We start from the raw sequence: 72,089 nt of genomic DNA, 5'->3' as shown, positions 1-72,089 counted from the left end.
GCAAACCGATCTCAACCCTTCATTTCTGGCGCTTCACATGCCAGATCTTGACACCTGTCAAGCATTCAAAAATACCCATAATGAGGTGACCCTTACGTTCCCCCATGCAGAAATCAAACGTCCCTTCACCTGCCCCTGAGATATTTTGGACAATCACAAGTCGTCATGTGTTCGGATCTTCGAGAACATAGATTTGTAGGGTTCGGCTCGGATCGAACAAAGTGCTATCTTTGGGAAAATCCTTACATCTCAACTTCCAATCCATCACTGTCTGCTCGGATCGGAAGTTGGGGGACTCCTGTTTGTGGGAAAATCCACATCGATCCGAATAGCCAATCACGGCTCGACACGTGGCTGGTCAACACCCATCTCGGAGTTGACTTTCTATAGTCAAACTTTGACCTCCACATCATCACTGGTCAGCATTTCCTCTGCCAGCTCGGACCGAATTCCCACGCCGGGCCCACCATGTTCGGTCCGAGCCGAACCGATGATCTTTCAATAGATCGAGTGTCCATCTCACCACGGTCATTCCGGTTCGGCTCGGCTCGGCACAGGGCACGGTCTCTTTTCGAGTTCTGGCGTCGACCAGTAAGGGCTCGGAAGGACCCCAGTCTACTGGATCGGCTCGGTCTTGAATCCCGTGCCCGATCCGATCATACATGGACTTTATGTCTACGCATAAAGACACGTGCTTGTATCGGCTCGGCTCGGCTCTCCGCCGCCATTCCCGGGAAGATCACGCTGGGACGAACCGCCGCACTTAAATGCACCTGACACAAATCTTCTGACAGAAGGGATATCAGGCTTGCATTCATGACTACTGGAGCAGTCTGCCTGAACCTTCCAGCCTTGCATTTAATGGAGCATTCAATGCAGCATTGAATGCTGAAGAAGCAGGCAGCTGAGCATGCAACTAGGTCTGACCAGGTGCGTGGGTCTCTAGCAACCATTCATTCACATGCAGGTATCTTACTCATTAAGGTTCCCTTTGCTTATATATATCAAGTCATATGTGCAAAAACTAGGACTACGCATCTACACACAAAACACTTACACAAAATTTCCACTCTCCCAAGAATATACCCAACTTGTTGAGAATAACCCAGAACATTTGCCTTGTTCTTCCCATTCTCCCAAGTTCTTCCTTTGTTCTTCCTCATCCACCATCAAATACCATCACTGACTTCATCATCGGAGCGTGTTTGGCTGGTACCACACCGGTCCATCTCCCTTGACCTTGTTTCTCTTGCAGGAAGATCTCAACCAGCATCCATTTCATCATCCAGCAAAGCACCTGATCAGCCAGATCAGCTTATCTAAGTTGTTGCATCTACCTTACGAGAATTTGCATCAACAAGTATGACTAGAGTGCGGGCTGTTAAGTCATCACAGATGCATGCTAATGACGTTCTTGCTACTAGGGATCAATTGGTATTGTCTAGTAGTGGGCCCAATTTAGTTTGGTGTCAGCTAGGGTTAGTCCACTATTTTGATAACAAGTGATTTATATTGCTTATGCAGGATGGCAAAGGTACGCATGCATTGGATTGAATCTGTATGCATCTTTGGGTATTGCCATGTATAAGCATTATCCATTTTCAATTCTATTTCATGCCAATGTGTCAGGCCCCAAACTGGGCCCATGCAGAGGCACCCGCCCTAAGAACCTTAGCATGCGATACCAAGCCATAGCATCAATATTCCAAGTTTCTTAAGACGAGTTAAGCTTTTTATTTTATAGAAAACAGATTGGATCAGAGAATAAAGTATACAGCGGCGGAAATCATAACAACATACTCAAAATATAATTAAAATAAGCCAACCCAATAGGGTATTTAGAGTTTTAGAAAAATAACACTTAGCACAACATGTCAGCAGTAAAGATCATATTTGTGAAACAAAAACCCAAAACGGGATACCAACCTAATACTAGAAAGAAATTCTGAGTAATTATAAACTGGATAAAACGATATGTAATAAAACGGGTAAAAGACCCAACAAAACAACATGTTAAACATGAAGAAGACATGAGGATGCCTAGCAAGATATACGAGTGCCTCGCTTAACCGATTAAACAAGATCGTCAACTGGAACGTTATCTGCGATCACAAGCACGCAAAGAACAAAACAAACAACGTAGGGGATAAGCATCACATATGATCATAGCTTCCTCTCAGTGGACCTTGGTTGAGTTTGAAAATAGTAGGTAAAATACTTAATAAATATAGCCAGTGATAAAACAGTTCATAAAGATTCACCAACAATCCAATATCAAAGTTTAATCGTTGAAATCCATGAAACCTTTGATGATGAGCATGCAAATTCTTTAAAACATTCATGGGATCCCAAAGTATCATTACCTGATAATCAATCACTAATGGCCAACTACACTTACCGCATCCATACTTCGGCAATGTAGCGAGAATATCTTTTACCATGGTAGTACCCCTTAAGCTAGCCTCTCCAGAAGAATAAATCGACTAACTCGTCTGTACGTACCCCTTCTGGAAGTTTAGGGGATCGAAACTCAAGGTTATCGTTTTTCGTGACCCTTTACTCTCAGATCATCATTAACAACAACATTACGCAACATTGCATACAAAACCAATGCAGAGTTCACAAGCAATATATTTATTATCATACATACACGCACTAAAACAGTCTCAATAGTCAGGATGTGAGAATATCCCTACCTGGTGTCCTAGCTTAACTTCTTTGTACTTCCATAGTGCAAACATCCTTAAATCCTTTTCTGGGAAATTAGAAATCCAAAATCCGACATAATACTGACTTTAGTCAACGGTAAAATCGACGGAGTTTCAGCACAACCTTTCCTTTCGGTCATGTCTTTCTAGAAAATCTCAGAAACTAATCTACTAAGACTAAGTTTCTGTATTTTCGGGACTTAAGTTTTTTACTTAAAGTCCGATTTTATTTATAAGTCTAGAAGTTAACCAATTAAAGTTCAACAACATGACCAGATTAGTACTGGGGAGACTGGGGGATTAATCCCAATATCCTGAAGCCGGCAGAGCAACAGCAGCTGATACTGATCTCGACATCACGTGTTCGGTTACTTTAATAGGGTAGCCTCAATCCATTATTAGATTGATTAATTAACGAGTAACTAGTCATGCAAGCAAAATAATTTAATTCAACTTTAAACTTTATTTGCATGCTTCTTAGTAAAACTAATTATTTTTAGTAATAGCAATTCTACAATCTAATTTGATTTACATAATTAATTGATTATAATTAATCCTACGTACTTTTATCAACTAATTATGTAATTAAATCTAATTTAAACATGATTAATTAATTTAATAAATCCAACTTAGCTAATTAATCATGAATAATTAAATTCATCTTTTAGACATGATTAATTAATTTAATAAAACCAACTTTAACTATTTAATCATACATAAAACCTTAAAGAGAAAGTAGAGATTAAAATACACGGTTGTAGACCTCCTTTGCTTAATCTCCACAAATAGAATTGCTAAAACAAAAATTAAAGCCTAAAAAGTAAATAACCTCAAAATAAAATAACTTAATCGAGCTTAAGAGTCTTACCCAAAGACCTTAATAAGGCGAACATAAAATATGGCAGAGTTTTCTCACAAATTATCAAAATTATTTGCTTGAAATATTTGTAGGTGCAAAATTCTTAAGGGCACCAAAAAAAAGATCTCAAACAAATATTTAAAACTAAATAGACTCCCAACAAGTCGTTTGTCTCAAGAAAACTTTGGAAAAGTCACAAAGTTTTGGTGTGAGGAATATGGAAAGGGTGGTCCTCTATTTATAAGCTTGTGGGAGTGAGAGGTTTCCTTGTTTTTTCAATGTGGGACAGGTTCCCACTCACAAAACAGCGAAAACAAGTGAAAAATGTCTGAAAATTCTAATCGAGTTGTGGGAATCGAAATGGGTCAGCACGCGTGTCGAAGGCTGTGAGAGGAAACGGGCGGGCTGATCCGGCGGGTCGCGCCTGCCCTTCTTTTTTTTTTAGAAGGGGGACGACTCAGATTAGATTTGGCATGAGGGATCGAGTGTGATGCAGTCCACGCTGCTCCCGTGTAGCCGCTCGTTGGGCTCCTCGTCAACACGTCTAGCCAACCAGCGCGCGCCATGTGTATTTTGTTCTTTTTTCAAATTTTTTCCATTTTCTCCAACTTCAAAAATCCACCAAAAATACATCCGAGCTCCAAAAAATCTCCCAAGACATCTTACGAACTCATGAGGCTGAGTACTAATTATCTATGGTCTCAAAACATTATTTTAATTTCTATAATTTTTGTGAAAAATCCAACTTCTCCAAATTAAATTCCAAAAAATCAAATAATAAACTAAAACAAAATTTCAATTTTGAAAATTCGTAACTCCTTCGTCCGAACTCTTATTTTGACGAACCAAACGGCGTTATTCTCAAAAAAATGACTTCTTCGTCACCAAGGTCTAACCAAAGTTACTTTGATTTTAGAAAAATAAGTCAAATCTAAGAATAAGACAAATTTCTAATTTAAACAAACTAAAAATTAAAATATGGTAAAATCTAGGGTCTTACCCAATGAGTTTACTGGATTTCGCATTTTTTCATCCTGACTTCTATGAGTGTAATGCCATGTTAATTGTTTTGCTATTTCCAGTGACATAAACATTCTCCTAAATCTCAGTATGATTAGAAAGTACCGCAAGACCTTTGCAGGGACTCCAATGCATAATTCTGTGGTTCGGTCATTCATTTTCCACTGCGAAGAACCACATTTTGGACATGTCTCCATGTACTCTAGCTCTTTTCTAAATGAACAACAGTCATTTACACAAGCATATATTTTTTCATAGCCTAGATCAATGCCTTGAGTAATTTTTTTGTTGAATACAAGGAATCTGGAAGCCTGTTATCACGTGGTAGCGTATCACCAAAGATCTCCAAAATATCATCAAAAGCTTTGTCAATTAGACTATATCTAGTTTTATACTTCTATAAGACAACAGTTGCATACATCATTGTGTAAGTAGAATCTGTATATAAAGGAAGTTCTCCCTAAAACACCCATGTCGTGTATGTAGAATCCATCTCATTTGTGACCAAGTGCTTATACAGTATTAAAATTGTGGTATTAGAGATTTATACAACAACTGCAAGGACATTGGATCTTTTCTGAATTCCCCTTACTCGCTTGAACCATATCAACAATCTTTATGCTCTATCATGATATATATGCTTTAGAATTTCTAAAGAAACAAATCTTATTTTTAATAGGCTTATTCGCGTCAATTCCCCCTGAAAGTAACTTCGATTTTCAATTTGCCCCCTGGAACTTCATTCCTCCCACTTTGCCCCCTGAACTTTACAAAATACCATATTCCATCAAGTCTGTTACTTGCTCCGTCAAAAAGACCTACGTGGTTGCCTAAGTGGCATGAATGAGCCCTTTTAATATTATTTAAAATGCCTACATGGCTCTCTCTATCTCTATCTCTTCCCCTCTCTCCTTCTCTTTCTCTCCCTTCCCCTCATTCTTTCTCATTCTCTGTGTCTCTACCCAGATCCACAATACCCACCATACAAACCAAACAAACCTTCATCAACCACCATCCTCACCCTTCCCACCGGCCAGCCCCACCATCCTCGCCAATAGACAAGCCTTTTCTCCTCTCTCTCTTTCTCCCAATCAAGCCACCACACGGTCCACACACCAATATATCAAATTGATTGTAGCCTTCAATGAGCAAAACCAATCGACCCTCATAAGTCCGCGACCCACTCACTCACAACAAACCCAGCCACCGCCCTCCCCTCCTCCATAGACCACTCCATCCATCTCTTTCTATCTCTCTCTTCTTTGAGTATTTCTAAATCGATCTGAAAATATAAGCTTTTTTTTTTTATTTGTTGTGGTATGGGAGGGTGGGGTGAAGAACGATGGAGGTGCTTTGCCATGGTGGAGATGTGGGTTGTTGGGTTTGGGAAAAGGTGGAAGAGTTTGGGTGTTTTTTCTTTGTTTTTTTCATTTCTTTCAATTTTTTTTAAGTTTTTAATTGAATTTTAATTTTGTTTTCAGTTTTAAAAAGTTTTGAATTTTGAAATCATTATTTATTAATATTTTGTACACATGGAATTTACAGACCAAATGCTCATCCACATAAGCACCACATCAGCTTTTTTGAAGGAGCAGGTAAGGGACTTGACGGAATATGGTATTTTGTAAAGTTCGGGGGACAAAGTGAGAGGAATAAAGTTCTATGGGGCAAAGTGAAAATCGAAGTTACTTTCAGAGAGCATTGACGCGAATAAGCCTTTTTAATAAGTACATGCTACATGCATATAAACTATCTAAACATTTATAGTTTAGGGCCTTAAAAATAACCTTTCACAGTTTACCCATTCTTTATCCATGGTCTGTCTCTTCTTGATATTGCTCTCTAATTAATGTCTAGACACCTTTGCAATTTAAAATTATACAAATGTATTTGTCAATAAAAGAATTAAATGATTTTTACAAAAAAAAAAAAAAAAAACACAAGAAAGCAGTAATAAAGTAGCGCTTCAAAAGTTTCATACATGTATAAATGCACATACACAGCTATGTATGTATTACTCCATAAACCAATGCATACTTTCTCAATATGTAAAATCATACCATGATCCTCAAGGATAAGGATTGAACTGTCATAGTTAACATCTATACGGCTCTGTACTCTGTTCAAGCATTCCCCCTGATAGAATCCAAGCAAGAATTAAAAAGGGCATAACAATCATACCATGGACTTGTAATTGATTCCAAAAAAGCATTTGTTTGAGTACTAAAAGTATAGGTAAGCATTTATATACATAAATTGGCAACTAAAGCAACAAAGTGGAACCCCACTTGGAAATTAATTATACATCGTGAGGTTCTGTATTACTTGTCCAGCTTTACAGCTCTATTGGCAAAAAGATCCATAATACTGGCCTATATATGAGGAGTGTTAAAGAAAGCTAATCTAGGACAAAGACCACAAATAGGGTACTCAACCAACAGGGATCGATCAAAGAGGACCGTCTTTAAACAAAAACAATTAACAAAAAAGTAGGCAGTCTTCATGCCAATAAGAGAAAGTAGCAGGCTACTTCATGCCAGCTTATATTTTAATTATAAGCTTACTATATGCCACATGTGGGCTCTGCAAAATACAAGTCCTAAATACAAGTATCCCTCCACATCCTCACACAGACAAATTTGATAATGAGTTCACTTCATGACTCTGCATCTTCTGTTTATTATGGTATTACCTCCTTTGTTTATTGTTATGAGAAGCAAAAACCTAGGAAGCATTCAAACTAGAACATACACAAATACCAGACACATACTTCTAAGATTTACCTTCTTTATCCTACCATCACTACTACAAAATTGTCAATAGATATCAGTCGTGGACTGATATCTATTAGGGTAATCGTCTGATATAGCGCGTCGTGACATCTAATGTGCACATTAAAGATATCAGTTTTTAACTGATATGTAAATAATTTTATATATCTTTTTTTTTTCCAACCTGATGTCCTAAATACCAAATAGATATCATATTTTATATTATTTCTGATATCTACAAAATCTGAATATCAATAATTCTGGTCAATAGATATCCTATTTGACACTAATACTGACATATAACCTGATATCAATATCAGGTTTGAGGTAAAATATGATATAAAATCATGATATCAATATCAGGTCTATGGTAGAATCTGATATATAATCTCGATATCAATATCAGGTCTATGATAGGTAATCTGATATTTACCTAGGTATCAATATCAGTTTTTTTTTTCACCTAAAAGGGATATCAATAAATTGAACAAACAATTGTGCCTGAAATTTGAATCTATTCCATTTCCATAAATTCCAACATCCAAATTAACAGTATTCTGATAGTTTACAAAAAGGATTTGACAACCCACAAAAATGGGGACAGCCCTCGTCCATATCTCCATCCTAATATCTAAAGCTAGCCCTCTAAATTCTTTTCAAGTTCCCTTTACAAAAACAAATACGCACATATATATATCACTAATACTAAATCTTTGCATGTGATGATCACCAACATCTCTACATGTAATTACCGACAAAATTGACCAATGAAATCTGCACCTCATCAACTTTAATTTCCTCCCATGTGTTGTGCTGCCTCAGATATAACAGCCCTACATAAGAACAAAAGATGGTTCAATAAATTAAGTTAACTAAATAGTTACATGAACTAAAAAATTAACATTTACATGAACTAAACAACAAAAACCAAATCTAGGACAACTTGTATTATAAAAAGCCCCAACAATACTATAAGTCTGATGAAAAGAATGATCCACTTAGCTGCCAGACTTGCAATCCTCATTCAAAACATGGTCTGAACCCAAATTTCATTGAAGTTAAAGTGCATCTCCAGTACTTTGGCTTCTTCCCTCTCCTTTCTATCAGCTTGGCTTCCAGCAAACTTCTTCCTTAAGGGGGAAAAAGTTAAATGTCATGAAGTTGTTGTGAAGACAAACACTCACAAGGTAAAAATGGCCAAAAATGAGAAGGGGGAAAGAAAAAGATAAGAGGAGGAGACATAAGTGAGGGTACATTGGTAGATGATATAAGAAATGGAAAGCACATACCAGTTAACTTTAAGTACTAAAAAGTTCAACATGACAAATCATTAATCTGAGCATTGGCAACAATTCCTGCAGTAACTGTTTTCATATTGACCAGGACCTTCCTCTGAACCAAACAACATGACTAACCAGTCAACATTAAAGAATGTCACAAGTTTTATAAAAAGAAATATATTTGTATGGTGATGTCAAATTAAATGAGAAGTCAGGACATCAGTGAGTATTTATTTTTAAGTCATTTTTCTCTAAGTCAGCATGTATGATTTATCCACAAAGCCTAGCAGTATTTATTTTTAATACTGCTTGACACTATAAAACATGTAAGCAAAAATAAAATAAAAAACATGTAGCTTTATTATGCTAGAACAAAAAATCCTTCAGCAACCCAAAAACAAGTAACTCATGTAAACAACTAAACATAGCAAGTCATATGTGCCACTTTTATGAAAAAAGCAATATATCAGAACCACATTGTTTTTGATACCCAAATCTAGAAGGGCATTGGGGATTGATGAGAATAAGCATAGCCTCAATGAGAAACAATAGAAACATATAACTTGCTCAAATGAAAATTACAATTATAACAACAAGAAATAGTAATACTTACAATTGGCTCAAAGTCTGGACTAGACAAGTTCATGCTGAGGTTTCTCATCAACAGCAAAACCTGTAGAAATAACCAATTACAATTACAGTCACATCACCTCTCATAATTATAATAATTATAGGCACACCTGCCCTCGCTATTTATTTATTGGCCAAAAACCACCATTATACAGGGTCCTTTCCTCTATCTGATGACAATAAACTTTTCTCTGTAAAAATGCTAGACAGGCAAATCTTACACAATTTCAAGCATTATAGATTTTAAACTTGCAAGAATAAATCACTGAAAGTGATATAGTTTAATCCAACTCACAGTTTCGAAATTGATGGGATTCATTTCCTTGAGTTTCTGAGCATGGCCCTTTGTGTCTAGATCAAAAACACTCCCAATGAAGCTATAAACTTCAGCCAAATCAGAAATATATACCTGCAACATATGAAATAATATATAAATTTTCATTTGTTAGGGTGACCATGTTTGCAAGTATAGCTACAAACGTGAACTCATCACCCATTAGACAGGCTAGCTGGATCATTGCTCAGCTGGTGGCATCCGAGGAGACTAAGCATGCACCCTCCTAATGAAATGGTTCATCCCCTAAAAAACTCACATGCTCACATTCCAAATGAATCTGAAAAAGGGTGATCATATTGAACAAAATAATTAAACAGTAAAAAAAAAAAACATAGGTTCGTATATGTGATGAAAGCTTGTTCTGATATTCAACCACAAAAATTGAATCTGGTACACAGACATGCTAGATAGAACACATGGGTTTTATTGTACACTTCCATTATGCACCCACTGCACTCTAAAATATGGTACACTCATATACATTATTCACCCCTTTTACCTGTACATAGAGGAAGGGATCAGCAACAAAATTACTTGGGAAACCAGCATCAGTAACTGAAGCACAAGTCACAACAGGGTTGGCCACGGGCCAAGCCGCACTCCTGTCCCTCCATGCATTCATCTACACCAAATTCCATCCCATTTTCATAATTCAAATCACCCAAAATCAATAATTTAACAGGTACCCATCTCAGAACAATTAAAAAAAATTCAAAGCCCAAAAAAAAAAAAAAAATTAAAGAACATACCCAGATAAGAGAAAAATAAATTAATGCTTAAACAACGGCGACGGCCAGAGACCTGGAGTGGAAAGAGGCTGGGGTGCGAAGCAACTGCGACGGCCAGAGAGATGCCGGGGTGCGATGCGACTACAAAGAAGTTGCAACCAAGTCGACAGGTTCAAAGCGGCGAGGTGGCAGCGACGGTGGACCTCTGGACTGAGGAGGGCGAGATGACGGCGAGACAGAGGGGCGAGATGACGATGGACCTCTGGGTTTCTGGCTTTCTGAGAGAATAGATAGTGAGAGTCTGAGAGAGTGCGATTTTTGGGTGAGGTAGATCGAGAGTGAGGGTCTGGGTTGATTTTAGTAATCGATGGAGGCTGAGAGTCAACGACGAGAGAGGCGACTGAGGGAGACAGAGAGAGGGCAGCGCAAGAGCGTGAGTGTTTCTGTTTTACGTTTTTGCCTTTTTGGGTGAGGTAGATCGAGAGTGAAGGGTCTGGGAGTTTGGCCAAATTGGGGCTAGACCTAGGTTTTTAATTTTTAGTATATCTGTATATGTCTGAGTGTTGGGACTTGGGAGTAGGACAAAAAAATTTAAATCAGAAAAAATACATTACATATCAGTGTTAGGATAAAAAATTATAAGTATTTTTTAAGATATCAGTTAACAATTTATAATGATGTCTTTATAAGTTCTTAGAAAAATGAAAATATTATATATCAGTTGAAAAAAACCATGTGATATCTAATAGAGTTTAGAAATTAGCTAAAAAATTATCTGATATTATAAGTTTTATAATATCAGTCATATTCAAATCTGATATAAAATGGGTGATATCTATTGACAATATTCTTGTAGTGCATGTATTGATTCATTAATACTAGACTTGAGAAAGTTAACATGATGATCTTCTTCTAGCAGATAAAAAAATGATCAATTCGACGATTCCACACTACTAACATTATCAAGTAGCAAATTTCGTATAAAATTCTGGCTTCCAATCATCAGCACCAAAAATTTCTATAAAAGTAGATAAAATATGCAAAGCGTATGTTTTGTTTTACCTAATTGAAGTACCCAAAAGCTTGGAAGTGAATCTAAGAAAAACATGGCAAATCCATCTAAGTTGAATCTCTACAAGGAGTAAAAAAAAAAAAAAAAAAAGAGCAAAATACAACTTACAGCCCTGAGGTTTAGGGTATTTCACAATTTGCACCCTACAGTTTCAATTTTTTTCAATTTAGTATCTAACGTTTTGATTTATTTACAATTGACTACTGCCACATTTCTGACTGTCTAATTAAACATTAATTGATGACTTGGTAGTTGCGGGTCCTACACTTAATTTTTCCAACCTGTAAGACTGAGTGACCTATCTTCATGTGCATTTCCGGTACATCAAATTTAATATGACAAAATATTAATTTATGATCATTAGCAAGACTCAACCAAATGGTGCCACGACATGCAGGACCAACCCCAGATTCCACCCTGGAACCCAAGGTGATCCTGTGAGGTCCAACACCGGTAGGGTATTAGCCCACTAATCTCAAACATCTTTCCGATCTTTATAGGGATGTCAATCTAAATGGGAAATCCTACCGAAAATTCGGAAGCAGCTCCCCTGTAAATTAAACAATCTCACCTGTCCAAAAGTCAAATAACACTTTAAATTTCAACAGCCAACCCCAACTGCAAACCAACAGGGTCTTCGACTCTCATTAAGTATTTAGATCATAACTAATAAGGATTTACAATCACTAGTCATTGTTTTTTTACGTCTTTTTTAATCTAAGAAAAAGCTTGGGATGTCTCGCCCCAGGTATTAGCTAACCCTATGCAACGTGCAGGCAAATTTGGTTATTCGTGCATGCAGAGCTGCTCCCAAAGGGCGAGATATCCCAGCACACAACTCAAATTAAGCCTATATGTGTCCCGTGATGGGTCTCAAAGACCTATCTGAAACTCAACATGGGAGTTGGCACTTACATGGTGGTTTGAAAACTGCTCATGCAACCTCTAAAACAACATTTGCCAATTCAAGTTTCTCAAAACAACTCAAAACTCATCCAAATTTAACAATACATGTCTCTTAATTTTTCAAAATCATTAGAGCAAGCTTGTGAGAAATTTATTCTTAAATAAAAAGTTCAAAGTCCAAATCAAAACTTGTTTACATAAACAAGAAACTACATTCATGAATAAAATTAAAGCTTCCAAAGTGTATATATTAAAATCCAATTTAAAATTTACTCTCCATCAAGATAATACTCTCAAGTTAAATAAATCAAAACTCAAATAAAAATCTAAGATGTCACGCCCCGAACCCCGGGCACGTGGGGCACATACTTTAAGGATTTCAAGAGTACAACGCGCGCCTGACTGTCTGGCATTGTATTCTCAAATTCTCTAAAATACGTAAGGCTTTTTAAATTTAAAATCAGAATTTATTAAAAATATATTTTACTTGCGGAAGCTAATATTTAAAGAAATACAATTTAATGAGTCAAAATAAAAAAAATTAATATTTATTGATTATCATGCTCTGCCATGCCAATTCATTATGCAAAATAGGCAACAAACCAATCAATCATCAGCATAAACTATTCTCAAATAAATCATATATCAATTTATATTTCTGCCCAACTTGGCACAAACTTTGGGTCTTGGCTCAAATAGCTCAACAAAGACGTATATAAACAATAGTTCTCTAACAGACATTATTAATTCGTCTATACCGAGTAACTATTTAGTCAAATTATGATATCCAATTATGAAGTACAGTAGGATCTCACAATAATCAAACAGATTATGTGAACTCATTAGAGAATGCCCTAATTCATTTTTATTAATCAACAACTCACAATCAGTGATCGACCAGTAATTGTCAATGTCATTACCAAACCGTTACTTAATCAAATTATGATTTCCAAATTATGAGATTATGTGAAGTCTCTAATATGCCCTAACTTATTTTAATTCATTAACAAGTACACGAAACAATCCTTTTAATAATCTAGTTATTAAGTGTCTTATCCAATTCATTTTTATCTTAATAAGATGGTAAATTAACATCCGGCCACAATTATCAACTTAACAACAGAGAATCCCAATAATGATAATGAAATTCATAACATAACTTGAATAATAACAATTCACCAAATCACACAAATTAGACAACAATTGTCTAATAAGAAATCCACAAGTTCAAAACTAGGAGTCACCCACTTGGATTCCAAGCAAAGCTCCACTTCGCTCGTACCACACGATCACCACCAAATGATATCCATCGTCTAATTGTATAACTGTTCCGTTCCGTTCCTCTAGGTTTACGTTAAATGACCAAACTACCCTTAGGACTTAACCGAAAGTCTAGGGTTTACTCAAACGTTATCTCAAAACTAAATCTAGATTTAGTGAAATGAATACGAATGCCCTCGTCGGTAAAATATCAAACTAAGGTTTCAGGTTTCGGATTTCGGGTTCAATAATCGAAATAGCATCGGGTTACGAATTCTTTCGAGCCAACATACTTGTTAAGACCAGACAACCAACAATATAAAATAGATTTTACAACTGGCTATTAAACAACCAAAACGAGCGGCCAACCACCACACACGGTGGCTGCCTGGCGACAAACAACACACAAAAATCACCCCAAAATGTCACCGAACCTAGAATTAAGCTACTAAGATCCTAGGGAAGTTGAACAATACGAAAAACCATATATCCAACTCGCCGCCACAAGTGGCGGAGGCGACGGTGGCAGCGGTGGCACAATCTAAAAATCAATAATTTCCTAAAATTTTCAATTCCAAAAGACAATTATAGGTTCTTAGGGGTGAGAATTGTCTAAAAACCATACAAAATCATTTCCCAAAATTAAAATCAAAGGGAACCCGAAATGGGTTTAAACCCCTAAAATCAAACTTCACAAATTTCACAAAATTGACAATCAACAAGATATAGGTTTTGAAGCCCATGAAGAGAAGAAGAAAACCCACCAAAAATCAAGCCAAACCGAGCTTGGAGGTAGCTGGAATCGGCAAAAATGGCTGGCGGTGAGCTAGGTTTCTCTCGGCTGTTCCTGCACGTGGAAGAGCTTGCTGGTGCAAGCAAGACTCAGGGGAGGATGGCAGGCGGTTGGGGGTCACGTCAGTGGCCTTCGGCCATCGTGGGTTGGCCGGCGAAGGTGAGTTCTCAATAGAGCTAGCTGTGCGCAGGGAAAGGGAAGAGAAAGAAGAGAGAGAGTCGGGGAGAGAGAGATAAGTGAGGAGAGAGAAAGATAAATCAGATATAAAAATCTGATTTTGGGTTTTAAAACCCATTTTCATAAATTTACAAAATTGCCCTTCACTTCTAACGCCCGTATCTCTCAAACCGTAACTCCGTTTTATGCGTGTTTCTTGTTTACGAACTCATGGACTCAAGACCTATCCGGCCAACTTGCCCAAAGTCCAAGGCGAAAGCCCACTAATTTTAAAAGTCAACTTTTGTGTCAAGCCCAATTTAAAACAAAAATTAAAATTAAATTAAAATCTTTTTATTTTCCAAATAAATTCTCAAAATCCTTAAAAGAAATTATCAAAATATTTAAAATAAATCTTTGAAAAATATAGGGTCTCACATAAGATATATATGAATATGGATTAAAACATGAAATTTATTTTTAAACTTTCAAAATCCAAGTCCAACTCACAAATCATTCTTGCTAGCTAAAATAAAACTCAGGATAGCCACAAAATCATAAAACATTTCTAAAATAAATGTCCACTCACTATATTTAGCTCAAATATGTTCAATCCATCTCAGGATCCCTTGAACCTTTGAATGAACCTCAATCTGCCTTTAGAAATTTTCCCTCGTCTCCCAGTCGTCCTTTGAGCCTAATTTTGTCATAAAAATAACAAAATACCATAGTTAAATAATAAATAAAACCTTGTTCACTCTCTAATCCTAGTGTGTGTAGTGCACTTGCTAACTTAGAGGCCTCAGATCACAAAACGGAGGCTACCATCGAACTCGGAATCAAAAATACAGTAGGGAGGGACTTTCCCCGGCCACCGAAGCCGCCGCATATGCCGCCACGAGCTAGTGGTGCGAGTTGGGGTTGCCGGCGAGTACTGTTCATCATCTTCCCCAATCAGCCTCTCTTTTTCTAGAATTTTCAGTTTTTATTTCAACTTTGGCTTGACTTTTGACCTACCAAATTGAGCAATCTTAGACTCATTTTAAAGGTATGGATCTCCTTTTTACAAATATATAAAGATTACTCAAGGCGGAGTTCTAAAACTCAAGATAATTGGCCCCATAATAGGGTACCCTAAAACTGTCAATTTTCCCAAAAATTTCCAGATTTTTCCAAACTTCAACCCACTTCAATTTTCTTCAATTCTAACACCCAAAATCAGTTTCTATGACTAAGAAATTATGAATTATAACTTGTACTTTAGCTAAAATCGAAGAAAACACAACCAAATGAATTGAAATTCATAAACCCTAAAACTAAAAATTGATCTCTACACCTGTAACACCCAGAACCTCGGGCCCATAAAAATACTGAACATCAAACTTTTAAACATGTTTTCTCTTTCTTTTGAGTCATGTACAACAATATAAGTAATTACAATTTTACCAAAAACATTTAAACAAAACCATTGTGTAAAAACAATTAATTAAATCTCTCTGAGTCTCACTGCCTCGTCTTCTCCCCACTGCTTTCTCAGCCTGCTCAACCTGCAAACACAAACCCTACACCACAACCATGGTGTACCGATTTATACAACAAACTCAGTAAGCTCACTAGAGCTCGTATGAGTGAAATGACGTAAATATTTATCCTCAATAAGAAATCACATGGCCTCAAGATACTTTTCATCAATTATCACAATTTACAATCCACAAAATATTCGAATTAAATCCAAGGCATAACTAATTAATCCTCATAAGTCCGTAATTCCTCAATCACATAATACCATCAATAATAATAATAATTACTCTGACAAATCAATTGCCTAATCGTCAACTATTAACCTCAACCTCAATCATTCACATCCTAATTAATAACCTCAATGTATAAACACCATCATTTCCATCCTCAAGATTCAAGCCTACACTTTACCAAATCCTAGCAAACAATGCAATACAAGCACACAATACAAAAAGTCATCTATCTAATTTCACTCACGTCGCTCTTTGAAATCCTCCAGCTTTAAAACTATTTTCAAAATCTCTTCTTTCAAATCCATTTTTAAATCCCCTCAAATCTATGAGTCTTCCTAATGTATAATAAATCTCATAAATATATAATATTTGGAGGAAAGAATACAATGCATTAGAAATAAATAAATCCCCATATGCATTCTGTAAAAACAAAACATTTAACTAGAAATCCAAACTCTGAAAGATATCATACTCAAACATAAATCCGAAATTGTTAATCATTCTTTAATAAAACAATTAAAATCTGAAGCATGAAAATCAATCCTTGAAAATAACAAGGTTTTCAAGCTGGAATCGATATTATCAATTGTATACCAATAATTTAGGCTGAAACTTTCATCTCAAATAAACCTCGATACACTAAAAAAGCAATAAAACTTTTTCAAGCTGATAAATATCAAATCTGAACTAAAATTTATTTTTGTAAACTGATATCTCAAAACACTTATACTTAAAACTGACACCATACTTGTACCTGTACTGTAGACAATGTCCTAACCACAATCCCGCGCACGGGTAGGCTCAAATCTTGGCCACAATCTCATACATAGCAGTTACTTTGCACCAACAGGCTCATATCCTGGCCACAATCTCGTACGGAGGGGTCACTCCGGACGAGCAGGCTCGTCAGATCAGTACTTGCATTTTCAAATCACAACATTTCTACATCCAAAAATAAATAATCATTACGATAATCATTCTAGATATAATAAATCCTCTCATCAACGAATTGAATTTAAAACACGCCATTTCAAATCAAGGTACTTTCCACAAGAATGCGCTTAGCAAAACACAAATTATTAAAATCAAGGTCCACTCACTGTCTACTCCGAACTATATCGAAACCTTTCTGAAATTGATTCCTACTCACGACCCCTCACTTGTTTGCGACTCAAATAATACCAATACTTCTTCAATAATTAATTTGATCATTCTGCATAATAATTGCCTAATCCTCATTCATTTACCTCGACAATAAACATTTCTTCTCTAATTCAGCAATTATCCTTAGGGCAACTCTATAATTCCCAATTAATTCCTTAGCCTCAAATCCTCATCAATTTCTTTTCATGATCTAAATCCTATACTTAGCATTCTCTAACATAAAGCAACAAATCACGCAAAATAGACAATTTATCCACGGTACTCAACAATATAACCAGATAAGTTTCACTCACTATTTAACCATGTAAAAAGACTGAAATGCACTTCACGGCGCCAATGCTCGGATATCAAATCCGGCAGCATAACGGCATCGGGAATGCGATTTTCTGAGCCTGTACACCTGTTAAGACTAGACAACTAAATAAATACCATTAAAAAACACAATTGGGCCACTGAACGACCGAAACGGGCGGCCGCCACCATACAAGGTGGCTGCCCCGCCCCAAACAACGCACAAACAACAACAAAAACTCACCAAAATGACCTAGAAAGGTTCCTGGGACCTCAATTGAGCGGAAATAGGTCAAACGACCACTAACCCGCCACCAAAAGTGGTGGTTCCGATGGTGGCAGCGGCGGCAAGAACCTGGAAATACCCAAAATCAACTCCAATAAATCCTAATTGCACAATAGAACTTTCAATTGCACAAGAACAACTTGAATTCAAGTCCAATTTCAAGAAATTCGAAATAGGAATAAACTCTAAAATCGAATTTTCAATTTCTCAAAATTGGACGTGCCCACCTTAGAGGAAAGGTTACCCATACCTCGAGAATCTTTTTGTCAACTGGACCGACGGCCAAAAGTCGCCGGAAATGGCCGAAATCGGCAATGGAAGCCGGCGGACTTCTCAGCGACGATCCGCCGTCGCGAAGGGTTGTCGGAGCAAGGGAGTGGCAAGATAGAACTTATCGTGGACTGGGGAAGAAGACCCAAGTGGTCGCTGCCCTCGAACCCACCGGAAAAGTTGAGTCGCCGTCGAAGAGCTTTGTTTAGAAACCGCGTCGTTGCGCTGCCGTCGCGGCTTGGTTGACTGATCGGACCTCACTGGGAGGTCGGCGGCATGGAGACAAGTCCAACGCCGGTCGGATCGCTGAAATCCAACGCTGGACGACCAAGGATCGAAGAGAGAGAGATCACGGGGAGAGAGAGTATCGTGGAGAGAGAGAGAACCGAGGAGAGAGAGAGAGAGAGAGAGAAAATGGCATGAAAAAAATTTGATTTTTGGGTTATAAAACTCTCTTTTGTAAAAATTACAAGTTTGTCACTTACTTCAAAAGCCCGTATCTTTCAAACCATAACTCAGATCGACGCGTGCTACGTGTCTATGCGTGGATTCGAGACCTACCTAACGGGTCCAAAGTCAAAATTAAAAACCCAACGGAATAAAAAGTCAACTTTTGGGTCGAGGAAATTTTAAAAGAAAGTTAAAATTAAATCACAACCTCTTTATTTTCCATATAATTTTCCAAAATGATCAAATTAAATTCTTAAAATATTTAGAATAAATGTTTGAAAAAAACGGGGTCTCACAACACCCAATCCAAAAATTACTTCAATTCTCCTTCAAATCCTATAGTGTTTGTGATTCTATCAACCTCTCTAACCAACTACTTCACTTCACAAAACCAGAAATTATAACCAAGTGTAAATCCAAGTTAAAAACAGAGAATTCATAAAAGGAATTCAAGCTTGCCTTACTCCTTTTCTTCCACTCCCTCTTTCTCCCTCTCGGTTTCTCTTTCTTTCTTCTTCTCTCGTTCTTTCTATGTCTCGGTTTGGTTGGGCTTTGTTGGGTTTTGCTAGGTTTTTCTAGAACCAGCGAACACACACCACCGACATAGACACACACTCCTAAGTGTGCGAAAAGACAAGTTTGCCCCTACACTTTAATTGCCCATGACTACTGTCACACCCTAAACCTCGGGATATGCAACAGTGGCACCCACCTTAAGTGACAGTGAGATCCACCTATGACGGTGGTGAGAGGATGACGTACGGTGGGTGATACGAGGACAGCGGTGGGTGCTGGGTGATGTGAGGATGGCGGTGGGTGACAACGATGGGTGATGCGAGGTGCAAGGATGGCGGGGGGTGCTAGGAGATGATGCTAGGTGAGGGGCGAGAAAAGACAAGTCTGAAATGGAGAAAAACAAATTGTGTTTCTAGATCTAAATGAATAGAGGAGATTGGTGGAGGGAGAGACATAAAAGGGTCTGGGTTTTGGTGATTGGGGAAAGATTTAGGGAGAAGAGAGAATAGGGTCTAGGCTCGATGATTTGAAAGGATAGGAGAGGAGAGTGTAGTCGTCGAAGTATGGGTTAACCTAGTGGCGGCTTAGACAGAGTGTGGGCATCGGAGGATTGTCAAAGTGGTAGTGTGGGCGTGGGAGTGAGGGTTCAGGGTTGAAAGAGAGAGACAGCTGAGGGAATGAGGGCTTGCAAACTTTGTTTTACTTTTTATCTTAATTTTAAGAATAGGCAACTGTGTAATTTTAAGCAGGAGAGAAATGTAGTTGATTTTTGTTCTAAGGCAACTTCAGTCATCAGTTCAGGCTTTAGTTATCAGTTTTTAGAATTTTTTAGTCAAAAGGAAAAATTTTAGATATCAGTTTTAAAATCTGCTAATATGTAATTTGGTTTAGATATCAGTCGAAAAAGCAACCGATATCTAAATTTCTACGATATCAATTTCATTAAAAATCGATATTAAAATAGTGATGTCTATCAAGGTTTTTGTACTAGTGCGGAATTGATAAAAATATACTTCAAAATATATTTAACATAGGCAAACCCAATAGGGTATGAAGTTTTACAAAAGTAACCCTAACACAACATGACGTCCGTAGAGGTAAAATTTGAGAAACAAAACCCAAAAAGGGATACCAACCGACTACTCGTTAGAAAGATGTTCTGAATATTTACAAACCGGAATTTAAAAAAAGGCTAGATAAATAAACGATAGAAGACCCAGCAAAATAACAAGCTAAACATAGTGAAGAAGACCTGAGGATGCCCTTTAAGATTTACAAGTGCCTCGCCCAACTAACTAGTCAAAGTCAATTGGGTTAGCAGAATCTATTGGTTCATATTGGTGTACCCACTTACCGTTATGCACTTGTTTAATCTCCTCCTTAGGTGAACTCAGTAAGTCTATTGTCAAGCTAGCTTCCAAGGATTCATATATTTACCAGCTCCCCTGAGATCGTTTCGTGTACGAACTCATCCATGGAGTCTAGATGCAAACAGTCATCATTTTCAACCGAGTGCCTCATTGCTTTCAAGATATTGAACTCTCGTGTCTCCCCTAGTACTATCATTTTCAATTTCCTATTTCCAACATCAATTTTCGTATTTGCAGTCGCCATAAACTGTCGTCCCAAAATGATCGGAACTTCCTTTCCCCGTTTTGGTGTGTCCTCCATTTCTAAGATATTGAAATCGGCCAGCATGATTAAATCAGCTACCTTTCCCCGTTTTGGTATTTTGATAGATCTGTCGACTAATTGGAGTGTGACACTTGTGGGTCTAAGCTCTCCCAGTCTCAGATCCCCATAAACTGAGTATGCCATCAAGTTGATACTTGGTCTTAGATCCAATAAGGCCTTCTCAAATTTATAATAGCCTATTATGCATGGGATAGTGAAAATTCCAGGATCTCTTAACTTGCGAGGTAGTTTCAACTGCAATTCGGCACTTATGTCTTCACTCAATGCCACATGTTCATGTTCCTTGAATCTCCTCTTGTGAGTGCACAGTTCTTTTAAGAACGCATATTTGGGAATTTGTTGAATTGCATATACAACAGGAATGTTCATTTCTACTTTCCTGAACATCTCTAACATTTCTTTTGCATGATCATCCTTTTTTTGCTTCCTCGGTCTTTGTGGGAACGGTAGAGTTGTGGTGAGAGTTGCTGATGGAGAGGTCAGTGACTTACTTGTCTTTTCCTGAACTTCCTTCTTTTCTTGCTTTATTTCTTTTTTCTTCTTTTCAGGGAGTGTTTCAAGTTGCAAAATTTACAGGTCATCATTCTTAACTGGTTCTTCTTCCTTGGTTTCCCCCAGTTGTCTTACCTTGTATCCACAACCTTCCTACTTCAGAGAGCAATCATGGCTTTAGCTAGATTCTGTGGTAATGCATTGTTGTTCCATGACTCTACTGAAGCTGCCAAGGCGACAATAGCTTTCCTATTCTCTACAAATTCTTCCACTTTGTTGAGGATAATATATACTCGATGTTTGGTACATTGAAGTGAGTCCCTGCATTAAGAAGTCTGTTCACTCTTCCCAAGAGGCTAGGTTTTAGCACTTTGTTGAAATTTTTCTCTGCTCAAAGGGTTTTAATTTTGCTTAGCTAGCAGTTTATGAAATAAATGTTTGAGTTTTGCGATCTCTAATTATGCAACTATTTTTGGTGTACTCTGTCTCCTCCTACTCCATCTTTGTGAGCGAGTTAGCTGCCATTGTCTCACTGACCTTAAACACCAAAACTTTGTAACAGTAAAATTAAGCTTTGTAAAGGTAACTTAATAATACCTTTTGACGTAACCAGTAGATAAATTCACGATTGTGGGCTTCTAGCAGCCACTTATCACTTTTCTTTTTTTAATTAAATGAAGTTCTTTCAAGTAGGCCTTGTGTTTTCTACAAACAGATTCAAAAAAAAAAAAAAACCATCACAATGATGATTTGAAAAGAAATTAAATAATATATGTTATAAGTATAAGTGGTGGATAAATACACTTACTCGGCATAAGGTTCGACTTTTGAGGCATTCTCCAATACAATTCGGGGTGCTTGCTCCCAAGCTTCGCAGTCTAGTAAGAGAGGTCTACAGTTGTTTTGTGGCCCCATCCACTAGTGAGGAATTCCAATTGCAACTGCATCAGATAAATACTCGGAGCAAAACTCCACAGCTTCCTCACCAATGTAACTTTTAGCAATGCAGCCCTCTGATCGATTACGGTTCTGTACAAAACCCTTTAAGATTTTCATGTCTCATTCAAATAGATACATTTATCTATAATAAACTAGTCCGTACAATCGAACTTCTCTAATAAGGTGAACGGTTAAATGCACCATTATATCAAATAACGAAGGTGGGAAAATCTTCTCTAGCAAGCATAAAGTTTCAACAAGATCATATTGCACTTTATCCAACTTCGACACATCAACCACATTAGTGAAAATAGTATTAAAGAAGAAACATAGCCTAGTTATTGCATATCTCACATGGATGGGCAACATCGAACGTATGGCAACATGTAGTAATTGTTGCATCAATGTGTGACAATCATGAGACTTTAAACTAAACAATTTCAACTTTTCCATGGATACGAGGTTTCACACATTTGAAGAGTAACCTTCAGAGACCTTAGTACCCAACAAACACCTATATAGTGTTTTTTTTCTCAACCCTATAAACAGTATATGGAGTTGCTGGCAAAAAAGTTCTTTTATTCCTAATCTCAGGTGCTAAGTCAAGTTTAACTCCCATTTGTACCATATCTAAATCGGTAGCCACCCCATCTTTGGTATTTCCTTGAATGTTTAGTAGAGTTCAAATAATGCTTTCGTACACATTCTTCTCAATGTGCATTACATCCAAGCAATGCTGAATATGAAGTGACTTCCAATACTCAAAGTCAAAGAAAATTGATCTTTTCTTCCAACATGGAGTAAAGGATTTACCACTTATGTTCTTAGTTGACTTAGTCTTCTCGAAGTTACAATTGATTTCATAAACTTTTTCTAAGACGTCTTCGCCACTTAGAGGTATAAGAGCCTCATGATCCTCCTTCTTGTTATTAAAAGTAGCCTATTGTTTTCAATATGGGTGGTTGGGTGCAAAATCTTTGGTGGCCTTGAAAACACATTTTCTTACCATGTTTCAAAAAAACCGAATTTGTGTTTTCTCTGCAAATTGGACATGCTTTATAACCCTTAACCATGCACCCAGACAAGTTATGATAAGCAAGAAAATCATTGATTTTCCATAAATGTACAGCGCTCAAAGAAGAGATGTCTTTTCGGAATCCATTGTGCACTCCATCAATTCCCCCCCCCCCCCCACAACGTCTTCAAATCATCAACCAACGGTTCTAAGTACACATTTATATCATTTCTCGGCTGCCTAGGACCATAAATGAGCAAGGTTAACATCATAAACTTCCTCTTCATGCATAACCAAGGAGGAAGGTTATAAGTCACTAAAAGTACTAGCCAACAACTATATCAACTGCTAAGGGAACTATGAGGATTTATTCCATCAGTGGTCAACCAACTTTGCAAGTTGGAGAATCGGATGGATGACGCATCATGTCGTCACTCACTCTACGTTCGGCATGCCAAGTCAGATTCTTTTAAGTCTCACAAGATTTAAACACCTGTTTAAACCTTGGAATAGGTGGAAAGTACCACAAGAGTTTTGCTGCCACCCCTTCCTTCTCAACTTCTTCCTTGTTGACCTTCCACTGAGATAGATCACACTTGGGGCACCTAGCTTGTGTCCTGTTCATATTTTTTTCTATACATAATACAGTTGTTTGGACATGCATGAATTTTCTCCATATTCCATTCCTAAAGCAAACAATGTCTTCTTCACCTCATACATAGATAAGGGAAGCAAATGACCCTTTGGCAGCATATCTCCAAAGCTGACCAACATATCAATAAACCTATTGTCAGAATGACCATGTTTTGCCTTCAAATTGAACAACTTGACCAAGGCAGATAACTTGCTGTAATTATGACAATTTGGGTATAATAAGGGTCTCTCTCCTTCCTCAAAAAACTTCATAAACTCATCCAGATTCTCATTGAAATTATCAAATGCAGCTTCATACATATTGACTGTTTCGGACCCAAACACACCATGTTCTGATTCCATAAATTTAGGGGCAGCAGCACACTCACCATGCCATATCCAATTATTATATCGCTTGTTAATACCATTAAAGTAAAGATGCTCCCTTACTATCTTAACAGTAAACTTACTCAAGTTCCCACATTTCACGCAAGGACAATGAATGTACATATGATTGGTAGCATTCCCTAATGCAAATCTCTAAAAATCCTCAACGCCCACCTCATACTCCTTAGTCCTTCTATCAGTAGATGCATCCAGGTTTTATCCATTGCCCTTAATTGTGGATATTAACTTCACATAAATAGACACCATCCAATTCAATATTAAAGTGCAGTCAAAGGAACATGCAAATTTCTCAGCTTTTATGAAACAAACACAGTTAATACATTTTTTACCCTAAGAGACAAACATTCATGTACTGCAATTTACATATAGGATTCAAACATGTTATGGAAAACAGATAACTCATAAGAAACCCTAGAGAGACAGCCTATTATTCCTAAAACTCAGCAAATCTACTAAACAGAAATTTACACTAGCTACTTTATTGTTCCCCCAGTTTGTTTCAAGCAACTTATATGCATACTAGCAGTCAGTTCTTATGTCATATATATCACAAGTCCAAAATGGAACAACAAGCTTAAAATCACAAGTCCAAAATTGAACAACAAGCATGAATATGATCGAAGTAAATAATTGGCAAACATACCTAGGTTAGCAATTCCTTATGTGTAAAAAGGTACTACAAGAAAAATGTCGATAGATATCAGTCGTGGACTGATATTGTCACGCCCTGAACCCCGGGCACGTGCGGCACGTACTTTAAGGATTTCAAGAGTACAACACCTGACTGTCTGGCATTGTATTCTCAAATTCCCTAAAATACGTAAGCCTTTTTTTTTTTTTAATTTAAAACCAGATTTTATCAAAAATATATTTTACTCGCGGAAGCTAACATTTAAAGAAATACAATTTTAATGAACCCAAAATAAAACAATTAATATTTATTCTTCAGCTGGGGTCCCATTGCCTTGTTCATTCCTCACCAAATTCTCAACTCGATTCAATTAAAGCACATTCCAAATTTATTGATTGTCGAAGTAATAGCAAATCATCACATTTGTACATTCCATAACAATCCACTTATCCAATTAATAGTAAAACATCATCAATCAAATCAATTACAACCATCACAAATCACCAACAACAAGAACATTAATATTCCTTAATAATCCAATTATTCAATTCATATCAAACATATTATCAATTAAATCATATAACTACCATTTGATTCAATATACCGAAAGATTATGTTATTCCAATTAGCAGTAAAAACCATCATTTAATCATGTATTCAATTAGCAATCCACAATGATTTAATTCAATTATTCAACACCAAATCAATCGGCATTCCCTTATAAATTAAATAACATTAGGACATCAACAATCAAATGGTCAATCCCTAGCAATCCATATAGTGCACTAACAGCACAAAAACGTCATTAGAACAAATTCTGGAGTTTTTCCATTCATGTCAACATGTCAAACAATATAAAACCTATTCGCTCTCCACAATTATCTTTTCAATTGAATTTAGATAATTAAGAACAAAGTATTCTCAGAATCTCCAATCACGTTCCGTTCCGTTTCTCGAGGGTTACGTGAAATGACCAAACTACCCTTAGAACTTAACCAAAAGTCTAGGGTTTACTCGAACGTTATCTCTAAACTAAATTGATTAGTTTTAGTGAAATGAATACGAATGTCCTCATTAGTAAAATACCAAATTAAGGTTTCAGGTTTCAGATTTCGGGTTCAATAATCGAAATGACATCGGGTTACGAATTCTCCCGAGCCAACGTACTTGCTAAGACCAAACAACCAACAATATAAAATAGAATCTTCAACTAGCTGTTAAACAACCGAAACGAGCGGCCAACCACCACACACGGTGGCTGCCCGGCCACAAACAACACACAAAAAGGATCCCAAAAGGTCACCGAACATAGATTTAAGCTACTACCTTCTTAAGGAAGTTGAACAATACGAAAAACCATCCAATCCGCCGCCACAAGTGGCGGAGCCGACGGTGGCAGCGGTGGCACAAACCTAAAAATACCCAAATTCAACTCCAAATAATCCTAATCATATAATAGAACTGATATTCGAAATAGACATAAACCCTAAAATCGAATTTCAATAATCTCAAAATTAAACATCAATACCTTAGGGGAAAGATTACCCGTACCTAGAGGATCGATTTTGTCAACTGGACCGACGGCCAAAAGTCGCCGGAATCGGCGGCGGAGCCGCCGGCCTTTGTGTCGTCGATTCGCCGCCGTGAGCAATCACCGGAGCAAGGGGGTGACACCGCTGAACTCGCCGGAGCCTTGGGAAGAAAACCCAGGTGGTCGCCGGCCTCGAATCTGCGGGAACAGTCGAGTCGCCACCGGTGGCAGTCGGGTCTGCTCGAGGTCGCACGCTGTCGTCGCCAAGTTTTTGTGCTGGAGGCTGCCACTGGGAGGAAGAGGAGAGAGAGAGACGAAGCCAGCGCCGCTGATCTTGCCGCCATCCGCCGTCGGACGGCCAAGAAATCGAGGAGAGAGACAGAGAGGGAGAGAAGGAAGTCGGGGGGGGAGAGAGAAAACTAGCCCGAGAGAGAGAGAGAATAATCCCCCCGAAAATTTTGGAATTTTGAGTATTTATAACCCACTCATGCAAAATTACGAAATTGCCCCTCCCTTCAAATGCCCATATCTCTCAAACCGTAACTCTGATTTATATGGGCTTCGTGTCTACGAACTCGTGGGCTCGAGATCTATCCAACGGGCCAAAGTCAAAATCAAAAGTTTACTAATTTTAAAAGTCAGTTTTGGGTCAATCCCAATTTAAAATAAAATTTAAAATAAACCCAAAACCTTTTTAATTTCCAAATAAATTCTTAAACTGATCAAAATAAATTCTTAAAGTAGTTTAAATAAAACTTTGAAAAATAAGGGATCTCACAGATATCTAATGGGATTTCCGTCTAATATATCGAGTGGTGATATCTAATGTACTTCTTTAGATATTATTTGTTCGACTAATATTTAATATGTTTTACATATCGTTGTTTGAATTCCAATATGATGTCCTAAACATATAATGAATATCATTTTTATAAGTATTTCTAAAATCTAATAAAATCGTTGTATAATAGTTCTAGCCAATAGACATCGTCGCTGACACTAAGATTGATATATATCCAAGGTATAAAAATCAGTTATGAAAGTGAATCAAATATATACAATCATTTTTATATATCAGGTTTGAGATAGGATATGATATATAACCAGTGTATAAAAATCAGGTCTAAGAGTAAATCTGGTATATAACCAAGGTATCAATATCAGTTCAGAGGTAGTATCTGATATTGTTTATTAATTCGGGTTCAAAGAGAGAATTTTAATGTAGGATAGATATCAGTTTTTTTTTTTCACCTAAAAATGATATCAATAACATTAAAATATGCCTGTAATTTGAAATGGTTGAAATGTTTGTAAGTATCAATAACCATTCAAAGCTGCCAATATATTCAAATAAGGTTTTAAGTACAATATCCAACAAAATATCATAGTTTTTGTTTTGTAAAAGTCTACCCTAACCAAGCTAGCTAGCTAGCCTAGCTAAGAACTAAGGCAATATTGCCTAAATTAACTTGCTTTGTGAAGACCTTTACAAAACCAAAATCAATTAGCTAGTATTAATGTTCCAAAAGCTGGCCACATGTACAAAAATAGTTGCATGATAGCACCTAAGTTAACATATGCAAATTAGTACTATGCATGTTCTAGCTAGCTAGTTCTAAAATCTGTACGTCATCCTTTACAAAATATTGGCTTGGCAGCACACATTCCTAAAAGCTGCAAAATCTTCAATCTTCTCCCATCCTTTGCAAAATATCAGCATGCATGGGGCAGCAAACTCTATCCACAAAAAAGGCAAAACGTACACCACCTACCAACTTGTCGGTCAAGAAATATTTGGCGTTGACAAAATCTCCCCATTCAACTTGTACCTCATCTATTTGTTCTTGAGTGTATCCGCAACGCTTGGTCTTCATCCACTGAAAACATCAAAGGAACATATATATATATATATATGCATTTTCTCCAAGTCAGCTAACTTATTCAATAATTTGGGTAGTACAATGAAGCACTTTAAGGAAAAAAAAAAAGGCAGACTTGCAATATATTCAGATTCAAGTATTACTTAAGCAACAAACGTAAATCAGATAAGTTCCAAAATGCATTAATTACAAACCATACTCCAAGTATTCAATCCAAAGGCAGTAATTAATTATATATCCAAATGCATGAACAACACAAAGGCAATACAAACTACACTAGGTTCAAGTATCCAAAATAATAGATCAATTACCAAAACCACACAAGATAGGTTAACAGAGACATGGGCCAGGTTTTTGATAAAATGGAAATTTAACCTTTGTCTGATAAGCAAGGTTGGTATCCTCAATAATTTCCTTCATGTAGCGCATTACATAATAACCACATTCTACACTACTAGGTTGCTTTGGACACTATGCATGTAGGATCCAAAAGAATGAAACATGCACACAGTTATTAATATATATTCCCGCCATAGTCATTGGCCTTGTCAGTCAGAAAATAATAAGGGACGTTAATGACATTAAATATCGAGGACTTATGGGAAGATGCCTCCATTGTGGCGTTTTCGAACTTTGCCTACTACCTGTTATTCCATTAAATTGTCTAACAGCACTTAATTAACAAAATTTGAAATTTAGTTATAATCATATACCTCTTGAAAAAAAGATGGTAAAGTATATAAAATTGGAAAACAAAAAGTAAATATGTTTACAAATGAATCAAATAAAAGAAAAGTCTTACGAGTTGACAACTTCTATCCACTCTTTGTCATGGTTTTGCCTTGGAAGAGGGTCCATGATAAAAATCATGTCTTTGTCTTCATTGAGAATGGTCAAAATCCAGTGCGTGCTTGAAAGATTAATATTAATAATCAGCAAGTGATAAATGGAAAGCACGATTAGACTTCTGGAGGGTTAACAGAGACAAGAGAAACTTACCCCGCATTGTATAGGATTAAAAAAACACGATCAGACTTGCCCTGCTGAAATTGCTCTACTAAATAGGCTGATCGGGCTTGTGAGTTTCCTTCTACAGCTGAGACACGCGAGGGGTCCGCAAAACCAACCATGTCGGACATCTTTGTATCCAAAAGCACATCATATAGGTGCCTAATTATTTTATTGAATTAGTTTATATCCAACCAACCACTCATAACTTAAATTTTGTTCAAATACTTAATTGAATCAATCAGCCAGTACAAGTATCTTATGTAAACAATGATGCACATGGCTGATAATTCTTGCATCTATATGAGGGATGTAATGTCCTCTTATAAGATGTTTAGACGTCTGATGGATCCAAAGACTTCTGCCTCTAAATCTGCTATGATAGCGCTTCTGGTTGTGGTCACCACTTCCTTTGCAAGACGATACAAGAGGCACTTTCTCGCTAGCATCTGCCACCTTGAATAACTCTTTCCTTATCGTAGGATCCTGTTTTTTTTTGTTTCTAGGGTGTTAAGAAAAACAAGCAACACTAATTAGAGTTATATATTTGCTGTCCTGAAAAACTGCATTTATCAAGAATCTTCTAAATTTGGACATTTTCTCTGCATGCATGCCAAGTTGAATGATCTAATACCTGCACAACTCACTTACAGCTGTTAATTAGGGAAAAAGGCAAAATAGGTTTCTTGATTATAATATCTCAATGACATCAGGTAGCTGCTTTGAACCATTGGATTGTGTTGCCCTTTTCGGTATTTTAAAGTACTGAACCAGAGAGATCTTTATTATTAGTTAGAAAACTATATCATGCATATTGTATGCAAGTTACATGCATAAATTCAAAAAGAGAAAGAAATAAAACAATTAAAAAAGGTCTTTTAATATAACTTGAATCTTTGCATGCTAAGCTAAAAATGATTATGAGTCTTGCTTTATTGCTCATTAGATTGTTTTGTTCCCTTTTTCCAGGTGCAAAGAAAGCATGTCTACGAACTTAGGCAATCAATGGCTTATTCTTTCTCGATCCCTATCCTAATTTATCACTCAAATCTGAGAGTGCTAAATTCAAATGAATTGCTACTAATACACTACAAAATTAGAGGCCAAGCTACACTACTGCCAGCAGCTTCCTTGACTAATACCAACTCGTTCTTCATAGGAATAGGAAGCTTAGCATCTCCATCCAGTTCAGCATCGATAGAAACCTGCACCTGGTCATCACCCAATGGAACCCCATGTAAAATATTGCCAATAACCATATCAAGAAATGTACCATATGCGACAATGTTGGTGACGCTGCCAATTTCCAACTTGCATGATTGTCCCTAACAAAACAACAATTCATTCCCAATAATCTGTTAAATGCATATTATTATAAATAAAATACATTTGGGAAGAATATATTGTAGGCAGAATACATTTCCATCATTCCTTAATTTCTTCCAACCTCTCTGCCATTTCCATCATTATGCTTCGTACTCCCCTCCCTTGCCATACACTCCCCAGTCTCTACTGTACTCTACACATGCATGCCAACACAAACAAACAGACATATAAATATAGCTAGCTATATTTAGTCAAAGTTAGTCAAAATTCAAGTGGGAAAATCTTCTCTAGCAAGCATTAAGTTTCAACGAGATCAGATTGCACTTTATCCAATTTCGACACATCAACCACTTTAGTGCAAAGAGCATTAAAGAAGAAACATAGCCTAGTTATTGCATATCTCACATGGATGGGCATCACCGAACGTAAGGCGATGGGTAGTAATTGTTGCATCAACGTATGGCAATCATGAGACTTTAAACCAAACGATTTCAACTCTTCCATGGATACGAGATTTCGTACATTTGAAAAGTAACCTTCTGGGACCTTAGTACCAAAAAAAAAAACCTACACAGTGTTTTTTTCTCAACCCCAGAAATAGTATATGGAGCTGCTGGCAAAAAAGTTATTTTCTTCCCAATCTCGGGTGCCAAGTCAAGTCTAACTCCCATTTCCACCAGATCTAAATGGGCAACCACCCCATCTTTGGTCTTCCCTTGAATGTTCAGTAGAGTTCCAATAATGCTCTCACAAACATTCTTCTCAATGTGCATTACATCCAAGCAATGCCAAATATGAAGTGACTTCCAGTACTCAAGGTCAAAGAAAATTTTTCTTCCAACATGGAGTAAGGGATTCACTACCTTTGTGCTTAGTTGACTTAGTCTTCCCGAAGTTACAATTAATTCCAAAAACTCTTTCTAAGACATCTTCACCACTTAGAGGTGTAGAAGCCTCACGATCCTTCTGCTTGTTATTAAAAGCAGCCTTTTGTGTTCGATATGAGTGGTTGCGGTCCAAGAATCTTCGGTCCCCTTGGCAACACATGTTTTTACCATGTTTCAAAAATATTGAATCTGTGTTGTCTCCGCAAATGGGACATGCTTTATAATCTTAACTGTGCACACAGACAAGTTACCGTAAGCTGTAAAATCATTGATTATCCATAAAAGCATAGCCTTCAAAGAGAAGATGTCTTTTCTAAATCCATAGTGCACTCCATCAATTCCTCGCCACAAGGTCTTCAAATCATCAACTAACGGTTCTAAGTACACGTCTATATCGTTTCTAGGCTGCCTAGGACCGAAAATCAGCAAGGTTAACATCATAAACTTCCTCGTCATGCACAGCCAAGGAGGAAGGTTATAAGTCACTAAAAGTACGCGCCAACAACTATATCGGCTGCTGAGGGAACTGTGTGGATTTATTCCATCAGCGGAAAGTGCAAGCCTTAAATTTCTAGGTTCACTTGCAAAATCTAGCCACTTTTGGTCAACCAACTTCCAAGCTAATTAAAGAATCGACTGGATGACGCATCATTTCATCACTCACTCTGTGTTTGGCATGTCAAGTCAGATTCTTTGAAGTCTCACAAGATTTAAACATCCGTTTAAATCTTGGAATAGGTGGAAAGTACTACAAGAGTTTTGCCAACACCCTTTCCTTGTTGACCTTCCACCGAGATTGATCACACTTGGGGTCCCTTGTGTCATCTTCATACTGTTTTCTATACAAAATACAATTGTTCAGACTTGCATGAATCTTCTTATATTCCATTCCTAAAGAAGACAATGTCTTTTTCGCCTCATACATAGATAAGGGAAGCAAATGACCAATTGGAAGCATATCTCCAAAGATGACCAACATATCATTAAAGCTATTGTCGGAATGACCATGTTTTGCCTTCAAATTGAACAACTTGAAAATGGCAGATAACTTGCTATAATTATGACAATTTGGATATAAGGGTCTCTCTCCTTCCTCAATGAACTTCATAAACTCATTCGAATTCTCATTGAAATTATCAAATGCACCTTCACACATGTTGACTGTTTCCTCACCAAAGACACCATATTCTGATTCCCCATTTATAACTCACCATGCCATATCCAATTCTTATATCACTCTTTAATACCATTAAAGTAAAGATGCTCCCTTATTATCTTAATGGTAAACTTACTCAAGTTCCCACATTTTTGGCAAGGATAATAGATATACTTAGGATTGGTAGTATTTCCTAATGCAAATCTCAAAAAATTCTCAACTCCCGTCTCATACTCCTTAGTCCTTCTATCATCATGCATCCAACTTTTATCCATTGCATGCACTTACTTGTCAATATTAACTTCACAAACAGAAACACAAATTCAATATTAAGGAAATGCTTCAAAGGAAAATGCAAAATTATCAACTAACACACACAGTGTAATACAATTTTTTCCTCTAAGAGACAAAGAGTTATGTACTCCAAGGTTAATTCATAAAGGGTTCAAACATGTTATGGACAACAGATAGCTCAAACAAACCAATATTATTCCCAAAAGTTAGCAAGTCTACCAAACATAAATTTACACTAGCTAGCTACTTTATTGTTCCCCCAATTTTTCAAACAACTTATATGCATACTAGCAGTCAACTCTTATGTCATATTTATAGCTACATAGTCAAATCACAAGTCCAAAATTTTACAACAAGCAAATCATATGATGATCAGTAAATAGTTGGCAAACATTTCCAAGGTTAGTAATTCCTGATGTGTAAAAATTAAGGCATGCTTTTGTAGTTCCTGATGTGTAAACATTAAGGTTAGTAAACATACTAAGGTTAGTAATTCCTGATGTGTAAACATACCAAGCAAATCGCTGCTTCGACGAGCTCGGAGTTCGAAGTCAGTCACATGTGAGCTCATAACTTTGTCGAAGTTCACAGGTCAAGCTAACAGCTTCTCTCATATGTGAGTTCTGTCTGGTTAGAGCTCATGGAGCTTTAACCTCTTTCGAGCTCGTCTAGGGTGGAGCGTGTACCCAGGTTGCTGCCCCGTTAGAGGTCTTTTAATGAAGTATTTCTTTGAATGAACACTCTTGATGTTCTTTTATTGAAATCATGCAATTATAACGGGGGAATTGAAATTGAGAAAGATATAATATGCTTGATACAACAATTTATTTGCATAAAAAATAAAAGACCAACCTCTTGGAAACAGAGATTGAACATGCTTGATACAACATTTTATTTTGCATAAAATAAAATAAATAAATGATGGACAATCTCTAAAAGTAATACTTATCCAGATGGATTGTGTTTCAGGGCTTCGGGAGATGTTTGCCCCCGTTTTATCAATGTCCAGGACTTCGGGGTCTTTTTCCTCGACAGTGTTAGAATTTGGTGTGGCGACTGGTTAACGATTCGAGGTCGACTCCTCAAGGCGGATGCATCCATCGGCTTGAGTGATCACTTCTTGCATGTTCTTCGGGGCCTCATGACAAGAAATTCGTGTAGCTTGCTTCCCTCGATAAGGCCCTCGTGGAAAACTATGGTCGCGGCGTGCTTATCACAACTGTCGAGTGTGGGCATCTAAACCACGAATCTAGCTAGATAGTCGCTCAAGATCTCACATTTCTGTTGCTTGGTTTTGAAGAGTACAGAGATGTCGTTTTCCATTTCTGATTGCAGATGTACTGTGCGATGAATTCCTCGCACAATTCAGCAAACCCCTTAATGGATTTTGGCTTGAGTTGGCGGAACCAGGTCAAGGCAGGTCCTACGAGGCTCGAAGGCAAAACTTTGCACATCAGGGCTTCATTGTCTGCTTCCAAGATGAGTTGTTGTTGATAATGGTAGATGTGCTCAAGGGGGTCAGTCATTCTTTCAAATAGCTTGAACTTCGGTTGCTAAAAACGCTGAGGCCTCGAGGCTTCCAGAATTTTGTCCGTGATGGGGGACTTGCAAATGCTTCTCGCCACCTCGAGAGCCAACTCAGCTGGAGTTCTATTTGCTTTATGGTCTTTCATGATTTTTTCGAGCGCGTTGCGATAATCAGTGTCTTTTTTCTTCTTCGATAGGTTGGAGCCACTTGGGTCCTCAATTTTTTCGAGGTCATTTTGCGTGTCCTTCTCGAGGTCAACGCCTGAGGATGATGCTTTGCGTTTGTCGACTCTCAGGAGAGGCTCCTCGCGCTGCTCGGAAGCTTTTGTTGTTGCTTGTTGTGCGATTTCTTGAGCCTTTCTGGTTTCCTCAGCCATTCTTTCGATTAAGGCGACAAGTGATGGATGTTGGATCGAGCTCAGGTCAATGTCCTCGAGATAATCAACTCCAGTCATTATTCTCGCAGCTTTGCTTGATTTTGGATGTCTTTCCCACAGACGGCGCCAACTGTTGAATCCAAAATTTCTCGAAGAGAAATTAAGTCAACAATAAAATTATTTGGAGCTTGAACATCTGATGTGGAGCGGATTGAATAGCTTGGTTTCTCTGTCTAACTTGTCAAAGCTTCTTCTCCTTGAGGATGGGTGGGGTTACTTGCAAAAAACCCTCTGATGCCTAAGTTAGCATAAGAAAACTCTCAAGTGTTTGTAAAATGATTTTCTACCTACCTTCCATCATTGATCTTAGTGGGTTTTATAGTGGTCTTTTCCAACTGACTCATCATTTTCCTCCATGAAACCCAGAGAGGTCCTGTGAGAATCCAAAATCAAGGAAAATCCTACCGAAAATTCAGCAGAACCTCCCCTGAAAATGGACTAACCCATAAATTTCAAAACCTGTTAAAAAGCACTTCTAAACAGCAACCACCTCTACCACAACCAAAATAGGGTCTCAGACCCAACAATTTCACAGAAATCCAACTTAAAATTGTAAAGTAGTTATCAGAGCTTCTATTCTATTACAAGGAATTTCTACAAAAAAATTAAATGACGCCTACTGGTCCGAGTAGGAATATGAATGTAACTGCCTCGACGTGATTGGCTCGACCTCCACCAAAGCTACTACCTGAGGGACAATTTAAGACAAAACAAGGTAACACGTGAGACAAACTCAGTGAGTGGACAGTTTAATGAAAATGAAATCAAAGGTTAAATATCTTTTCAGAAAACCCTTTAAGACCGCATTTAACTCTAAGACTTCACGTCGCTCTTTGAAATCCCTCAGTTTTGAAACCATTTTCAAGCTTAAAAGTATTATAAAACTAATGAATCTCGAGGAAAAGATAACTCAAAACACATTTCTCAATAGAAAATCATTTAATTTAACGTGATCATCATAAAAATAATAAAATCGAAATCATTGTAAAACTCGAAAAGTAGTTCTCACTTAAAATCCATATTTAAACTCTTGAAGATACCAATTTCATTTCTCACCATGCTATATACCCTGAATAACCTGGCCATACACCTATGCGGAATTCCTGCATCGCACAGGCAGGCAATATCCTGGCCATACACATGTGTGGAGTGAAATCCAACACGTGCAGGCAATATCCTGGCATACACACGTGCGAATAAAATCGGCATGTGCAGGCAATTCTGGTCATACGTGCACGCAGAGCAGCCCCCAAAGGGCGAAGCATCCCGACACACAGCCCAAAGCCTATATGTGTGCCGTGATGGGTCCCAAAGACCTATTTATCTGATAACCTGGAGGGTACTGCAAAGGTGGTTTGAAAACCATTTTTCATAACCAAAATCATAGATCCTTTTTCCACCGAAAATAAATATCATTGTACTTTCCCAAAAAGAAACTTTAAATCCATATGCAACATGCATAATTCAAATTAAATTCAATATACATAAATCACAATAATACTTTTTGACAAAACCGAATTATTAAATTAACCTGGTATATAAAATGAGAAACTAAATTCCTTTCCCAAAACCCAGCAACTCGATCACTAAAACCAACATGTAAATATATGTTTTAAAAACTTATTTATGAAGCATTTGAAATCCGAAATCTAACATTTTCATCAAATCCCAAATCAATTTCAAGCTATTATGCATAATAGGGTTAATGAAATCTTTTATGAATTTATTTGAAAACCAAAGTTCGCTCACATTTGTTATTACTAAAACAAATTCAATTAACCAAGATAAAAATGCAAATTTCATAAATCATTTTAAGGAAGCAAGGTCCACTCACAGAGATAGCCCTAGCTTCGATCCTCCGCCGGATCGTCACGAACCATGGTCGTCTCGCCTATAGAATAAACAATCAACGAAATATAATTAGTTCCTACTCAAGACACTTAAATGTAAATGTGTGCTTAACTTAACGTCACATCCGACTCCCACTCTAGCTCGACGATTCCCAATCTCCACTCGTAGACCCAAAACCCCTACATGAATACTCCGGAAGCTCCCCGGCTCAGCCTAACCAAAAACGTCCTATCCAAGATCAAGAACTCACTCCACCATTTCCTTAAAAATCATCTTACATTCACTAAAATACAATGGGGTTCGAAATCCCCTTGTGTGCCGCCCAAAGTGGCTGTCTCAAATCAGATTTTTAGCTAAGAAATGCCTAATTCCTCAAACCCATTCAATCCTTCAATCTTAAACCACAATTGGGGTTCCTAGGAATAGAATTTATTACTCAAAACAACACAAATGGCCCTCTAGTCCGAAAATTAAAGAACAACCCGAAATGGATTCAAAAACTCAGAAACGTCAAATTCCCAATTAATCAAAATTGAACAACATGAATTTAGGGAAATGAAGGCCCAATGTAAAAGAAAGAAGACTCACCAAAAATAGGAATGAAGGGGCTGGGATTCGGCCGGAATCCGGCGAGCTGTGGTGGCGGGCTGGGCTTCCTCTGGCCCTGTTTTCGCGCACGTGGGGGCTGGGCTGCAAGGGAAAGGCTGCTGAGGGGGGTCGGCGCCTGTGAGAAGGGCTCGCCGGTGGCCTGAGCCGGTCGGGTAATGGCCGGAATTGGCCGGGCTGGGCTGAGCTGATCGCGCGCAGTGGGGGAGGGAGAAGATGGAGTCACGGAGAGGGAGAAAACTGGGGGGGTCTGTAGAGTCGGTGACGACGAGAGGGACTCGTCGCAGGCCTCTGGTCGCTGGGAAGTAGCCCGGAGCTGGCCGCGCCGGTGAGAGAAGAGAGAGGGAGGTGAGTGAGCTCGGGGAGAGAGAGGGAGAAGTGAGAGAGTGCGGGAGAGGAGTGAGAATATAAGAGAGAGGGAGAAATGTGTAGAATTTTCTGGAGAGAGAGAGAGAGAAATTAGAAAAATTTTCTGATTTTGGGTATTTAATAACCCACTTTTATAACTTTACAAAATTGCCCCTCACTTCACATGTCCGTATCTTCCAAGCCGTAACTCGAAATGACGTGTACTACGTGTCTACGAACTCGTGAACTCGAAACCTTTCCAACGGACCTAAAGTCAAAATCGAAAGCCCATTTATTTTAAAAGTCAACTTTGGGTCAAACCCCAAATTTAAAACAAAAATAAAATTTAAATCAAAACCCTTTTTATTTTTCAAATAAATCTCAAAATCTTTAAAATACAATTCAACATCTTTTAAAAAATTTCTTAAAAACATAGTTAAATAAAAATTTGAATTTCTAGTGAAAATTTGGGTCGGGTCGTTACATGCTTCCTGTTCATTTTGGCTAGGAAGTAGGCAACGTGGGAATTCATTCTCACGTTGGTCTCCTACTCCCTTCTTAACTCCCTTTTTATTGTTTTGGAATTATATTTTGATAATTCTTATTGAATTTAAAATATGAGTCCTAGTTTGATTATACTTGTTAGTTAGATAATTGATGCTAGGCTAATAAAAATTCTAAAATTTCATCACCATGACTTGGTCTTCCATATTTGCGTCGAATAAAAACTCGCCTTGTGTCATGCAATTTTTTGCTCCAACAAGTGACAAAGAGCTGCATTTCTCCATGTTGAGCAACACCGTGTACATGATCGAACAAATCCCCAAAACTTCTCTCATGCCAAACATACACCACTTCACTAAGAAAAGACAATCTTCAAACTTTCCTTGCAAAACAACAACCCCATAGAGCATGAGTAATAGACTCTTCATCCCTCCCACAACGAGAACAGATATTAGAGATGGGCACCCCCCTCTTTTCTAATCCAACTGCACAAGGCAAAGCATTCCGCAAGGCCCACCAACAGAAAAAACGGACCATAGCCGGTAGATTTAATCTCCAGAGGCAGTGCCAAAGTGCATGGGAGGATGGAGAACTAGACTCCCCACGCAATCTTCCCCTAACACCCAAAGTTGACCTCTGTAGAGTAAGCCAATATCCAGATTTTACAGAGTACTTACTACTCTTCTCATAATGCTAGATTAATCTATCCTTTCCAACACCTCCCCTTAGCGGTACAGAGATTATATTATCAACATCAAAAGGTAGAAAATGCATTTCCAATAAAGGGAGATTCCACTGACCTGTATCCTCATCAATGAGCTTAGAGACCATAGTATTTAAAAGCAGCGTACCACAGCTAATCCTAAAATGGTGTTGAAATTGGATATTAATTAGTAAGGCGTATGACAGAGTCGAATGGGTATTTTTGCGTCGGGTGATGGAGCGTTTGGGTTTTGTTCAGCGGTGGATTGATCTTATCATCAAGTACGTCGGGTGGGGTTACGCCAAGGGGATCCTATATCCCCATATTTAATTGTTTTTACTTTGTTCTTAGGGGTTTTCGGGATTATTGAATTTTGCAGTGCAATCTGGCCGGTTACATGGTGTGCATGTGGCACCGATGGCACTTCCCATTTTCCATATTTTTTTTCGTAGATGATTCCCTCCTCACTACAAGAAATATGAGCAAAGTCCACCTTCATTGGTTGCACAGAAAGGGATGGCAATTGGGAACTTTAGTCTCTAGTACTCAATTGCCACCCATTTTTGTTAAAATCGAGGCATTTTAGTTCCTATTGCCCAATTACCACCCCTTCCTATGCAACCAATAAGGCCTCTTTGCTCATGCTTCTACTACTGCCAAACATTCACCTATATACAAGTTCTACAGGTGAATGTTTGGCATTACAGGAAGTCTTTGATATATATGAAAAGGTATCTGGCCAGCGTATAAACCTTGAGAACTCTGCTGTTTCTTTTGGACCGAATATGGATCCTGCTATTCAGAATGGGGTTTGTGGTATTTTGGGGGTTCAGGTGGTGGAGATGCATGAGAGGTATTTAGGACTTCCTTTGGTCGTGGGGAGGGGCTTTGATTGCCAAATTTGGTTGGCGTTTATTCTCTTCACCTAACTCTCTTGCTGGCTCGGGTGTTACAAGCTAAGTGTTACCCAGGAAATAAATCTTATGCATGCTGATCTCGAAAATAGCCCATCTTATTTATGGAGAAGCATATATTATATATGGGGAAGGAGCTGTTGCAAGCAGGTATAAGCTAGATGGAGGGACGTTGGGTCTGAGCAAAATATTTTTGTTTATGGTGATCGTTGGCTTCCAACCCCTACTTTTATGCTTTCCTCACCACCAGCACTCCCCTTAAATACTAGATTTCCTATCTTGACAATCACTATTCCAAAAAAATTAAAATTAAAATTAAGTGAGGGATATTAATTAATAATGATGACAAATATTGTTGATTATGATGACAAAAGAGATCATACGTGAAGTTTGTAGCATGCTAGGTACTATATTAATTTATGATATATATTTAACATTCATGAATTAATTTTACAAACACAATATAGTTGCATGCATATATATGTAAATCGTCGATTAAAGTACAGTTTACAAGCCCATGTTTGATATGCATGTTCCTCTTTGGAAACTACCCATTTTATTAATTACACGATATGATATTGAACATATATGATATATATAGGAAAATTTTCAAGTAAAGACGTCCGTATTTTTCAAAATGTGTGAACGCCGACACAGTGTTGACATGAAGTAGACAGTGTGTCGACACACATGATGTACGTGCATGATGCAGCAAGTTTTTAGAATTTCATGTCGACACAGTATTGTCTACTCCATATCGGCCCTGTATCAGCGTTCGCACATTTTGAAAAATGCGGAAGTCCTTACCTTAGAATGATCGACTATATATATATTCATATATTATATATATGTTGTCAACCTGTCACACAAAAATTTTCATGTATTCATCCATGCAGGTGTATTTTACTTCTGGATAAAGCTTTGAAGCTTCTTCTCCTTCTTCCCCTATTTCAAAGTTTGTGAGAGCGCCTTCATAGAAAAGGTGGTAGAAATGCCCACCTCCTACCTGACTTGCATAGTCCATTTCTGAAAAATAATATGTAAGTATAGATCAACATTATAAGCATAGTATATATATATCATTTTATTTGGCCACTTGAACTTTGAGTCCGATCTCATTTCATCATCTAAAAAAACAATTGGTGTCAATTTATCATTTGAAGCCATTGGTTAAGCCATTGGTGTCAAATAATCTTAAAATGTAAAGCCAATGAAGCCATTGGTTAAGCAGTAACTAATGAATTAGATTGTCACCATACCTTTCAGAGAGGCAAGGAAGTCTTGTTTTGAGATAGTAATGTGTTGTAGTTTATTTCCGGTAAGGTTTTCCCACATCTCAATCAACTGTTTTTGAGTAACTATGTTTTTTGGTGGATGAAGGTACAATGTTTTGTTCAAGGTTTGCGGATCATCTATTGTCTTGATTGTGTATGCTGCGATGTCATCTTCATCCACAATACTTACTAAATGCGCAAGTAATTGAGTATTAATTAAACCAGGCTGTCAATACATAATTACAATTAAGTCAATTAAATAATTAATTTGTACCTTTAGAGTTGCCATCTCCATAAACAAGTACTTTTTCCTTTGGAGGAACAAGTATCCCCATTTGTGCCAAGTTGCCAGCAAAGTAACCCGCAAAGCAGGCACCACACACATAAGTGAATGGGATTTTAGCATCTTCTATTGCCTTTCTCACCATCATTTTCTCATCAAATGTGACTCTTCCAGGTTCAAGTGCATGTCCCATACGTGATGGGTCAAAACCGAACTCTGATGGTAAGAAACGCTACAAAAATATGAAATGGGAGTCAAAAACATAAATATACAATTTAAATTAAAAGTATACGTATTCAATTTGTTTTCTTGTGAACTTGATGGTGGACTCCACACATTATGTGTATACTTAGTAGAGTAATTGGTTTATGATAATATGTAATTACTAGATGTCACTACTAGAAAATTGGACAAGAGCCACTGTCCATGTCCATGGCCATTGTTCCCTAAGGACTTGACTAGAAAAAAAAAAAAAAAAAAAAATCTACTCTATAGTAGTTCGAGTTTGACAATCGAGTTTGATTGAAAATGCAGATTGGTTAATTTCAACACCACCAGTTTCCTTTGACTAATTCCTATTTACTCCAGCTACCAAAATTGCTTAATAGATTTCTTCATTCTGAATGAATTAAACTGTTAAAGCTAGGTTGATGTATGCGTACCTTAACATTTCCTGCTTGTTTGATGGCTTCAACAAGCTGGAGCTGCAACGGAATGTTTTGACTTCGAGAGGGCACCCCAGACATGGTGCAAATGACAACATCAACTAGTTTGACGGCATTCACAAGGCTTTGGAGGTCAGAAAATGAACCCTCCAGAAGGTGAGCCCCTTGCTTCTTGAAGGACAAGAGCATCTGCAGCTTATCAATGTCAAGCCCAATCTCTGGCCTTTGAAGGACATAGGTTGGGTGCCCTTGGGCTAGGCTTGCCCTAACAATCCTTCGCCCCACATACCCAGTGCCACCTACCACAAGAACCTTGCTCTTTCCCATATCATCGATCAAATTTGTTTTAGATAGCTGGAGACGTCTAATAGGGTAAGATAGATTCAACCTTCAGGTAAACCATTTCTCTCTTGCCACATGTATGGACAGTATTGTCCTTAAAATATAGAGGAGTTAGGTAAACGAACTATACATCTAACATTGATGCCTTGCCACCGACGCACATGGACCTAATGTAAGATCTATTTTTTTAGAGGAGTTTGAAATAAAGCATTAATTGACAAAAATAAAATTTATTTTTTTCCAACTCAAAAGGTAAAAGAGCAAATCACAAAATAAATTTTCTACAAAAAATAGACAATTTTATGTAACAAATTTAAAAATGAATATATATCTAATTTCTAAAATATATAAAGTAATATCAAATTGAGTATCCCAAAATAGATCTATTTCTAATTAGCTCTAATAAAGTAAGAATTGACTATGTACCCAACCACCATCACTATATATGATCATATAGGAGATTGAAGTCACGGTACTAGTGGGATAGAACTTGATGTACTAGTTGGTCCCCAAAATCTTTGCAAAAATTAAATTAGGGGCCCCGAAATTATATATATTTATATGTATATATATATATACACAGGCTCCTTCTATTGAGGTATACCTCAACTTATTTATGTTGAGATATACCCTATTAGGGCCCACACGAGTCGTTTTGTGTCGATCTGAACCTTTCATTTTTTACATCACCATTGATAGATCATCCTTGTAAAAAATTAGCCAAATTAGAATTTATTTGCCTATCTAACTTTGATCAAATAAATGGACGAACCAAATATTTTCGATGAAACCGTTCATTTGTTTTATCAGAGTTAGATAAGCAAATGATTTCCGATTTGACTAATTTTTTGCAAGGATGATCTATCAATGGAGATGTAAAAAATGAAAGGTTCGGATCGACACAAAACGACTCGTGTGAGCCCTAATAGGGTATACCTCAACATAAATAAGTTGAGGTATACCTCAATAGAAGGAGTTTGTCTATATATATAAGAGTGCTCTAAAACTAACTAGATAGTAAGTTAATACAAAACTAACCATGCTTTTGGGCCCACCACATAACTAATTTTATAATCCGAACCGTCCAGTTTTTAGTTTATACTTCAAAGATCATCATTACAAAAAATCAATTAAATTGGAACTTATGTAGTTATCTAATTCATATCAAATAAATAGACGATCAGTGTTTTCGATAAAAGCATAGAAATAGTTGTTATAATCAAATGACTAAATGACTTCCGATTGTGAAGATTTTTTTCAGGGATGATCGTTGAAGTAGGACCTAAAAAATAGACGATTCGAATTTTAAGATTATATTATGCAGTAGGCCCAACATGATAGTTAGTATTGTATTAATTTACTAATAAGTTAATTTTAGAGCATTTTTGTATATATATATATATTACCACATATCAATGCCTCAACACACAATATAATTAAATTTCAGCATACATTAATAAAGAAATATGCCATCATGCCAACACCCACTGACACACAGAGCCAAAGTAAGAGCACAAAGAAAAATGCCATCATTGGCACACCCACTGACACACAAAGCAACGTGGTGCCAAGATTCCATGAAAAGCTTAAGTGCTTAATTAATACTGTACGTGTGTCTAGCTAATCTCTATATTGGTCAGTTTCTTGCTTAAATTCAAAAACAATCGATCAAAATAAATGTGGGAAAAGATTTTAGGGCACATAATTTAATTTGTGCTCTAGTCTAATATGGCAAAATTATTTGCCACATCAAAATAACATTATTATTGTTAAAAAACTATCGTACTTAATCTAAATCTAATGGCTGAATTATTAAGAGATCTATATTTTTATTTTTTCTATGATTTAAAAATCATCTTCATATCTTTATTTATAAATTATATATACAGATAAATGCTTAATCATCTTCATATAAATTTAAGGAATATGACTAAACTTGAGATGTTCTCATGGTCTTCCGACTGCAAAAGATGAATGTCAATTCCATACCAGATAGCTTACAAAAAGGATTAAAAAAAAAAAAAAAACTCCCATCATTATTCAAGGTGTGAATTTTTCGAGTTCATAAAAATTCATAGAAACCTGTTATGGCATAAAATGTCTTTGCCACAACACTCCTCGCTGTGAGTGGTGGCGAGGCTTCTGACCTTTGGGTGTGTGCGGGTGTGCCACTACTTGGCTTGGAATAACTTAATTACCCATTAGAAAAAAAAGATAATATTTGAATGAAAAGAAATTAAATGCACCAAATTTGGAATTTGACTTCTAACAGTGATTATGCGATAAAGAATGAACGAGAAAAATTTATCTTGGTATATTTCTTGCCTAGATTGACTAGGACTTTAAGAATGAACAACCAAAATGTAAATAAAATGACAATATAATTTTAACAAACAGCTTGACTGAGAGTAACATTAAAACAAAATTCAGAGACTAAGAGGTGTTCTTGAATAAACTAAAATACAAGGAAATTGCATAAACACAAACAAATACAATTAAAAGGGCCATGAAAGGCTTTGCGAAAAATAAATAAAAGAGATATGAGAAAATAAGAGGCACTAGGCTGAATTTGAGAGCAAAAGTTGCTAGGAGATTCACATTGTTTGTGAGTTTTTTGGGGTTATTTTTGGGTGTTGGAGAGAAGACTTTCAATTGTCTGTAGCTTCCTTTTTATAATTAACTTTTTACTTTAACCTCAAGTTCCCTGCAGCTACATTATGGGTGAGAGGTAGCAGGAGAGAGCTATGCAATGAAATAGCTGGCGAAAGCTTTTTGCTGGGCGAAAAGCTTCTTCTGTTAGGGCCAAAAGCATCCACATATATAATATGACCACTTTCATATATATATATATATACATACCTATAATTCCCTCCACTCACATTCATAATATATAATCACCTTGCTATCACCCTCCAAAGCCACGTGACAAGCATTCTTGCACCCTTGGTAGTTTTAAATATTTGCTAATTAAGACCATTCGCCAAGACACCTTTGTACCAAATCATTCGCCCAACCATTTTTGTTCAATTGTTGTTTGAGGAAATTACAAATTTTGTTCACTTATTATATATCTAGTTCAATTTTGGTTAACGATTTTTTTTAAGTTTAATTTTGGTCCACTTATTTTATATCTTAGTTCAATTTTGATCAACGATCTTTTTTAAGTTATGATTTTAAATCATTTTGGTTGTGTTTTATTTAATTATAATTGAAGTATAAGTTATATTTCATCATTTTTTAGTCACAGAAACCAATTTGGAGTATTAGAATAAAAGAGAATTGAAGTTCTGTAAAGTTTGAAAAATCTGAAATTTTTTTGGGAAAACTTGGTAGTTTCGGGCACCTTACTTTGGGGCCAATTATTTTGAGTTTTAGAACTTCGATTTGAATGATCTTTATATAGTTGTAAAGAGGAAATGCATAACTTTAAAACAAGTATATGTTTGCTGAATTTGGCTGAGATTTGATAGGGTAAAAGGCGCGACAAATTTGAGATAACAAATCTGGACCTTTATTGAACAAGTGGAACAATTAATGGACTAAAACAGAACTTAAAGAAGATCATGGACCAAAATTGAATTAGGTATAAAATAAGTGGATCAAATCTGTAATTATCTCTTGTTGTTTTCATATCTCCAAATTAATTTTGGGAGGCCTAAAGACAAGATAAACAAAACCTAATTAATTAATTGTCATGCCCCATCAAAATCAAAGGAGCCAAGCCTCCTGAATGAAACAAACCCAAGAAAATTCTAGTAATAATCAATGTCTTCCTAATTGAGATTTCTCGTAATTATCATTACTACAATATAATATATATATATATATATATATCAATGGCATACACCTTCTACATATGCCATTTATTGATCCTCTAGCAACGTAAAAAGGTTTTCTATATAGGCTTTTTTATCACAAATAGTCCCTCAATTTTCACAAAAACATCAATTTGGTCCCTAAAGTGCATTTTCACTTAATGTCATCCCTTATCTTTGCCACCAAACTTCAATTTGGTCCCTAAACACACTTTGAAAATTCGCTAAATATAGCTCAGGATATGAAAAAATTCTCTGAAAATTCCTATGGAATTGTCTTGACTACTACTATTTTTATATGAGATCAAATTATCAAATTGACGTTTAGTATTTTCTAAAAAATTTGGGGAATTAGTTTAGGAATTCTAAATTTTTTGAAAAATCAATTTGATAATTTGACCCCATATAAAATAGTAGTAGTCAATACGAGTTCGTAGGAATTTTTAGGGAATTTTTTTTTTTATCCTGAGCTATTTTTGGCGAATTTTCAAAGTGTGTCTAGGGACCAAATTGATGTTCGATGGTAAAGATGAGAGATGAAATTAATTGAAAATGCACTTTAGGGACCAATTTGATGTTTGAATGAAACTAGAGGAACTATTGGTGTGCCGAGTTCCAATATGCTTGTGGAGGCTTGAGTTGTAGAGCAAAATACCATGCATCCTGTTAAAGGGTTAATTGATCTCTACTGCTAGATTTCCTATATATCTTGACAATCACTATATATGACACTATTCCAAAAAAAAATGAAAATTAAGTGAGCGATATTAATAATAAGGGTTAAATACAAAAATAGTCCACGAATTTTATAGTAAATCTCAATTTGGTCCACTAATTATAAAAAGTATCAATTTAATCCACAAACTTTTCAAGTTGTACAAAAGCAGTACAAACGTTAACTTTCATTGAAAAATTTAACGAAAACTGGTCATATGCACAACAAGTAACCACATTTTCAGAGGCATTTCAGTCAGTTCATCACATTTTTATGTGACCAATTCTGTTAATTTTTGGATGGAAGTTAACGTTTATACTGCTTTGTTACAACTTGGAAAGTTCGTGGATCATATTGACACTTTTTATAATTAGTAGACCAAATTGAGATTTATTGTAAAGTTCGTGGACCATTTTTGTATTTAACCCTAATAATAATGATGACAAATGTATATGTTGATTATGATGACAAAAGAGATCATAAGTGAAGTTTGTAGCATACTAGGTACTATATTTATGATATTTAAGATTCATAATTTTACGGACACAATATATATCTACATGCATGTTCCTATGTGGAAACTACACATTTTTATTAATTACACGATATGATATGTGGACATAGGTTGGGTGCCCTTGTGCTAGGCTTGCCCTAACAATCCTTCGCCCCACATACCCAGTGCCACCTACCACAAGAACCTTGCTCTTTCCCATATCATCGATCAAATTTGTTTTAGATAGCTGGAGACGTCTAATAGGGTAAGATAGATTCAACCTTCAGGTAAACCATTTCTCTCTTGCCACATGTATGGACAGTATTGTCTTAAAATATAGAGGAGTTAGGTAAACGAACTATACATCTAACATTGATGTCTTGCCACCGACGCACATGGACCTAATGTAAGGTTTTCTTATAATGTCGTTTTCTTATAATGTAAGGTCGTTTGAGAACACAACATGACACAGTTGGGTGCCCTTGGGCTATGCTTGCCCAAACAATCCTTCGCCCAATATACCCAGTTCCACCCACCACAAGAACATTGCTCTTTCCCATTTTTAACTTGTTTGATAGATCTTCCAAATAGACGAATTCATATATATACACCAATGCATAGAGACTATATATTGCATTATATATATATGTATATATATATATATATATGTATATTGTAGTGGAACAGATCCCCAACAGATGGAGACATGAAAACATACATTTCTCACCACGTCTATATATTTTCATGAAAATATCGTCCTTGTGTAACTCATGTGGTAGAACAGATCGAACCTCATACAGATGAACACAGTCAGGTAAACTAAACATCTCCCGCCACGTGCATCTCTAATGTGGTGTATCAAATAGATCTAATAATTTATCCCAATGAAATATGTGTTGTAATATATTATTATGTGTGGCTATTCCTGTAATTAGTTGTAGGAGGATATTAGTAAATATTCAAAACCCTAGTAAATCCTACCTCTATATAAGGATATTTATAAGATGAATAAAATACAAAAATCATATTCTCTCTGCCAACAGTAGCACGCCTTGCTGCCACACCTTGCCGCCAACAGCAGCGCTTCTTGTAGCAGAGCTCACACCTTGCAGCAGTCCCCAGTCCCCTCGCTGCACGCTGCCAGCAGCAGCTTTGCTGCCTACCAGGCAGCCCACGCAGGCCCAGCAGGTAGCCCAGCGCAGCAACCTTGCAGGCCAACAGGCCCGTGCAGCCCAGGCCCAAGGTGCCAGCACATGGCCCGCCACGCATGCGCCACCAAGTTGCCACGCAAGCAGCCACGTCAACGCCATTCCCACGCTAACACATGGCGAGCCTCCTTAAACTTTGTAAAAAGGAGATTTTAATCTTTGCCACACCTAGGATTTGAACCCAAGACCTCTTGTGCATCACCTTGCACCTTAACCACTGTGCTGCTGATGGTTTCTTATTAGTATACAAACCATTTAATATATATACTCTAAATGCCAGAAACTTTTATTCAAACAATTTTGTGATATTTTTTTGTTCTACTTGGGTATATGAATATTTTACTTGTTTAAATTGTTGCACTAAAGTATATGTGTAGAAATTGCTGGTAATTAATGGACCAGTAGTGCATACATAAATATTGAACCTGTAGCTTAAATGATGCTATATAATGAACCTGAAGTTTCCTTCATAAATTCACCATACATGATAAAACCAGTAGATTTTACATGTTTATACCATGTTATAAAACTTGAAGTTCTTATTTGTTGCTTATGGATGTTATTGCCCAAAACATTCATTATGATTATTTGTTCCTTTCAACCAAAGAATGTCAAATCTCAACAAGCTTGATTTTGTCGCTTTGGAAGTTTCCAGAAGAAACTATCTAAAGTGGACTCAAGATGTTAAGCTTCATTTGACTGCCAATAAGATGAAGTCGAGAATCAATGCTAACAATGTTGTCGCAGTGTCTCTTAAGGAAAGTGCCATGATCTTCATTAGGAAGCACTCCAAGTTGAGTACCTCGCTGAAGAGGTTCCACGAGCTCTTTGGGTCGCTCTGGAAGAGCGGTTTAACGATTAGAAGACCATTTTCTTGCCTGAAGTAAGACATGACTGGCAGAACATCAGTTTCCAAGAGTATAATTCGGAAATGTGCCAGATCTGGTCACTCCTTAAATTTTGTGGGGAGGAGCTCACCGAAGCTGACCTATTGGAGAAGACTTTCTCCACCTTCCCTACCTCCTGTTTGGTCCTGCAGCAACAATACAGGGAGATGAATTTTACCAAGTTCTCGGCATTGATCACTACTATGTTGCTCGCTGAAAAGAACAACAACTTATTAATGAGAAATGATCAAGTCCGACCTGTCGGTACTAAAATAACACGATTGCCTGAAGAAAATGTTGTTGCTCATTGCGATTCAAACCACGAAAAAAGGATACCGAAGTCATGGAAAGGGCGAAAAGTCCGACCGTCCGAGATATAGAAGGAAAGGTTCTCAGAGGAATGACCCGTATGACCGAGGCCATTGCGGCTAAGGCCCACGAAACTCGAATTCTCATGGCCAAGGCCCACGTGGTAGGAACCACGGTCTCTCGGCCCCAAGAACTCGAAATGAGAGGAATACTGGTTCGGCTTATCGCCATCAAAATCAGAATCAGAATGATCTTTGTTACCAATGTGGAGGAACTGATCACTGGTGCTGCACCTGCCGTGCATCAGCGCAAGCTGTAGATGAGTATTACGCCAGTCGCGAAACTCGAGAGACCAACCTCGTTGAGGGATCATTCCCTATGGATACCACCTTAGAGGTCACTGATTTCCAGGCTGAAACTGGACACTTCGAGGACTAGAAACTTGATGACATGGATATGATCGGCACTTGTGCCGTATTTATTTTCTGAATAATGTTTCTTATTCGGATTATTTTGGTGATTTATGACTTGGATTATTTGTTCTGGAAATTTGGTTATGCTCGAATATGATTTAATTCAATAATGTTATTCAAACATGTGATCCACTGAATTAAATTTATGGATAAGCATGTTTAGTGAGGAAGTTTGTTGTCTGGCAGACAGTGCTACTACGCACACCATATTTCAAGATCGGAAGTATTTTTCAAACTTATTGCTTACTCATACCTATGTGACAACTATATCAGGCCAATCCAACCTGATAGAGGGTCATGGCAAATCTCATTTTTATGTTGTCCAATGGTACTGAATTACCATTAATGAGGCCTTATATTCTCCAAGTTCCAGAAGAACGTTGTTGAGTTTTAAGGATATTCGAGCCAACGGTTATCATGTTGAAACCACTGAGGAAAATGTAGTGGAATATCTTTGCATAACCTCTAATTTGTATGGCCAGAAGCGTACATTGGAGAAATTGAAATGCCTCTCGAGCGGTCTCTACATGACCACCATTAAATCGATTGAGGCCAATCACATAATTAACCCGAAGTTAACCAATTCGAGCAGTTTCTTTCTATGGCATGACCGGTTGGGATACCCAGGTCAAAGTATGATGCCCCGTATCCTCAATTCATCACAAAGGCATCCCCTTACTAATAAGGATCCTGTGTTTAGTGACACACTATGCCAAACTTGCTCACTCAGAAAGTTGAATACTAGACCATCATATGCAAAAACTAGTAAAAACTCCACCATTTTCCTGCAAAGGATACAAGGGGATATTTGTGGACCTATCCAACCACTATGCGGACCATTTAAATATTTCATGGTTTTCGTTGATGCATCGACAAGGTGATCACATGTTACACTATTGTCCACAAGAAACACCGGCTTTGCTAAACTCCTCGCCCAGATCATTAAATTGAGGGCTCACCACACGGATTATCCTATAAAGTCCAGAAGACTTGATAATGCCGGAAAGCTTACATCGAAAACTTTCGATGATTATTGCATGTCCCTTAGGATTAATGTTGAACATCCAGTTCACCATATTCACATCTAGAATGGTATCGCAGAAGCGTTCATTAAAAGATTACAAATGATCGCACGAACCTTGGTTATGCGCACCAAGCTTCCAATTTCTGCGTGAGGTATGCAATCTTGCATCCACCCATGTTGGTCTAGTTGAGGCCCACTGCTACCTAACCTTACTCCGCGTTACAGCTGGTGACTGGGTACGAGCCTGACGTTTCGTACTTACGCATATCTTGGTGTGCAGTTTACGTGCCAATTGCGCCGCCACAACGTACCAAAATGGGATCTCAATCCCCGAACCGCACAATGTGATAGCGAAGTGCGGAGAATTTTAGATCTACAGAGTATAACCCATAATATGGCAGACGCATTCTCTGATCTAGCTAAAGTGACGAGATCACATATACCTGCTGCAAACGTGCCTGCAAGGATATTCGTCCCCGAAGGACGTGTCGTCCCGAATGAACGAAGTACGGCCATAGCGGCTAACTAGTCATATGTCCCTACCCAGAATTGAGGTTGACCACTAGGTTCGATGGATTCTTATCCTCAGAAGAGGATAAATTTGGCATAAATGAGTTCTATTGACATCGCGATCTCAATCGATCCATCTCACGAAATAGTTTCGGATTATGGGTCCATCCCAGAAGAGAAGGCGTTGGGAGACGCTCCAACGTTTGAACCCACTCCCAAGAACATATAGATATTTATAAATTATGCATGCTTAAGTGAGCTCTGGAATCGAAAAGAGATTATCATCAATGATATATTTGTATTCGCGGTAGCTACCGAAATTATAACTAGTGATGACATCGAACCTCGCTCCGTTGATGAATGTCAACGTCGAGACGACTGGCCAAAATGGAAAGAAGCAATCCAGGTTGAATTAGATTCCTTGACAAAGAGAAAGATGTTTGGGCATGTCGTTTCTACACTTTCCCCATGTTAAACCTGTAGAATTTAAATGGGTATTTGTAAGGAAACGTAATGAGAAAAATGAGATTGTGAGATACAAGGCTCGTCTAGTGGCGCAAGAATTTTCTCAACGTCCTGGGATTGATTACAAGGAAGTGTATTCTCCCGTAATGGACGTCATAACGTTTCGCTACCTTATCAGTTTGGTAGTTTCCGAAAACCTGAGTATGCAGCTTATGGATCTAGTCACTGCTTATCTTTATAGGGATCTTGATACAGAGATATATATGAAAGTTCCCGAAGGACTTAAGATACCCGATGCAAATAGTTCCAGACCACGGAACACGCTCTCCATTCGTTTCAGGCTTTCACTTTATGGATTAAAACAATCCGGACGAATGTGGTATAACCGTCTAAGTGAGTAATTAATCGGGATGAGATATGTGAATAATGTTATATGCCCTTGCATGTTTATTAAGAACAAGTTCCGATTTTGCTATTGTAGCGGTTTATGTCGATGACATGAATCTAATTGGTACTCCTGAAGAGATCAAGGAAACCGCTAAACACCTGAAGTTGGAATTCGAGATGAAAGATCTTGGGAGAACGAATTTCTGTCTAGGCCTGGAGCTCAAGCACCGTGCAGATGGAATTCTGGTCCATCAATCGAATTATATCTAGAAGATGTTAAGGCGCTTTAATGAGGATAAAGAGAAGCCTTCGAGCACACCCATGATCGTCAGTAGTTTAGATCCTAAGAAGGATCCATTTCGTCCAGCAGATGATAGCGAAGAGATATTGGCACCGAAAGTCTCATATCTAAGTGCAATAAGCGCATTATTGTACTTGGCTCAATGTACTAGACCAGACATCTCATTCGCTGTGAACTTGTTAGCAAGATATAGCTCTGCGCCAACACGCCGCCACTAGAATGGCATAAAAGACATTTTCCGCTACCTTAGAGGTACAACGGATATGTGCTTATTTTATCCCTATGCATTAAGGAATGGATCGAACCCCCTCGATCCTCAGAATGATGCCTACCTTGTTGGATATGCTAACGCAGGGCATCTATTAGACCCGCACAAGGCGCATTCCCAAACTGGTTATGTCTTTACTATTGGGAATACAACAATATCTTGGAGATCTACGAAACATACTATTGTTGCTACCTCTTCGAATCATGCTGAGATTCTAGCCCTTCACAAAGCAGTTCGTGAATGTATATGGATAAGAGCAGTTTCTAAACATGTTCGAAGTACGTGTGGGCTGCATTCCACCACTGATGAACCAATGATTATCTATGAAGATAATGCTGCTTGCATCCAGCAGATGAAGACGAGTTTCATCAAAGAAGACAACAACAAGCATATTGCACCGAAGTTCTTCTTCAATCAACAGCAACAAGAACATCAGATGATTGAAGTCAAGCAGATCCGATCTCAAGACAACAATGCAGACCTCTTCACCAAGTCACTGCCAAAGTCCACGTTCTTGATGCATATTTGAGGTATTGGTTTGTGTAGATTGGCTGATTTACCTAGTATGTTGTCTTCAGGGAGAGTCAACATCAGGGGGAGTATCCCGAAGCATACTCACTTGACCATCGTGTACTCTTTTTTCCTTCGTCCAGGGTCATTTTGTCCCACTGGGTTTTGTTACCTGGCAAGGTTTTAATGAGGCATGTCTTGGCATGGTCACTCTACTCATACTACATCATGAAGATGTGTTGATCTGATGTATATGCATTTGCTCATCTTTTTCCTTCGACCACGGGTTTCTCCCATTGGGTTTACCGGGCAAGGTTTTGGTGTAGCAACTCTAATGCACCCCGCTCCCATTGACATACTATCTGCTTATGATCTAGAAGATATGACTTCACCTACTTTCGAGGTTCTGATGCGACTACTCCACACTCAAGCGCGTTGCACTATTTTTCCTTCGACCAGGGTTGTTTTTATTCCCACAGGGTTTTTATTACCTGGCAAGGTTTTAACGAGGCAACTTAGAAGCACATAGCAGAGACAACACTAATGACGTGAAATATCCAAGGGGGGAGTGTTGTAAATATATTATTATGTGTGGCGATTCCTATAATTAGTTGTAGGGGCATACTAGTAAATATTCAAAATCCTAGTAATCCCTACCTCTATATAACGATATTTATAAGATGAATGAAATACACAGATCATATTCTCTCTGCCTCTCTTTTTTTACAAACCCTATTTTCACATACTTTTACAACAATATGTCATTATTTTTTGGGTTAATTACATATATATACCTTAACTATACATCACTTATCAGTTGGGTACCTATGGTTTAAAAACTTTCATTATGGTACATCAACTTATGTTTTTTGTCAATTGAATACCTCCGTTAGTCTGACCGTTAACTAATAATGTGGTGCTGATGTGACACATTGACTTGGCATTTAAAAATAGATAGGTGGACAAAAATTAGATAAAAAACCTAATTAGAGTTTAAAAAATGATACAAAATATAAACAATAAACACAAAATTAAAAAATGAAAAAAAAACAAAAATGGCTGAGAGCCCAGCAACTTCGCACCCTCAACCCTCCTCTCTTCGCCTCCCTCCCCCTCTCTGGCCAGCAACTCGCAGCCCACACCCTCCTCCCTCCCCCTCCCCAAGTCCGCCACCCAACCCACTCACTTCCCTCCCAATCTCCGGCCACTAGGTACCTCATCCTTCGCGTCGGCAACCCCCCTCCTAGTCTCGCAGCCACATCTCTCTCTGCTGGGATCGACACTGCTAGACCCAAGGGGCCGGCGACATCACCGACCTCCAATCTGGAGTCCCTCACCCCCAACACCCCCCGGCGCCCCCTCTCTACTGGGATCGACACTACCAGACCCAAGGGGCCGGCGACATCACCGACCTCCAATCTGAAGCCTCGAGCCCTTCACCCCCAACACCCCCCCGGCGCCCCCTCTCCCAGCAACACCACTGGGTTCTCACCCCTTCGACATGACGAGTCCCTTGGCACCTTCAATTTGGTCATCTGAGCTGCGACGGCGGCGATTCGAAGAGAAAGGCCGTCGGGCTCCACCGTTGACTTTCTGTTCCCGGTAGCGATGCAAGGTCGGACCACCCCCAATTGAATCCTCTCGTTGTTTTGAGCATGTTGGTGCCTTTGGATCGATCATCGGACCACGGTAACTCGTGAATCGAAGCTGATAAGCCAACGACGTTTTGTTTTGTTTGTGAACTTTGTGTTGTTTTGTGGTAGTTGTGCTGGTCTAGGGGCAGGCTGGGTTGGGCAGGATAGGGGCGGGCTGGGGGGGGTGCGATGGAGCTGGCTGGGGCTGGGTGGCAGAGGGAGGGGCGGGGATTGGTAGGGGAGGAAGGGGGAGGGAGGTGAAGTCGGGCAAGTGGGGCTGGTTTTTTTTTTGTCTTTTTTTTTTCTATTTAATATAATTTTATTGGGTTTTTTTATTTTTTTATTAATTTTTGTACATGTGGCTATTTTTAAATGCCAAGTCAATATTTAATGGTGGGGTCCACGTATGTCACGTCAATGCTAACTCAGCAGTTAACGATCAGACTAACGGAGGTATTCAATTGAAAAAAAACATAAGTTGATGTACCCTAATGAAAGTTTTTAAACCAGAGGTACCCAACTGATAAGTAATGTATAGTTGAGGTATATATATGTAATTAACCCTTATTTTTTTTATTTTTTTAGGGTATATATTATGAGACTATGAGTCCACTGTTAGAAATCTTAAGTGGACTTGACCGTTTGTTTAGCATGTAATCAGCTGTTTGAATTTACAAAGAGTCCTACACATTTGGACTATCTTATTCTACTGACTCAACTACAAATCAAGAAGTGATTAGTTGTGTTTCCTTAATAGGAGGAGAACAAATAAGTGCTATAGCTGATATATAAGGAGGTCCCTGCTCTCTCAGAAAATACACGCTCAATATTATCTAGTTCCTATTGCTAGTGAGAATCAAGTCTGAAGAGAGCAGAAGACCTCTTCTCTGGCAGTGAATCAAACCAATGGCATCTACAGGTAAAAATTCTTTCTATGATCTTGTTCAATTTAATTAGATTGATGTGGTTCTTAACTTGTATGCAATTAAGGTCATCTATGTTATTATAACATGTGGTATCAGAGCTACGCATATTCATTTTGAATTGATCATTTACAATTGACATTTTTCGATTCTGCAATTGTAAGTATTGAGCAAGAATATTAACCACAGTCTGGTGTCGTTTTTGGTTTATTTGAGGTGCTTGTTGGTTATTGACCCTTTTCATTTGAATAAACTAGATCTTTTGGTATCTGTTTTTCTTGGATGTGCTAATTTCTACAGGTTGCAAGGAATAAAGTTAGAAACCTTGTGGGTTTTGGTTTATGAAATGAATGATAATAGTTAACTGTTTTGATCTATGATCGATGGTTAGTTTTTATTGACATAACCTTTACAGTTAATTACATTCACATCATTTGGTTATTTATATAAATGCATGTTATACCCACACGATTTCTGTCTATACATACAACAAGTATAGAAAAATTTTGGTCTGATTTTTGAGAGAATAATTAAACCTTTCACCAAAGTAGATAGTTTATTGTTTGTCTTGATTCATTGTTTTCGAAACATAGGCTAAAAATATTGTAATCTCTAAATCATAACAGATAAAGTAATTTTCCCAAAGGAGATTTTTTTTTTTCTAGTTGGATTGGAGATTAGTGTATTGAGATATATGGATACTTAGGTTTTGAATAATTTCTTCTGCCTAAAGGTGTGGGAATTGTTTGTTATCTCAGTTTCTTGTATATTGGCAGTACATAAGGAAACTTTTTTTGACGCATTTTATTTTTCTACCCAAAGGTGATCTATAACAATGCATAAGGTTATAAAAGGACGAAAAAAAAAATTATTGAATATTTCAGTTCCTTGATGGTTAATGATTTTTTAACCTATCTTGTTTCCAATGGAATCTATAGTTGTGAATTCCTCATCATTCAATTTCTCTTCTATTGAGACTTTGACTGGCAGCAACTATAAGAAATGGAAGCAAGATGTGGAGATAGTCCTTGGACTAATGGATCTCGATTTAGCTTTGAGGGAAGATGAACCACAAGCTTCTACTGAACCTTGCACTGATGAACAAAAGAAGAATCATGCCCTCAAGCTTGAGAAGTGGGAAAAGGCTAACAGGATGTCTCTCCTCATCATGAAAAGATCCATGACAGACACAGTGAGGGGAGGAATTCCACCCAATACCAATGCAAGGGCTTTTCTGGAGGCTATTGGTGAAAAATTTAGAGAATCAAAGAAGGCAGAAACTAGCAATTTAATGAATCAACTCACTACTTTGAGGTATGATGGAAACGGAAATGTCAGAGAACACGTCATGAAAATGATTGACATATCAAACAAGCTCAAAGAACTGGAAGTTGAGATTTCAAATTCCTTCCTTGTCTATGTGGCACTCAACTCCTTGCCACTTAAGTTCAGCCAATTGAAGACTTCTTACAACACACAAAAGGAAACCTAGGACATAGATGAGTTGATTTCAATCTGTACATAAGAAGAAGAGAGGCTGAAAAATGAGAAATTAGATGTTGTTAATTTTGTTCATTCGACCAGTGGTAAGAAGGATGGTGCCTCAAATTCTGGTAAGTCTCCTAATGCTATAAAGTCTTCTTCTAATGTTTCTGCCAAACTATCTGCATCATCATCTAAAGGATCTTAGAGCTTTAAAGTCAATAAATCTGGAACCCAAACGAAAGTTTCTGAATGTTACTTCTGCAAGAAAGCAGGTCACATGAAGAAAAACTGTGACAAGCATAAGAGATGGCTTGCTGCAAGAGGTAATTTTAATGTTTTTGTGTGCATTGAGTCAAATCTTGTTGATGTCCCTATGAATTCTTGGTGGTTTGATACTGGTTCTTCTGTCCATATCACCAATACTTTGCAGGGATTGACAAACAAGAGAGCACCAAATAAAGAGGAATTCAAAGTTTTTGTTGGAAATGGAAAGAAAGTTGCAGTTGAATCAATTGGCACTGTCAAGCTTAGATTAGGTTCTGGTTATGTTTTGAAACTAAATAATGTTCTTTTTGTACCTTCCATGAGAAGGAATTCAATTTCCGCATCTAAACTAGTTAAAGCTGGTTATTTATTTATTTTGGATGATGACAATTTGAGGATTTTTTAGCTGAATAAAATTAATGTTATGCTTGGTAGAGATTTTCTTAATAATGACTTATGGCAGCTTGAATGTTCTATTTGTGATGAATGTTTGAATGTTGAATGTTCTAATTCCAAAAGAATGCTCATAAATGAAAAATCTTCTATGCTTTGGCATAGGAGATTAGGGCATATTTCTAAAGCTAGAATAGAACGTTTAATAAAAGATAACATTCTTCCAAAACTATATTTTGATGATTTCCACACTTGTGTTGACTGCATAAAGGGTAAATTAACAAATAAAAGAAAATTGGTTGCCAAACGCAGCACACAATTGTTAGAAGTCATTCACACAAATGTTTGTGGACCATTCACAATTCAAACTATTTGTGGAAATAGTTATTTTGTAACTTTTATTGATGATTTTTCAAGATATGGTTATGTATTTTTAATTTCAGAAAAATCTTCTGTTCTAGATTTTTTTTCAAAATTTTTAAACTTGAAGTTGAAAAACAACTGGTAATTGAGATTAAGGTTGTGAGATCAGATAGGGGTGGTGAGTATTTTGGCAGGTACACTGAAGCAGGATAGCAGAAAGGACCCTTTGCCAAATATCTTCAGGAATGTGGCATTGTGGCTAATTACACCATGCCTGGAACCCCTCAATAAAATGGAGTGGCTGAGAGGCGTAACAGAACTCTAAAGGACATGGTAAGGAGTATGGTAAGCCGATCCTCTTTGCCTAAATTTTTGTGGGGGGAAGCCTTGAAAACTGCCAATTATATTCTCAATAGAGTACCAAGTAAAGCTGTGCCGAAAACTCCTTTTGAATTGTGGGTTGGAAGAAACCCTAGTCTGCTACATTTTCATATTTGGGGCTGTAGGGTAGAGGCTAGATTATATAATCCCATGGAGAAAAAACTGGATTCAAGAACTGAAAGTTGTTTTTTCATTGGATATTCTGAAAAATCTAAAGGTTTCAGATTTTATAGCCCACATTTGCATACCCAGATTGTTGAGACTAATAATACAAAGTTCCTTGAAGATTTGGATGCAGGGAATAAGGCAAATGACAACTTTATTTTGATGAAGATAATTCTGAAGTTGCTAGTACATCAGCACCATCCTCATGCATCATACCTTTGCATTTAAATTGTGATTCTGCTAATGATGAAGTGCCTATTTTAGCAGCCCCAGAGAATCAGGCTATTTATGATGAACAACCAAATTTTGATCATCATTCTTCACCACCACAAGTTCCCATTCAGCCTATTGATCCAGCTCCAAGAAGACAATCACAACGGGTAAGAAAGTCTGCTATTTCTACAGATTATCATGTTTATCTTCAAGAGGCAGAATATGGTGGAGATATAGATGATCCTTTAACATATAAACAAGCAATGGAAAGTGAACAATCTGATTTATGGAAGTCTGCAATGGAAGAGGAACTCAATTCCATGTACAAGAACAAGGTATGGTCACTTGTAGAAACTAGTGAAGCTGTAAAACCAATCAGTTGCAAGTGGGTTTTCAAAACCAAGAGAGACTCAAAAGGCAACATTGAGAGGTTCAGGGCTCAGTTGGTCGCGAAGGGTTTACTCAAAGAGCAGGCGTGGACTATACTGAAACCTTTTCTCCAGTTTTCTCAAAGGACTCTTTGCTGGTTATGATGGCTTTGGTGGCTTATTTTGACTAATTAGAGCTCCATCAAATGGATGTTAAGACCGTGTTCTTGAATGGAGATTTATCTAAAAACATCTATATGATGCAACCTCCAGGTTTTGTTGAAATGGGGAAGGAAAGTATGATCTTCAAGCTGTCAAAGTCTATATATGGCCTTAAGCAAGCTTCACAACAATGGTACATTAAATTTGATGAAATTGTCACTTCTTTTGGCTTTGCTGAAAATAGATTGGATGAATGCATTTATTTGAAGGTTAGTGGTTCTAAATTCATTTTCTTGGTATTATATGTTGATGATATTCTTCTGGCCAGCAGTGATTTAATTTTACTGAAAGAAACAAAATCCATGTTGTCTAATAGTTTTTAGATGAAGGATTTAGGTGAAGCTTCCTTTGTCCTTGGCATTGAAATTACCAGGGATAGAAAAAGGAACATGCTGGGATTATCACAAAGAGCATATATTGAACGTGTTCTCAAAAGGTTTAATATGGAGAATTGCTCTTGTGGTGAAGTTCCTATTGGAAAAGGAGATAAATTCAGCCTAGATCAATGTCCAAGAAATGAGTTAGAAAAGAAGAGCATGCAAGATAAATCATATGCCTCATTAGTAGGATGTTTGATGTATGCACAAGTATGCACTAGGCCAAATATAGCTTTTGCTGTGAGTGTCTTGGGCAGATTTCAATCAAATCCTGGGTTGCAACATTGGATTGCAGCTAAAAAAGTTTCAAGGTACTTGCAAAAGACAAAACAGTATATGCTTGTGTATGGTAAATGTGAGAAGCTTGAGGTTTTTGCCTATGCAGATTCTGATTTGGCAGGGTGCAAAGATGATGGAAAGTCGACTTCTGGATATTTGTTTTTCTTGGCTGGTGGAGTTGTTTCATGGAAAAGTGCCAAGCAGACAATCATTTCGACTTCTACTATGCAAGCAGAATATATAGGCTGCTTTGAGGCTTCAATTCAAGCTGCATGGTTAAAGAATTTCATTGGAGATTTGAAAGTTGTAGATTCGATTTCTAGGCCCCTCAAGATTTATTGTGACAATGAAGCAGCAGTATTCTTTTCCAGAAACAATAAGAGGACTGCTACTTCTAGAAGCATGGATATTAAGTACTTGAAGGTCAGAGACATGGTTAAAGAGCAACAAGTCACTATTGAGCACATTAGCACTCATATGAATATTGCTGACCCTCTTACTAAAGGTTTACCAGTAGGTGTTTTTCAAAATCATGTCACTCACATGGGTTTAGTTGAATCTTTTGATGTTGCAGGTCAGTGGGAATGAAATAAGTATTTTATTTTTGTACTTATATTTTCATTGTGGTTCACAAATAAGGTTTTGGTTTTAACAGCTATACTTGTGTTTTTCATGTTCTGTATAGCTGTGAATTACATTAATAAAGTATGAGTTCATGTTTTTACAGCATTCTTTGTTGTTGTTTTGATGGTGTTACTTTAATAACAATAAGGTTAATGAATTGTTTTGATCTAGACAAAACATTCAAGCTTCTTAAGTTGAAGCATAAAGAGTTTTCTGTTAAGAAATCATTCGGCTGGACCAATAGATGAAAATCAGGTTCGTTTTCTTATGTCAACATCTGATTGGAGGTGCTTTGTATTTCTGATTTTTGATACATGTGATCATAAGAGACTAATGCTTCATTTAACATGAACTTTCTTATGGTTCTGTATTAAGAATTGGTTTTGACTGGTGCTTTAGGATTTGTTCAAATGTGTGGTCTCAAGTGATCACTAAGGTTTGTGATTCAATCATGTTATGATTATGCAATGAAAAATTGGTCTGCGTCCAAGTGGGAAATTGTTAGAAATCTTAAGTGGACTTGACCGTTTGTTTAGCATGTAATCAGCTGTTTGAATTTACAAAGAGTCCTACACATTTGGACTATCTTATCCTACTGACTCAACTACAAATCAGGAAGTGGTTAGTTGTGTTTCCTTAATAGGAGGAGAACAGATAAGTGCTATAGCTGATATATAAGGAGGTCCCTGCTCTCTCAGAAAATACACGCTCAATATTATCTAGTTCCTATTGCTAGTGAGAATCAAGTATGAAGAGAGCAAAAGACCTCTTCTCTGGTAGTGAATCAAACCAATGGCATCTACAGGTAAAAATTCTTTCTATGATCTTGTTCAATTTAATTAGATTGATGTGGTTCTTAACTTGTATGCAATTAAGGTCATCTATGTTATTATAACATCCACCCCATATCATCTTAATTAGTACTAAGGGCTCGAAAAAAAAAAAAAAAAAAAAAAAAAAAAAAAGCAAAAATGCACTGTCAAACACTAGACAATGGTCGCCGAGCACTCGACGCCTGGTATGCATGAAAAAAAATAAAAACTAATGGACCAATATTATGTGACGTGGAATAGTTACAATATTATTAGAATTTAGTTAGAATTCTAAAAGTCATAAAATTTTAGTGTGTAGATCGATTGTAAAATTAAAGAATTTGGATAGAAGTAATCCTTAGAAAAATTTGTTGTAATGATTATCGTACATTTTAGCTGTCAGTATATTGGTTGGATAAACAATAATTTTTTATCGAATATACAACTAAATACATTTTTCTCCATCATTTAAAGACAAATGTTAGTACTTAAGCCTGTTTGGTTTATAGATTGGAAGTTGGGTTTCACAAAAAGATTGAAAATGAAACCCTCTTGCTAGCTTGGGTTTGATTTTCCCTTTCCATGAAAAAGCATTAATGACATTTTTTCTAGACCATATTACTCATTTTAAATTGAAAATACATATTCTGCCCATAAGAAATTCTTTTATTAAGTACATAGGAATAGATAAATAATATATATTCTACCAAAAAAAAAAAAAAGATGATTTCCATAATTAAATTATATACAATGTGGAATTAATAGACCCTATTCAAAATTTCTTAAAGGAGCTTTTATTTTCTATGAAATAAATAAATTTATTTAAAAAATTCTTAATAGAAAAGACCTGTATATATTATAAGGATCGGAGATATACATGTGAATATTTTGTTCAGACTAAAGAGGAGAGGGTTAAACAAACAAGCTAGATTGGGTTAAGATGACCGAGTTCCAATTTCCATTTGTTTTATTGAAAACATTTAATTACCAAATTTTCACGTAGTCTAATTTGAGTTTGACAATCGAGTATGATTGAAATTGCAAATTGGTTAATTTCAACACCACCAGTGGCCATTGACTAATTAATTCTTATTTACTCCAGCTACCAAATTACTTAACAGATTTCTTCATTCGCTTTGTCGATCTGATTCTGAGACACCAAACAAGACCATGGAAATTTGCTCATTCTGATTCTTATTCTTATTACTTAATTGATTTCTTCATGGCAATGACATTTATGTCAACTCCTTCTTTTGACTTTCTTAATTTTATCATTTTAATTTATAAGTCTCCATGTCGACTGCTTCTTTTGACTATCTTCATCTAGAATTATGCTTTTAGTGTTTACGTCCAGAATTATGACGTTATAGACTTCAACTTTAAACTCAAAATGATGTTGCATGCATGCTTTGGACACAAACAAATAAAACTTAATTATGTAGAAATGATCCATAAAATAGGCTATTATTTAAAAAATAATCCAAAACTAATTAATAGAATATCAAAACTCATTCCTTAATTAATGAAATTTTGATTGCTTTTAAGCTTCTTCATGAATAGAGATCAAAACTAAATGACTCAAAGCTAGGTTGCATGTATGCGTACCTTAACATTTCCTGCTTGTTTGCTAGCTTCAACAAGCTGGAGCTGCAACAGAATGTTGTGACTCCGAAAGGGCATACATTAATTCTAGAATGCCCACCCAACACGTTTCAAATTCTGTTTCAAAATATACATTCCATCATTCCAAAATATTTAAAGTCAACAAACATGATTTAGTGGGATTTATTTTTTTATATACGAAAATGCCCTTGCGTTAGTACTTTTAAAGAAAAACAAATAAAAGTGTTTTATGCTTACTATACACGCATCTAAAAGTATGAGAACCAAACTGAGTTTGATAAAAGTTAAAATATATAATACATTGGAGGTTTATAATTGATCTGCATTGAAATGAGAATGGTTTTGAGATTTTCGTGGATCCTAAGAATGTGATCAATTTGTGGGAATATTAGTCAGAGTGAGGAAAAGTCAATGAGAAGGTTTCCCCTCAACCTGAACCCCCACTTGCAAATGCATTTTTAGTCATGAATCTGCATGCTCAAAACTCTCTTCTATGAATCTTTCAAAATGCATGCTCAAACAAATACTAGCTAGAAACCAGTGGCAAAAAATAATTAGAGGGAGACCTTGTCTCTCTAACCCCATCCTTAATTAAGATATAATCAAGTTCACCAATACAATTATTCAGAGGGCAGTATACTTAGAGCAATCCATGATAAAAACAATGAAGGCAGAAAGGACACCTGCAAGGAAAAAGGGATGGAGCCAGTTTGTATAGGTAGAAGAAACAATAGACTGAAAAAGATTAATCAAGGCAGCTGGTCTAGTTCCTTTAGTGCAGCAAATAGACACAAACAAAGAGGAAATACATGTTTTTTTCTTAAGGATGACATACTCTACAACATCAATTGAGGGCTGAATCAAGGGCATGAAATAATACTCTTATCGAATCAATTAAGGGCTGAATCCAGGAGATGGTATATAACTATCTTGAACAAATATTATTGTTTTAATGCATAGCAAATCATAATTTAAATTTGACCTTTTGGAGTCCAAAGAAAGGGCACATACTATATATACATATATGTTACATGATAATTTACTGGAAGGGAGCAGTAGCCACCTGATTGTTGATTGTTGTTGTCACCTGAGATTTCATCCGCCATGGCATTATTTTGTGGATATATATATCATCATTGTTTCTTTTCTTTTGAAATATACCAGTATGTTGCTGACTGGACAAGTTAGCTTTTCAGTAGATATCCTATGATGTACAAAGTAATAATGAGCTTAATTAGAATTATAATAAGCAAGCCAGGAAGATTGCAAATGTTTAAACACAATTAATTCACTAGAGTAATGATTGCATGCATATCATTATCCACCACTAGGGCATAGAGGAATTAATATATTGATGAAAAATTATGGAAAGAAATACATATTTCAGTTAAAGAACTATATATATAACAAACTTATGATTGTACTTTATTCTCGTTATTTCTCTTTACCTATTAATTTTTATGACATAATAATGATTTCAATTAAAGAAATACTAACTTATGATGGTAACTTAGTTACACAACTTTTGCCGGCCAAGAAGCTGAAAGGCAAAACCCAATTTCACCACATGCCCGCGAATCTTTTCCCCATTAATTTCTAGCATCTAAAAAGAAACAGTTCTCTGGAAAGAGCTAGAGCTATATATATATATAAGATTAAGATTAAAATGGGAACCTGGTCCTGATGCTGGTGCTGAAAATGCAAGCTGAACACTTTATGTCAAAACTATTAAAAGAAAAACAGAACAAAAGGTACAAGAAAGAAAACAAGGCTCAAAGACAAAGTCATCATAATGTAAAGAAATATGAAAGAGAGAGAGAGAGAGAGAGAGAGAGAGAGAGAGAGAGAGAGAGAGAGAGAGAGAGAGAGAGAGAGAGAGAGAGAGAGAGAGAGAGAGAGAGAGAGAGAGAGAGAGAGAGAGAGAGAGAGAGAGAGAGAGAGAGAGAGAGAGAGAGAGAGAGAGAAGAAATTAAACACCCAGGCTTCGCTGAATTTATTAGCACTACATGCACATCTTCTTAAAGAGTTCACCGTCAGCAGCATAATCGATCAAAATAGCTAAATGAGTTGGAATCAGAAATAATAAGAAAATGATACTTCAAGCATTCTACTGCTCATATACAACTTAAGACTACATTATCCCAAATTTTTATCAACCAAATACAATAAATTAAAATGTAAACCTAAACTCTGAAAACTTAAACCTCAAAATAGGACTACATCATTCAAGAAAGTGTAAATGTATGAAATTATAAATTAAGTTGCTAATTTGGATTTTATGATTATGTGTGAGATAAATATTTAAGATTTGATTGTATGCTTAAAATCGTGGAAAATATCTTGATTTAAATGACGTGCTTTAATTTCGACTTGGTTTATGAAAAAATTGCATATATCTCAGATTTTCATTTCAATAATTATTTATACTTGCTTTTGAGATATTGTGATTTGAGAAAATGCATATTTTGATGAGTTTGGTTTTGTTAAGGAGAGTTTTGGAAGGAAAATGAAAGGATTTAAGATTTGGTTTATATGTGTTTATGAGTTGTTATTGGTTTTCAAACCACCCGCTTCAGTACCCTTCCAGGTTATCGGATTGGATAGGTCTTTGGGACCCATCATGGCACACATATAGGCTTTGGGCCGTATGTTAGGATGCCTCACCCTTTGGGGGCCACTCTGCATGCATGTACGACCAGATATATTTCCCTGCCTGTACAAGTGTATGGCTAGCTAATTTTGTCCTGCTTGTATAGGTGTATGATCAGTTTATCTTCGCCCTACCCATGCAATGCAGGATTCTGCGAACACGGGTGTATGGCCAGATTTCTGGGTACAAGTATGTTGAGATTTTATTGTTCTTCTAAGATCTACTACAATATCGGTTTAAGTGAGAAATTATTTTCGTGTTTTATCATGATTTTTCGGGTATGACGTTTTTATGATACTTTTAATTAGAAAATTGTTTTAATGAGTAATTGCATATTGTTTTATTCAGATTTTTTGCGTTTAAATAGTTTTATAACGTTCTTAGAAAAAGATTGTGAAATGGTTTTAAAACTGGGAGATTTCAAAGAGTGATGTGAGGTTTTTGAATCAACTTGATTTAAAGGATTTTAAAATGATAAATAATTTTAATGCTTTACTTTTATGTTTTTGTCCACTCACTAGGTTATCTCACGTTTTCTCACCTTTGTCTTGTTTTAACGTTTCCCCCAGGTATTAGACGTCGGACCATACTGAACAGAGAATGTTTTAGGGTTTCAAAATATATTCTTTCTAATTCCATTAAGACCACAAAGTGTGGTATATATACATGGGCCTATAACTAAATTATAGGAAATAATAAATCACATAATTAATTCTAATAATTACACAATAATTACACGAGTAGACTCATACCAACACTTCCTCTCAAGTTGGTGCATATATATCGCACATGTACAAAAACATTTGTCGCTCAATGTGATAAAGGTTTGGGCGACGAACAGATCCGTCGCCCAAAGGAGGTTTGGGCGACGAATAACAAGTTCCTCGCCCAAAGTTACTTTGGGCGACGAACTCATCTCGTCGCCTAAACATACGCGACAAACAATTAATTGAGAAATACATTGGGCGAAGAATATACATGTTCGTCGCCCAAAGTGGCTTTGGGCGAGGAAAACGTAAATTTGTCGCCCAAACTATTTTGGGCGACGAACATAATTTCGTCGCCCAAACTGATTTTGGGCGAGGAATATGCATATTCCTCGCCAAAAGGCTCTTTGGGCGAGGAAATTATGTTCGTCGCCCAAAAATAGTTTGGGCGAGGAACCTGTTCGTCGCCCAAAGGGTCATCCTGTTTTGTAATAATGGTTTGGGCGACGAAATTTGTAGTTCCTCGCCCAAAGTAAGAATACTTTTTTGTTTACAATTTTATATATGTAATAGCATACGATACGATTGTATTTCCAAAGATCATAACCATTCATTTTTTAATTCCCCACTCAAGGATCATCCATGCAAAAAATTAGCTCAATCGGAGATGTAGAAGTTAGGTAACAGTGGTTGAACTTATGAACGATTGTAAATTTTCTAATACGAATCGAAGTATGAGATGAATTCCGATTTAGCCGATTTTGCAGGGATGATCTTCCAGTATAAACGAATAGAATGAACGGTTCCGATCGTTGAAATCACATTGTAGTCTTCACAAATTGTTGAATCGCCAAAATTTCTACCCAAAAGTTAATATAATTATACTCTTCAAGTGTATTTGTATGTAGAAGATCACTTTTGTATTGTGTTTTTAACGATCCGAACCGATCATTCCTTAGTGCCTCACTCAAAGATCATCCATGCAAAAAATTAACTCAATTGGAGATGTAGAAGTTAGGTTTAGCATTTAGGATGTATGAACGATCTTGATTCTTATAATAATAATCGAACGGGTAGATGAACTCCGATTGAGCCGATTTTTTCCAGAGTTGATCTTGGAGTATGAACATATATGAAGAATGGCTCTGATTGTGATAATCACGTTGTGGTCTTCACAAATATTGAAGCTACAAGGTTTTAACGAAAGAGTTGATATAATTTTATTCTTCAAATGCAAAAACCACTGATTTATATGTAGAACCTTATATGTCGATTGTGTTTTTAACGATCTGAACCGTTCATTTATTAGTTTGTCACTCAAAGATCATTCCTCTAAAATATTAGGTCAATTGGAGATCTAGAAGTTTGGTATTGGAGCTTGAACGTATGAACGATCATGGTTCATAAATTCAACTTTGGGTGACGAAATGTAGCTTTGGGCGACAAACAATGCGTCGCCCAAAGTCTGAAATTATGGCGGGATAAAACGGTGCCCTAAAGTCAACGACTTTGGGCGACGAATTCATGTTCGTCGCCCAAAGTCTTTAAGTTTATACCCATTTCTGGGTTCACTTCAGTCACTCGATCTCTCTCACTCACTCCCTCGCCCTCGCAGCGCCGCACTCCCTTCTCTTCCTCCTTCCCTCAGCTCTCACTCCCTCTCACTCACTCCCTCCGGCCACTCCCTCCTCCTCCCTCCTTCTCCTCCCTCCTTCCCCGAAACCCAAAACCCCCCCCCCTTCGGCAACCCACCCCCCTCGAAAACCCACCCCCCCTACCGAAACCCACCCCCCCCATCGGAGACCCACCCCCCCTCCCCTGAAAATCCACCCTCGCCGAAACCCACCCCCCCGAATACCCACCCCCGCCGAAACCCACCCCTCACCCGAATACCCACCCCCGCCGAAACCCACCCCCCACCCGAAACCCACCCTCCCCCGATAACCCACCCCCACCGAAACCCATCCCCCCCCCCAGCCGAAACCACTCACCCAAAACCCCCCCCTCGAAGCCGAAACCAGCTCAACATAGGTATTTTTTTTTTTTTTTGAATTTATGGTATTTTATGGTATTTTATGTTTTTTTTTTGGTATTTTCTGTTTTTTATGGTATTTTCTGTTCTTTTTTGGTATTTTCTGTTTTTTATGGTATTTTCTGTTTTTTATGTTTTCTAATATTGTGGATTTTGTACTTGTTGTGGATTTTGTATAAATTGATTGTGAAATTTCTGATTTTAGTGGTAATTAGTTAATGTTGTGGGTTTTTTTAATTTAGTGGTTTGGTTGTGAAATCTGAATTTAGATTGATGTTGGGCTCATATTTGACAATGATTTATTTTTTTGGTGAAGGAAGGATAGTGTTGCATTTGTTGTGAAGGATAATTGCATTTTTGGTGAGGTATGTGTTTAATCTATCTTTTAGTTAAGTTTTTGTATGATTTAGTATTTAATGTTTCATATATAATTGTATTAAATTTTTGAGTGAATTAGTTTGTATGTTAAAATTAATTATAAAATTGATTAATTAATTTGTATGTTTTTATATGCTAAAATTTAATAGTTTGTTTGTATGCTTATATGTATATTGTTAGATTAATTATAATTTAGTTTGTATGTTACATTTAGTTTAGTTGTAATTGCAAAATTTCCGATGACGTAGTCCAGCACTCCTCGAGTACTGGGTGAGGTCATGTGGCACGAAGCGTTTGTGCGAAGTTATCAGTGGATAACTTTGTACACTAAATTTAAATTCACCTTAGACCCATTCGAGAGTCTATTGGACGCGCGCATGGGCGCTGGGTGTGACTGCGCTCCAATATGATTCTTGAATTGTCCAAATTACCCATGGACAGTTTGGGAGTGCACAATTATGTGTTGTGGTTAGCGGTTCATGTGATGTGCTTTTGATCTGAGAAAATTTCGGCAACATCTCCTTATGTGTTCTTCGAGTGCATACTAGATATTTATTTTAAATATCTACGTCGTGCACTTGGAGAACCATAGGGAGATGCTGCCGAAATTTTCTCAGATCGAAACTACGTCGTGTGAGCCAACAACCACGACACATAAGTGCATTCTCGAATGGGATAGGGCCCTTACCGGAGGCATAAGGAGACGAAGAATGGTGACGCATCGTTTTCTAATTGTCGTGTAATATGGAAACAGGCATCATGGACCGACAGTGGATACGTAATACGAATCGTGTTAGTGATGAATATTTGTATGGGATCGAGTCATTTATCCAAGTTACACAGGAACATGTCAATGCTCAGAATAATATAAGGTGTCCGTGCCGGAATTGTAACAACTCTTTATGGAAGACAGTGCGTGAAGTCAAAATTCATTTGGTGAAATATGGGATGTCACACAACTATACGACATGGTATTATCATGGTGAACCGAGAGTTTATGCTTCGACGTCCTCGGAGACCCGAACAATTCTGCAGCCTACTGAATCTGTTGCTGATGATAATGACCAAGTGATGGGCATAATAAACGATGCTTATCCATATGCATCGCTAGATCACGAAGTCAGTCAGGATGATACAGAGAGCGATAATATGGATCAAGATGATGGGTTGCCCGAAGTCCAAAGAGAAGAGTTTGATAAGTACGAGAGATTGTTGAAACAAGCTCAGCGGGAATTGTACTCTGGTTGTGAAGAGTTCTCAGTGCTAACTGCTGTTGTGGAGTTAATGCATTGGAAAGTACTTAATCAACATTCGAATCGAAGTTATGATCAGTTGATGGGGATTTTGAAACGAATGCTTCCAAAGAACAATCATATACCTGAAACCCATTATCTTGCGAATAAGGTGTTAAAAGATCTCGGTTTGAGATATGAAAAGATTCATGCATGCAAGAATGATTGTGTATTGTTTTACAAAGAACACCAAGGGAATGATAAATGTTCTGTGTGCAATGAACCGAGATATAAGAACAAGTCTGTAGAGAGAAAGAAACAGATTCCGCAAAAGGTGTTGCGTTATTTCCCACTTAAGCCAAGGTTGCAACGATTGTACATGTCGACACATACTGCAAGTGACATGAGGTGGCACAAAAATAAGCGAGTTGAGGATGATGTGATGAGACTTAGTATTAAACTCGATTACGACTTAATATCTGTGAATACAAACACTCGATGGTATGAGAATGATCCATTTATTATTGCCACAATGGCAAAACCAGTATGTTATCTGGATGACCCTAAGGCGGGTGTGGGTTGGAAAGTAGCTCAGATGATTCAGAATCGAAATATATGGGATATTCCGGAAAAAGAAAATCAGGATGACGTGGCCTATCAAGAGGATTCATCTTCGACCATACCCAATCCATACAACAATGATGTTATCATACAACAAGTCGAGATACATGACGTTCCTCCAATTGAGATCGATGCCTTATCAATTGATCTTGGGCCACTTCCCCGAATTGATGTTAATGATTTCATCGATGATGATGATGATGAAGATGATGAAGATGAAGATGAAGATGAAGATGAATATGAAGATGATGATGTTGATGGTATCGATGATGATGATGATGAAATGAGTATTTCTAGTGGTGATTCAGATTAGTAATTGATAATGGTGATTCATATTAGTAAGTGATAATGATGATTCAGATTAGTAAGTTATTACTT

The 72,089-nt window shown here is 37.1% G+C and overlaps 2 protein-coding genes, 1 long non-coding RNA gene and 1 pseudogene across 3 annotated transcripts; 1 reads left to right on the top strand and 3 right to left on the bottom strand.

Annotated features, from left to right (window-relative positions):
* Positions 1-8,328: 8,328 nt before the first annotated feature.
* On the bottom strand, positions 8,329-9,659 carry LOC147291850 (uncharacterized). The gene is made up of 3 exons (XR_015121553.1): positions 9,564-9,659; positions 9,252-9,311; positions 8,329-8,484 (listed from the first exon to the last, which is right to left on the bottom strand). It is a non-coding gene; the product is annotated as an uncharacterized LOC147291850 (long non-coding RNA).
* An 11,017-nt stretch (positions 9,660-20,676) lies between these two features.
* On the bottom strand, positions 20,677-21,342 carry LOC147291849 (uncharacterized). The gene has a single exon (XM_086236043.1). The coding sequence runs from the start codon at positions 21,340-21,342 to the stop codon at positions 20,677-20,679; it is 666 nt and encodes a 221-aa protein (XP_086092169.1).
* Positions 21,343-40,484: 19,142 nt separating this feature from the next.
* On the bottom strand, positions 40,485-42,653 carry LOC147291848 (isoflavone reductase homolog). Its single transcript, XM_086235372.1, has 4 exons — positions 42,256-42,653; positions 41,585-41,825; positions 41,296-41,499; positions 40,485-41,062 (listed from the first exon to the last, which is right to left on the bottom strand). The coding sequence occupies exons 1-4, from the start codon at positions 42,583-42,585 to the stop codon at positions 40,899-40,901; spliced, it is 939 nt and encodes a 312-aa protein (XP_086091498.1). The 5' UTR covers positions 42,586-42,653; the 3' UTR covers positions 40,485-40,898.
* Positions 42,654-57,558: 14,905 nt separating this feature from the next.
* On the top strand, positions 57,559-58,212 carry LOC147291847 (uncharacterized; annotated as a pseudogene).
* The last annotated feature ends 13,877 nt before the right edge of the window (positions 58,213-72,089 follow it).

Source organism: Dryas octopetala, chromosome 3 (genome assembly GCF_963921425.1).
Source record: "Dryas octopetala chromosome 3, drDryOcto1.1, whole genome shotgun sequence".
NCBI classification, from domain to species: domain Eukaryota; kingdom Viridiplantae; phylum Streptophyta; class Magnoliopsida; order Rosales; family Rosaceae; genus Dryas; species Dryas octopetala.
The sequence above is the reverse complement of the archived record's forward strand: the minus strand, read 5'-3'. Positions and strand labels throughout refer to the sequence as shown.

Bases quoted from the DNA above. Each gene is read 5' to 3' on its own strand.
- LOC147291848 (XM_086235372.1), bottom strand. From the start codon at position 42,585: ATGGGAAAGAGCAAGGTTCTTGTGGTAGGTGGCACTGGGTATGTGGGG. The intron at 41,826-42,255 runs GTACGCATACAT...ATATTTTTGTAG, and splicing joins AACAAGCAGGAAATGTTAAG to CGTTTCTTACCATCAGAGTT. The intron at 41,500-41,584 runs GTACAAATTAAT...TTGCGCATTTAG, and splicing joins TGGAGATGGCAACTCTAAAG to TAAGTATTGTGGATGAAGAT.
- LOC147291849 (XM_086236043.1), bottom strand. From the start codon at position 21,342: ATGTTAGAGATGTTCAGGAAAGTAGAAATGAACATTCCTGTTGTATAT.